General features: G+C 39.3%; 2 protein-coding genes and 5 non-coding genes across 7 annotated transcripts in view; 4 read left to right on the top strand and 3 right to left on the bottom strand.

Moving 5' to 3' along the window:
• Positions 1-24,287, top strand: part of LOC130979889 (uncharacterized) — a gene marked incomplete at its 5' end in the record, with an annotated part of 29,955 nt that extends 5,668 nt beyond the window's left edge. Inside the window, 4 exons of the mRNA XM_057903438.1 lie at positions 4,354-4,488; positions 4,561-4,619; positions 23,546-23,668; positions 24,026-24,287. Of these exons, the coding sequence (XP_057759421.1) occupies positions 4,354-4,488; positions 4,561-4,619; positions 23,546-23,668; positions 24,026-24,287 (579 nt within the window). The remainder of the gene's footprint in view (positions 1-4,353; positions 4,489-4,560; positions 4,620-23,545; positions 23,669-24,025) is intronic.
• Positions 13,117-13,224, bottom strand: LOC130956674 (small nucleolar RNA R71). The gene has a single exon (XR_009077186.1). It is a non-coding gene; the product is annotated as a small nucleolar RNA R71 (small nucleolar RNA).
• Positions 24,288-32,365: 8,078 nt separating the features above from the next.
• LOC130948688 (small nucleolar RNA R71) lies at positions 32,366-32,469 on the bottom strand. Its single transcript, XR_009073156.1, has one exon. It is a non-coding gene; the product is annotated as a small nucleolar RNA R71 (small nucleolar RNA).
• A 9,569-nt stretch (positions 32,470-42,038) lies between these two features.
• On the bottom strand, positions 42,039-42,146 carry LOC130956754 (small nucleolar RNA R71). The gene has a single exon (XR_009077200.1). It is a non-coding gene; the product is annotated as a small nucleolar RNA R71 (small nucleolar RNA).
• Positions 42,147-54,147: 12,001 nt separating this feature from the next.
• Positions 54,148-54,255, top strand: LOC130950463 (small nucleolar RNA R71). Its single transcript, XR_009073601.1, has one exon. It is a non-coding gene; the product is annotated as a small nucleolar RNA R71 (small nucleolar RNA).
• Positions 54,256-62,687: 8,432 nt separating this feature from the next.
• On the top strand, positions 62,688-63,359 carry LOC130979884 (uncharacterized). Its single transcript, XM_057903430.1, has one exon. It carries the CDS (start codon positions 62,688-62,690, stop codon positions 63,357-63,359), a length of 672 nt encoding a protein of 223 aa, XP_057759413.1.
• A 6,668-nt stretch (positions 63,360-70,027) lies between these two features.
• Positions 70,028-70,131, top strand: LOC130948677 (small nucleolar RNA R71). Its single transcript, XR_009073153.1, has one exon. It is a non-coding gene; the product is annotated as a small nucleolar RNA R71 (small nucleolar RNA).
• The last annotated feature ends 1,958 nt before the right edge of the window (positions 70,132-72,089 follow it).

Genomic DNA, 72,089 nt, shown 5'->3' with positions numbered 1-72,089 from the left:
TGTGGTTTTCAGATGCAGGACGTGAGGTTTCCCGCTGAGGCATGCTGGAGACTCCTAGATTTGCGAAGATTCCTTGTTCTTGGGGACTATGTTTTGGTTTATATGTTTTGCTTAGCTACTTTTATCTCCATTAAATAATACAAACTGTGATGACTCCTCTTATGGGAGATTTTGGAGAATAGGTTTTATGTGTTTGTGTCCCTTTGGGTTTCCTTTGGGGTTTTCCTTATTTTATCATATGTATATATTGTTATGCTCGAACCGGTTATCTTCGCAGCCGGATCTTGAGTCTTGATATTCCTGTTTTTGACACTCCTTTGTATATATATAATCTCGCGTTGGTTTATCCTTGTTCGTTACGTTATCGATCGGAGTGATGCGCTTTTGAGTTGCGGTTTTTGTTTACCCCTTTTTCTACAAAGGCTCCTAGTTATAATCAATCATTCATATTACTATACGTACTAAATTTTTATTTTAGAGGTCGTAATACCTTGCCATCTCTGAATTATGACTTAAGCATAAGACTCTGTATGGTAGGGTGTTACACGATTGATAGTTGATGATTCAAACAATGCATTATCATTTAATTATTTACCTATTAATCAATTATACACGAAACAATATAATAAGAGTTATACATTAAGTAAGTTTTGTAAATACTTTTACCTAAAAGATTTAATGTTTAATAAATTTTAATTATTAAATTAGCTACTAAAATTTTATTACATTAGACAAATTAATTATCACATAAATTTGTTATAAGAAATTTTACAAATTAATTTTTTTGTTACTTAATAAAATTGCAAACTTTTATATAAGTGACTTATAAATTAATTAGTATTACTTTTTTATAACTAAAAATAATTGTAAAATAATTAATTAGTGGAATATACCAATTAAATAATAGTATAAATAAAAAATTTAATTCATAATTTCACAAAATAATTTTTAAAAAGATAATTATGCATACAATAAGAGGATAGTATTCACAAAAATATATAATGAGTACTAATCCATGTAAATATAGACTAAATTTTTTTAACTTATCCTCATTTTTTTAAATTCAAAAAATGATAAAATAATTTACTTTTAACAAAAACTGAAATTTTTTTTATACTTAAAAATTATTGAACTTTTTATTATCTATTCAAATTATATTATTTTAGCTAAATAAATTTTACATTTATAATTAACTCAAATATTAGAATATTATTTTTATTTTTATAATTTTTTATTTTATCTAAATTTATTTTTTATATTTTTAGATTTAATTTCATAAATATATGTCAATATCAAAATATTTAAAAAATGATACTATACATTAATAAATTTATTTAAAAAATTTATTTATTTAAGACAGGATAGTCATGACACGTAAGTAAAAAATATTGTTTGTGGTAAAAGATTAAATTTTAGCCATTGAGACAATATTTCGTGATAAATAAAAGACACGCTCATTTATTTTTATTTATCACAATTTAATATTCGTAGTTAAAATTTGGTGACTAAACTCTGTTTTTGTGGTAGTGGCTCCCATTCCAATCCATGCTCATAATTCTGATAAAATAGATTTGAGAAGGAACTCCTTAACAAAAGAATCTCACCAAAAGGTCCACCTACACTATAAACAAAATTCAAGATCATGCATATAACTATATCCAGTAAGAAGAGTGATGAAAAGTACTAAAGGGCGGACTAGGGACGGATCTAGAAGGGGACGAGTAGTGGTCTCGGCCTCTCAAATTTTAAGAATCTATATTTATATATAAGATGTGTTTAAAAAATAAAAAATATTATGTAATTTAATAGTTTTATAAGTATTATTTTTTATTATGTGATAAATTTATGTCTTAACTATTTAATTCACTAATATTTTTTATTTAACTAATTTAATATTATATCTTCAAGTCTTTGTACTTTCTAAAGTAGTTTTTATATAATAATCTCTATATTTATTTTTTATATTATTATATTTAATATTTATATTATTATATTAATAATGACTTACGTAGTTATATTTTGGTAATCACATTATGTACTTTAAATATTATTTTCTTATAAAAAATACTCAATTTTCTTTTAAATTTATGTTGTTAAAAAAATTATAAAGATATCTTATATCTTGTATTCTATAAGGATACTGTGTCTTTTAAATAATTAATAATTTATAATTTATTTTTAAATTTTTGAAAGAATTAATTTTATTTAATAAGATATGTGATAATTTTTAACTAAACACGCTATAAATTATTGGTATTTTATAATTTTATAATGCACTACTAATATTGTTATATTTTTTTATGTAATTATCATATTAAAAATAAAATTATAAAAAAAATATAATATATATATATATATATATTGATAATTCTTTCAAAAAAATTAATTCTAATAACTATATGTTAATTATTTTTATAGAATGAAAAAATTATCTAAAATCCAGCCCTTCCATATTAGAATTTTTGGATTCGTCCCTACTAAAGGCTAAATACAATAGCCATGACTACTTTCGAAAATTATCTTCCAAGGATGTTAGCTCAAGGTGCAACCGATATCCATCCAAAGAAATATGGAACACCTTCTACATACTTCAAAGTGTCTCACTTTTTCAATTATACAATGAGATTTGCAAGGCAGGGTGATTCCCTTACTCATCACCCTTGCACTCAAGGGTCTCTTTAGACACACGGTTATTCTATAAATACCATCAAGAAAATTGGCATGATGTAAAAGCCTATAAATACTTTCTAAAATGGGTCGAGTAAGGATGCACGAGCGGAAAATTCCAATAATACGCATTGCAAAGCGAAGAATAAGAAGTAAACCTAGAAGAAACATCAAGTCCAATAGTAGAACCCAAATTGATTGGTTATAAATGTATTTATTTTCTAAATTCTAAGTCATGTTCTTCTGCTTCTCATGAAATATCACTTGGCTTTGTATTTTATCCTTCGAGTGTGATAATTGATAAATTGTATCGATTTTTCCTTTATTTTAGATACAATTAGTTTTGATGTGCCCATAATATGTTTTGTTTGAGTTTTGTATTGAAATATAAGCACACAATTAAAGTAAAATGCATTACAAAGAGCTATAGTGATTGGGTTGGAGCAAATTTGGAGCTATGAAAAGGAAAATTCAAGATCTACAAGTTTCATGTTGATTATATTATCCAGTTCACAAGAATTTTAGGTGAAATTCTTTGGAGCTATTTTACTAGTGCCATGAATATTTCTAATGATTTTAAACCTTGACCTCTTCGTAATAATTGAATCATAATTCGAACTATGAAGGTCCAATTCAAGTAACTCTAATGGCATTTGAACAACAAGACAAAGATATAATACCAAGAAAAAAACGAACGCAAAAAATAGTTACAAAATCGCGGGTGTGATAAAACATTTTGGGTAAAGGTGTTCACGGGTTCGGGTAACCTAATTACTCATCCGAACTTGAACCGAACCAATTAAATTGGTTCTGAAACCAATAGGTAATCGAGTAGAATTCGAATCGAACCGATGACACTCTCTGTTAATTGGTTTGGATAATGGTTCTGGGGGTGTAAAACACAAACTAACCCATAAACCTGAATCCTTTATTAATTAAATTAAAAAATATAAATTTAATATATATATATATATATATATATATATATATATATATATATATATATATATATATATATAACTTTTAGTGAGATCATTAACCTAACCTTAAAATAATTGCAGCCTCCCCATCCATCCCCATTGTATTTCTCTCCCTAAAGAATCCTAGAAGAGCTTCTTCACCGTTACTCACCCTAGCAAATTGGCGGCGGCTTCTTCACGATGACGGCAGAAGGTTGAGGGCACTCTGCAGCAAGCCAGGAACAATGTCGTCATCTTCGTTAGTGTTCATAACCTAAACCCGAGCTTTAAGGCCAGGGCGGCAAAGCATCAGGGGACCTACTTCGAAGACGGCTTTCTCACTCCCACCGATCTCTTCCTAAAGAGCTCGGAGGACCACCCGAAGGCCCAAAGAGGCCCAAACCAGCAAGGCCACCGCCTACTAGAAGGTGGTTGCCAAAAGATATGATCTAACCCACAAGAAAGATAAGATAAGAATCTTTTCCCCCAAAGAAGATCACCAAAAACCACTATAAATGCACTGGAATCCCCAGATATAACTCATATTCCAATTCTGCTAAAAGCCTGCCTAAAACCCATGCTAACTTAAGCATCGGAGTCTCTTGCAGGTACCACGACCCAACCACACGAGGAGCTCGAATAATGTGGCACCTCAACATCTGAAGGTCGGAAGCCGACACCCGGAGGCAACCCAAATCTCACGTTCGGTCCGAATTCCACGTTTCAGGTAATTCTCGGAACAGTCAGCGTCGTCTTCTCCCGTAGTGTTGTCATCTCTGTCAGCATCGTCCTCGTCAGCAACATTGTCTACTCGTCAATAACATCGTCTCCTCCATATGTGGCAGTCGTCTTCTCCAATCAGGTAAGGATCTATTTTTTTGAGGTTAAGTGTTAATTTCTTGTTGTTCAAATTTTACTCTGTTCAATTTTGTAGAGGTATGTGTTGTTAGATGTAGGGGTGTTCATGGATCGGATTCGATCTGCATATCTGCGGTGTTTATCCGAATCCGATCCGAAAATTACGGATATGGATTCGATCCGCAAGGCTTTCGGATCGGATCGGATTGGATCCGCACACTAATCGGATCGGATTGTGGATTTTGTGTTGCTATCCGCATATCCGCGTATCCGCAAAAATAAAGAAATAAATAATTAAATATTCTTTTTATGTTTTATTTCAACTAATAATTATCATATATGTTGTATTATTTTAATTTATTATTTAAGAAAAGTATGTTTAATATTATTTTAAGAGTAAATATATTTAAAAGAATAGAAAAATGAATTTTATTGATATTTTTTAATAAAAATAAGTTCTTAAAAATATTTTGTGCTTTGCGGATATATCCGATATCTGATATCCGATCCGATCCGCAATATTTGCCGATCGGATCGGATCGGATCCAACCTTAAAAACTGCGGATATTAGATCTGATCCGATCCGATGATTTTAGTGCGATCGGATCGAAATTTTGGCCATATCTGATCCAATCCGATCTGCGTTCACCCCTAGTTAGACGTTAACTTTTTTTGTTCAATTTTTATTATCTGTTTAATTTTTTGTTGAAATTTTGAATTTTTAGTTCTTATTGAAACTCATGTTAGTCACAAATTTCTGAGTACTTGTAAAGTGTATAAAAAATTAAAAATTTTGAGGTTGATTTTGATATGTGTTCTGCAACTTTAAAAATGGAAAAAACTAACCCTGTCTGTTATATGTTTATTATATTTACAGAATTTTTTAAATAAAATTTATGTTTTTTCAATTTTTTTATTTTCCGTTTTATCAAATACCTAATTAACCAAATTGAATCAACCCGTTCTTAATCAATTTAATTTGATTTAAATACACACAAAAAAATATAAAATTAAATTAATTTTAATTCAATTGGTTCGATTCTCATTTCACCACAAATTCGAAACAACCCAATTCATCAACACTCTTAATTTCGGGTGCAAAGATGGTCGCCCATGCAATGAAATCTCGCCCACGCAAGATGAGCCTCACGTGAAGAATTAATGTACGTAAGTCAAGTTTTGGGCCCTCTTTTGGACCCCCACTTGGCAGGAAGCAAGGGGTACAGGCTAGGAAATAAGAGAAAGACTAATTCATTTGCTAACAACTCATTAATTTTAGTTTTAGAAAAAGAAGCTCTTCATTCTCTCAGTTTTCTTCTTCCCTCTTAAAGTTTCATTTGTAGCTTTTTTTTCGTTGAATTTCTATATGCTATTTGTAATTTTCTGCAAGTCCTATAAATTTTACACTTTTTCCTGTCAATTTCAACAATTGGGTTCTTTCAACTTCTTGTGTTGAGGCAATATTATCATAGAAGCACATCTTCATTACTTCATGGATAGTTTGCCTCTTTGCCTTCTTATTCTTTCTTAATTTCTTTTATAATTGAAGTTTTGTTATTGTACAATTGTTTAGGATATTCTAAACGTTACTGAAACCAATTCATCATTTTTTTATTAAATAATAATTTATTTAATAGAACAGTTATAAAAAATCAATTTAAAAATTCATTCTAAATAATTTCAACATATCAAACAGTCGGAGGGTGACCGGGAATGCTACTAGGTCGTTGAATGACAATTAACTATGTACTTTTCTTTGCCCGTGCTTTGCATACATTTTTTAACTTTTACCCCATCACTATGCATATAATCATTGATACACAACCAGTGCATAGTGTTATCAACAGCAAGCTAATAAATTCTACAAAGATACAAGCAACATCCTCAAGTATTTTGGGCCCAGCAACTCAATAATAGATAACATATACACAACACACTTCCACGCCTTTTTACTGTAGTAACCAGTAACATCTATATAATTTGTTGCTGACTTGCTGCCAATGGTTATATATCTAACTCTCTCACTATTAAAGAGTAAATTATTTTTTGGATTAATAGTCAAATTAGTCCTTAAAAGATAAAGCATTCTTTAAATTTATTCCTCAAAAATTTTTTCAATCAAATTAGTTCTTCAAAAATTATTACGAATTAATCATATTTGTCCTCCAATCACTCCATTGACAATTTTCTTCAAAAATTGATGTTGTAAAATGTTAATTGATAACATATATAATACTTAATATGTCTAATTGGATATTGACCAAATATATTTATGAAAATTTATTAATTTAGTCATTTTTTCAATTACAAAAATCTTACACCTAATATGATCTAGTGATTAAATTTATAGATTTTTGTAAATATATTTAGTCAATGTCTAATTGAACATGTTATGTGGCATGTAGGCTATCATTTAATATTTTACATCATCAATCATTAACAAAAATTATGAGTGGAGTAACTGAAGGATAGATATAATTAATTGATAATCTTTGAAAGACCAATTTGATTGAAAAAATCTTTTAAGACTGAATTTAAAAAATGTCTTATCTTTTAAGGACTAATTTAAATATTAACCTATTATTTTTTTTATTACATATTATATTATTATTAATTGAAATAAGTTGACTTATCATAACTAATTTTAATCCTTCATCTATTTGAATTTTAATAGCTTAACTAATTAATAATCATGGTATAATTTTTTTTAATTTATAAAAATTATTAGAGAAATCCTATTTTCTAAAAAAAAATGTAAGCATTTTGAACCTTTTAGTAACTGGATATTATATCTAGCAATTAACATGCAAAACTTGTGAAAGGAAAAAGATTAATCTCCTTTTAAAAAATGGAAGTAGATAGTGAGATGAATTGTGTTACATACTAACAAAGAAGAATTATAATTTTAATTAGAAAATTTTCGGGCAATGTAGAGAACACAATCTTAAAAATATGGTACGGAAGGAAAGTAAAGAGTCATATGTTTTAGTGCTTGTAAGAAATTTTTTTAGATGTTTCAGTGCTTGTAATGCTAATAAATAAGGATTGCGGAGTTAGGTGATTATGGTGTTAAAAAATATGACTATTCAAGTTTATATATATATAACTCTGCCTATGTTCTACTTGTGATACATAGTCAGTTCTAAATCCAGATAAAGGAGGAGGATTAGATTTTTGATAGCCAACATAAAAACTTAGTCAAATTTTTATGACATGAATCAAAGATGTTATTGCGCTAAAACTAGGTCATTACCCAGAAGTAATGCGTTGTATAACTCGTGTACAGTGTCAAATGAGCAAGAATCGTTGCATCCGTCCCTGGGTATAGTGTTAAATGAGTAAGGATTCCCACACTTTTGTGAATGGACGAGGATAAATAAGCTAGTTCACAAAGAAAAAGGTAAAGATCGAAGCGACAGAAGGTTCCCGCATCAATTCCTTGTTCCCTACTTTCACGAGCTTTCTTCTTGCAAGTCTACTTGTACTTTATTTTGATATTTGAATTGGTGGAATTCATGAATTATCATGCTATGTGAACCCTACATGCTTATATATGTTCTTAGAGATTGATTCATTTTTAACCAAGTAGGTAGAAGCATTTTGCATTTAGTTGCATTCATGTAGATAGATTGCATTAAATAAATGTTCATACCCCCTTTTCTTGTCCTTCTTTATTCTTAGCATGAGGACATGCTTGGTTTAAGTGTGGGGAGATTTGATAAACCCTAATTTTATGGTTTATGTTGTGTTGAATTTAGAGAATTTTATCAACTTATCTCACATTTATTCACTAAAATAGTATGATTTTGTAAACTCTCCCTAATTTGTGCTTAAGAGTAAAAACATGCTTTTTAGGCTTTAAAATAGCTAATTTTAATTCACTTTAATTCCATTCGCTGCCTTGATATGTCTGCTGAGTGATTTCAGGTTCATAAGGCAAGTATTGGATAGAAGAAGTGAAGAGAAAAGCATGCAAAGTGGAGAATTCATGAAAAAATAAGAATTTGGAGTGCATATATCGATGAGCACGCGTGAATATGAAGTCACCAGGCGACGCGTACGCGTGACATGATGCGTACGTGCGAGAAGAAAAAGCCAAACGACGCGTACGCGTGGCCCTTGCGTACACGTCACAGTAGGCATGAGACATCATTAAAGTGAAAATGTTGGGGGAGATTTCTGAGCTGCCCAGGCCCAAATCCAACTCATTCCTAAGGCTATTTCATGTAGAATTCAAGCTTGGACAAAGGGGGAGCAATTAGTTTTAGGTTAGCATCATGTAGGTTAGTTTTCTAGAGACAGAAGCTCCTTCTTCTCTCTAGAATTAGGGTTCTTAGGGTTATTCTCATCTTAGATCCAGGTTTAATTTTTTGTTTTCATCTTGTTTCTTTTATAATTTCTTATTCCTACATCTTTGTTCTTCTTAGTTCTCTTGTTAATTTCCCTTTTTATATCCTTTTAGTTTATTGACGAACTCTTGTTGGATTTGGTTTCCTTTAATGCAATTGATGTTTTTTTTATGTTCTTATGGTTAATTGCTTTGTTTATTGTTGATTTCTTGCATTGGGTAGTTGCAGATTTTACTATTTCTTACCATTTACCATGCTTTCTGATGAGCGGATAATTTATACACTTTTTGGCATTGTTTTTAGTATGTTTTTGGTATGATCTAGTTAGTTTTTAGTATATTTTTATTAGTTTTTAGTTAAAAATCACTTTTCTGGACTTTACTATGAGTTTGTGTGTTTTTCTGTGATTTCAGGTATTTTCTGGCTGAAATTGAGGGACCTGAGCAAAAATCTGATTCAGAGACTAAAAAGGACTGCAGATGCTGTTGGATTCTGACCTCCCTGCACTCGAAGTGGATTTTCTGGAGCTACAGAAGCCCAATTGGCGCGCTCTCAATGGCGTTGGAAAGTAGACATCCTGGGCTTTCCAGCAATATATGATAGTCCATACTTTGCCCAAGATTTGATGGCCCAAACCGGCGTTCAAAGTCACCCTCAGGAATCCCAGCGTTAAACGCTGGAACTGGCACCTAAATGGGAGTTAAACGCCCAAACTGGCATAAAAGCTGGCGTTTAACTCCAAGAAGAATCTCTACACGAAATTGCTTCATTGCTCAGCCCAAGCACACACCAAGTGGGCCCGGAAGTGGATTTTTATGTCATTTACTCATCTCTGTACACCCTAGGCTACTAGTTTTCTATAAGTAGGACCTTTTGCTATTTTATTTATATCTTTGGATTGTTTTTGATCCTTTGATCATCTTTGGACATCTAGTTCTTAGATCATTGGGAGGCTGGCCTCACGGCCATGCCTAGACCTTATGCTTATGTATTTTCAACGGTGGAGTTTCTACACACCATAGATTAAGGTGTGGAGCTCTGCTGTACCTCGAGTATTAATGCAATTACTATTGTTCTTCCATTCAATTCCGCTTGTTCTTGTTCTAAGATATCACTTGTTCTTCAACTTGATGAATGTGATGATCCGTGACACTCATCATCATTCTCACTTATGAACAAGGTGACTGACAACCACTTTTGTTCTACAAGCAACCAAGGCTCTAGTGAATGTCTCTTGGATTCCTGATTGCACGATGCATGGTTGATCGCCTGACAACCGAGTGCTCGCCTGACAAACGAGCCAACCATTCCGTGAGATCAGAGTCTTCGTGGTATAGGCGAGAACTGATGGCAGCATTCAAGAGAATCCGGAAGGTCTAACCTTGTCTGTGGTATTCTGAGTAGGATTCAATGATTGAATGACTGTGACGCGCTTCAAACTCCTAGCAGGCGGGGCGTTAGTGACAGACGCAAAAGAATCAATGGATTCTATTCCGGCCTGACCGAGAACCGACAGCTGAATTCCGCGTGCTGTGACAGAGCATATGCAATCGTTTTCACTGAGAGAATGGGAGGTAGCCATTGACAACGGTGAAACCCTACACAAGCTTGCCATGGAAAGGAAGAAGAAGGATTGGATGAAGACAGTCGGAAAGCAGAGAGACGGAAGGGAAGGCATCTTCATGCGCTTATCTGAAGTTCCTACCAATGAATTACATAAGTATCTCTATCTTTATCTTTTATGTTATTTTCGTTCATCACCATATCCATTTGAGTCTGCCTGACTAAGATTTACACGATGACCATAGCTTGCTTCATACTAACAATCTCCGTGGGATCGACCCTTACTCACGTAAGGTATTACTTGGACGACCCAGTGCACTTGCTGGTTAGTTGTGCGAAGTTGTGTAATGCCATGGAATTGAACTACCAAGTTTTTGGAGTTCATGACCGGGGATTGTTCAAGTTTTGAGCAAGCTTTTGGTAACATCAGTGCCAAGATCCGGCAACAGCACCAAGTTTTTGGCGCCGTTGCCGGGGATTGTTCAAGTTTTGAGCAAGCTTTTGGTAACATCAGTGCCAAGATCCGGCAACAGCACCAAGTTTTTGGCGCCATTGCCGGGGATTGTTCAGTTTGGACAACTGACGGTTCATCTTGTTGCTTAGATTAGGTATTTTTTTTTTCAAAATTCTTGAAGATGAATTCTAGAGTTTCATGATGAATTGTTGAAGTCTGGCTGGCTGAGAAGCCATGTCTAATCTCATTGGACCGAGGTTTCAACTTGTCATCACAAGAGCTTGTTGATATTTATCAATCTTGCTTTTGGAGCAGTGATCTGCTAAGGCTTGGCTGGCCTTTGGCCATGTCTAGTGTTTTGGACCGAAGCTTTCTTTGAAAGCTTGGCTGGCTGTGAAGCCATGTCTAATTCCTGGACCGGAGTCTTAGACTAACATTGCACTGATTCTTGGAATTCTCATTAAGAATTTTGATATCTTTTTCCACTTAATTTTCGAAAAACACAAAACAAAAAAATCAAAAAAATCATAAAATCCAAAAATTTCTTGTTTGAGTCTAGTCTCGCATCTTAAGTTTGGTGTCAATTGCATGCATTGTTATGTGTCTTAATGATCTTCAAGATGTTCTTGATGATTTACTTGCTCGAATCTTTGAATTCTATTGACTTGAAGTATTTTGTGTGTCTCATATGCATTCTCATATTGTTAGTGTCAGTGGTATACAAACTGCTAAGTTTGGTGTCTTACATGCATTGTTATTTGATTTTAGTTGCATTTTGATTATTAAAAATCCAAAAATATTTTTAATTTGTGTCTTTTCAAGTCAATAATACAGAGAATTGAAGATTCAGAACATACAGCAGAGGAATTGCACAGAAAAAGCTGGGCGTTCAAAACGCCCAGTGAAGAAGGACAGACTGGCGTTTAAACGCCAGCCAGGGTACCTGGTTGGGCGTTTAACGCCCAAAAGGGTATAGTTTTGGGCGTTAAACGCCAGAATGTGCACCATTCTGGGCGTTTAACGCCAGGATGGCACAAGGGGGAGAATTTTGTTTTCAAATCAAATTTTTTTCAAGTTTTCAAAGTTTTTCAAAATCAAATCTTTTTCAAATCATATCTTTTCAATCAAATGTTTTCAAAATCAATTCCCTTCCTTTTTCAAAGATACTTACTATCAATTAATGATTTGATTCAACATTTCAAGTATGTTGCCTTTTCTGTTGAGAAAGGTTTAATGTTTGAATCATATCTTTTCTTGATAGCCAAGTTACTAATTTTTTTTTTAAAAAAAAAAGATCAAATCTTTTTAAAATTGTTTTCAAATCATATCTTTTCAATCACATATTTTTAAAATCAATCATATCTTCTTAACCTCATCTTTTTCAAAATAGTTTTCAATCAAATCTTTTTGATTTCTAATCTCAAAATCTTTTTCAAAAAATCATCTTATTTCTTTTCCACTTTCATTTTCGAAAATTAAGTAATGTTTTTCAAAAATGTTTTCAAAATCTTTCACTTAATTTTCGAAAATTACTTCCCTTCTTCTCACATCCTTCTATTTATGGACTAACACTATCCCTTAATGCAAAATTCGAACTCCATTCCCTCTGATAAGTTCGAATTTTCTACTTCTATCTTCTACTCTTCTTTTCCTCTGACACTTCAAGGGATCTCTATACTGTGACATAGAGGATTCCACATTTTCTTGTTCCCTTCTCTTTCTTATGAGCAGGAGCAAAGACAAAAGCATTCTTGTTGAGCCTGATCCTGAACCTGAAAGGACCTTGAAGAGAAAGCTAAGAGAAGCCAAAGCACAACTCTCTTTAGAGGACCTGACCGAATTCTTCAAAGAAGAAGAACACATGGCAGCCAAAAACAACAACAATGCAAACAATGCAAGGAAGGTGCTGGGTGACTTTACTGCACCTACTCCCGACTTCTATGGGAGAAGCATCTCTATCCCTGCCATTGGAGCAAACAACTTTGAGCTTAAGCCTCAATTAGTTTCTCTAATGCAACAGAATTGCAAGTTCCATGGACTTCCATTGGAAGATCCTCATCAGTTTTTAGCTGAGTTCTTACAAATCTGTGACACTGTCAAGACTAATGGGGTTGACCCTGAGGTCTACAGAGTGATGCTATTCCCTTTTGCTGTAAGAGACAGAGCCAGAATATGGTTGGACTCTCAACCTAAAGAAAGCCTGGACTCTTGGGAAAAGCTAGTCAATGCCTTCTTGGCAAAGTTCTTTCCACCTCAAAAATTGAGCAAGCTTAGAGTGGAAGTCCAAACCTTCAGACAGAAGGATGGAGAATCCCTCTATGAAGCTTGGGAAAGATACAAACAATTAATCAGAAAGTGCCCTTCTGACATGCTTTCTGAATGGAGCATCATAGGTATTTTCTATGATGGTCTCTCTGAACTATCCAAGATGTCTTTGGATAGCTCTGCTGGAGGATCCCTTCATCTGAAGAAGACGCCTGCAGAAGCTCAAGAGCTAATTGAAATGGTTGCAAATAACCAGTTCATGTACACTTCTGAAAGAAATCCTGTGAACAATGGGACTAGTTAGAAGAAAGGAGTTCTTGAGATTGATACTCTGAATGCCATATTGGCTCAGAGCAAAATATTGACTCAACAAGTCAATTTGATCTCTCAAAGTCTGTCTGGAATGCAAAATGCACCAAGCAGTACTAAGGAAGCTTCATCTGAGGAAGAAGCCTATGATCCTGAGAACCCTTCAATAGAAGAGGTGAATTACCTAGGAGAACCCTATGGAAACACCTACATTCTTCATGGAGAAATCACCCAAATTTCTCATGGAAGAATCAAGAAAGACCTCAACAAGGTTTCAGTAACAATAATGGTGAAAGAAACAGGTTTAGCAATGGCAAGCCTTTTCCATCATCTTCTCAGCAACAGACAGAGAGTTCTAAGCAGAATCCCTCTGACTTAGAAACCATGGTCTCTGATCTAATCAAAACCACTCAAAGTTTCATGACTGAAACAAGGTCCTCCATTAGGAATTTGGAGGCACAAGTGGGACAGCTGAGCAAGAAAGTTACTGAACTCCCTCCTAGTACTCTCCCAAGCAACACAGAAGAAAATCCAAAAGGAGAGTGCAAAGCCATCAACATGGCCGAATTCTGGGAGGAAGAAGAGGCAGTGAACGCCACTGAGGAAGACCTCACTGGACGTCCACTGACCTCCATTGAGTTCCCCAATGAGGAACCATGGGAATCTGAGGCTCAAAATGAGACCATAGAGATTCCATTGGAATTACTTCTGCCATTCATGAGCTCTGATGAGTATTCTTCCTCTGAAGAGGATGAGTATGTCACTGAAGAGCAAGTTGCTAAATACCTTGGAGCAATCATGAAGCTAAATGACAAGTTATTTGGAAATGAGACTTGGGAGGATGAACCCCCTTTGCTCACCAAAGAACTGGATGACTTGTCTAGGCAGAAACTGCCTCAAAAGAGGCAGAATCCTGGGAAGTTTTCAATACCTTGTGCCATAGGCACCATGACCTTCAAGAAGGCCTTGTGTGACTTAGGGTCAAGTGTAAACCTCATGCCCCTCTCTGTAATGGAGAAGCTAGGGATCTTTGAGGTGCAAGCTGCAAAAAATCTCACTAGAGATGGCAGACAACTCAAGAAAACAAGCTCATGGACTTGTAGAGGATGTTTTGGTAAAAGTTGAAGACCATTACATCCCTACTGATTTCATAGTCCTAGAGACTGGGAAGTGCATGGATGAATCCATCATCCTTGGCAGACCCTTCCTAGCCACAGCAAAGGCTGTGATTGATGTTGATAGAGGAGAGTTAATCATTCAAGTGAATGAAGAATCCCTTGTGTTTAAGGCTCAAGGATATCCCTCTATCACCATGGAGAAGAAGCATGAAGAGCTTTTCTCAAAACAGAGCCAAACAGAGCCCCCACAGTCAAACTCTAAGTTTGGTGTTGGGAGGCCACAACCAAACTCTAAGTTTGGTGTTGAACCCCCACATTCAAACTCTAAGTTTGGTGTTGGGAGGTTCCAACATTGCTCTGAGAAAATGTGAGGCTCCATGAGAGTCCTCTGTCAAGCTAATGACATTAAAGAAGCACTTGTTGGGAGGCAACCCAATGTTTTATAATTAACTATTTCCTTTTGTTATTTTATCTTTTTTGTAGGTTGATGATCATGAGAAGTCACAAAATCAATGAAAAAAGTAAAAACAGAATGAAAAACAGGAAGAAAAACAGCACACCCTGGAGGACACACTTACTGGCGTTTAAACGCCAGTAAGGTTAGCTGTTGGGCGTTTAACGCCCAGTCTGGCACCATTCTGGGCGTTTAAGGCCAGAAAAGGGCACCAGACTGGCGTTAAACGCCAGAAAAGGGCAAGAACCTGGCGTTAAACGCCAGGAATGGGCACCAGCCCGGCGTTTAACGCCAGAAATGGCACAAAACGTGATTTTGCATGCCATTTGGTGCAGGGATGACTTTTCCTTGACACCTCAGGATCTGTGGACCCCACAGGATCCCCACCTACCCTACCACTCTCTCTCTCTTCTTCACCAATCACCTCAACACCTCTTCCCCAAAAACCCCTCACCTATCAAATCCCCTCTTTTTCTTCACCACTCACATCCATCCTTCATAAAACCCCACCTACCCCTCCATTCAAATTCAAATCACTTTCCCACCCAAACCCACCCTCAAATGGCCGAACAACCCTCTCCCCCTCTCCTATATAAATACTCCTTCACTCCTTCTTTTTCACACACCTTAAACACCATATCTCTCCCCTTTGGCCGAATACAAAGCCATTCCCTTTCTCCTCATTTCTTCTTCTTCTACTCTCTTCTTTCTTCTTTTGCTCGAGGACGAGCAAACATTTTAAGTTTGGTGTGGTAAAAGCATTGCTTTTTGTTTTTCCATAACCATTTATGACATCCAAGGCCGGAGAAACCTCTAAAAAGAGGAAAGGGAAGGCAAAAGCTTTCACCTCCGAGTCATGGGAGATGGAGAGATTCATCTCAAGGGTGCATCAAGACCACTTCTATGAAGTTGTGGCCTTGAAGAAGGTGATCCCCCGAGGTCCCCTTTTCACTCAAAAAGGGTGAATATCCGGAGATCCGACATGAGATCCGAAGAAGAGGTTGGAAAGTTCTTACCAACCCCATTCAACAAGTCGGAATCTTGATGGTTCAAGAGTTCTATGCCAATGCATGGATCACCAAGAACCATGATCAAAGTGTGAACCCGAATCCAAAGAATTATCTTACTATGGTTCGGGGGAATTACTTGGATTTTAGTCCGGAAAGTGTAAGGTTGGCATTCAATTTGCCCATGATGCAAGGAGATGAACATCCTTACACTAGAAGGGTCAACTTTGATCAAAGGTTGGACCAAGTCCTCACAGTCATATGTGAAGAGGGCGCACAATGGAAGAGAGATTCAAGAGGCAAGCCGGTTCAATTGAGAAGGCATGACCTCAAACCCGTGGCTAAGAGGATGGTTGGAGTTCATTCAACGCTCAATCATTCCCACTAGCAACCGGTCCGAAGTTACTCTAGACCGGGCCATCATGATTCATAGCATCATGATTGGAGAAGAAGTGGAAGTTCATGAGGTTATAGCCCAAGAACTCTATAAGGTGGCGGACAAGTCCTCTACCTTAGCAAGGTTAGCCTTTCCTCATCTCATTTGTCACCTCTGTTATTCAGTGGGAGTTGACATAGAGGGAGACATCCCCATTGATGAGGATAAGCCCATCACTAAGAAAAGGATGGAGCACACAAGAGACCCCACTCATCATGAGATCCCTGAGATGCCCCAAGGGATGCACTTTCCTCCACAAAACTATTGGGAGCAACTGAACACCTCCCTAGGAGAATTGAGTTCCAACATGGGACAACTAAGGGTGGAGCATCAAGAACACTCCATCATCCTCCATGAAATTAGAGAAGATCAAAGAATCATGAGGGAGGAGCAACAAAGGCAAGGAAGAGACATTGAGGAGCTCAAGCACTCCATAGGATCTTCAAGAAAAAGAAAGAGCCGCCATCACTAAGGTGGACCCGTTCTTTAATCTCCTTGTTCTTTATTCTTCTGTTTTTCGAATTTTATGCTTATGTTTATCCATGTTTGTGTCTTGTGATCATTAGTGTCTTAGTGTCTATGCCTTAAAGTTATGAATGTCCTATGAATCCATCACCTTTCTTGAATAAAAACGTGCTTAATTGAGAAAAAAAAGAAAGAATTGCATGAATTTTGAATTTTATAACAGTTTAATTGTTTTGATGTGGTGGCAATACTCTTGTTCTCTGAATGTATGCTTGAACAGAGCATGTGTCTTTTGAATTTGTGGTTCATGAAGGTTGGCTCTTGAAAGAATGATGAAAAAGGAGACATGTTACTGAGGATCTGAAAAATCATTAAAAATGATTCTTGAAGCAAGAAAAAGCAGTGAATACAAAAAAAAAAAAAAGAGAAGCAAGCGAAAAAAAAACCGAAAAAAAAAGAAAAAAAATGAAAGAGATAAAGAAAGAAAAAGAAAGAAATAAAGTTGTGATCCAAGGCAAAAAGAGTGTGCTTAAGAACCCTGGACACCTCTAATTGGGGACTTTAGCAAAGCTGAGTCACAATCTAAAAAGGTTCACCCAATTATGTGTCTGTGGCATGAATGTATCCGGTGGTAATACTGGAAGACAGAGTGCTTTGGGCCACGGCCAAGACTCATAAAGTAGCTGTGTTCAAGAATCATCATACTCTACTAGGAGAATCAATAACACTATCTGGATTCTGAGTTCCTAAAGAAGCCAACCATTCTGAATTTCAAAGGATAGAGTGAGATGCCAAAACTGTTCAGAGACAAAAAGCTAAAAGCCTCGCTCATCTAATTAATACTGATCTTCATAGATGTTTTTGGAATTCATTGCATATTCTCTTCTTTTTATCTTATTTGATTTTCAGTTGCTTGAGGACAAGCAACAATTTAAGTTTGGTGTTGTGATGAGCGGATAATTTATACACTTTTTGGCATTGTTTTTAGTATGTTTTTGGTATGATCTAGTTAGTTTTTAGTATATTTTTATTAGTTTTTAGTTAAAAATCACTTTTCTGGACTTTACTATGAGTTTGTGTGTTTTTCTGTGATTTCAGGTATTTTCTGGCTGAAATTGAGGGACCTGAGCAAAAATCTGATTCAGAGACTAAAAAAGACTGCAGATGCTGTTGGATTCTGACCTCCCTGCACTCGAAGTGGATTTTCTGGAGCTACAGAAGCCCAATTGGCGCGCTCTCAATGGCGTTGGAAAGTAGACATCCTGGGCTTTCCAGCAATATATGATAGTCCATACTTTGCCCAAGATTTGATGGCCCAAACCGGCGTTCAAAGTCACCCTCAGGAATCCCAGCGTTAAACGCTGGAACTGGCACCTAAATGGGAGTTAAACGCCCAAACTGGCATAAAAGCTGGCGTTTAACTCCAAGAAGAATCTCTACACGAAATTGCTTCATTGCTCAGCCCAAGCACACACCAAGTGGGCCCGGAAGTGGATTTTATGTCATTTACTCATCTCTGTACACCCTAGGCTACTAGTTTTCTATAAGTAGGACCTTTTGCTATTTTATTTATATCTTTGGATTGTTTTTGATCCTTTGATCATCTTTGGACATCTAGTTCTTAGATCATTGGGAGGCTGGCCTCACGGCCATGCCTAGACCTTATGCTTATGTATTTTCAACGGTGGAGTTTCTACACACCATAGATTAAGGTGTGGAGCTCTGCTGTACCTCGAGTATTAATGCAATTACTATTGTTCTTCCATTCAATTCCGCTTGTTCTTGTTCTAAGATATCACTTGTTCTTCAACTTGATGAATGTGATGATCCGTGACACTCATCATCATTCTCACTTATGAACAAGGTGACTGACAACCACTTTTGTTCTACAAGCAACCAAGGCTCTAGTGAATGTCTCTTGGATTCCTGATTGCACGATGCATGGTTGATCGCCTGACAACCGAGTGCTCGCCTGACAAACGAGCCAACCATTCCGTGAGATCAGAGTCTTCGTGGTATAGGCGAGAACTGATGGCAGCATTCAAGAGAATCCGGAAGGTCTAACCTTGTCTGTGGTATTTTGAGTAGGATTCAATGATTGAATGACTGTGACGCGCTTCAAACTCCTAGCAGGCGGGGCGTTAGTGACAGACGCAAAAGAATCAATGGATTCTATTCCGGCCTGACCGAGAACCGACAGCTGAATTCCGCGTGCTGTGACAGAGCATATGCAATCGTTTTCACTGAGAGGATGGGAGGTAGCCATTAACAACGGTGAAACCCTACACAAGCTTGCCATGGAAAGGAAGAAGAAGGATTGGATGAAGACAGTAGGAAAGCAGAGAGACGGAAGGGAAGGCATCTTCATGCGCTTATCTGAAGTTCCTACCAATGAATTACATAAGTATCTCTATCTTTATCTTTTATGTTATTTTCGTTCATCACCATATCCATTTGAGTCTGCCTGACTAAGATTTACATGATGACCATAGCTTGCTTCATACTAACAATCTCCGTGGGATCGACCCTTACTCACGTAAGGTATTACTTGGACGACCCAGTGCACTTGCTGGTTAGTTGTGCGAAGTTGTGTAATGCCATGGAATTGAACTACCAAGTTTTTGGAGTTCATGACCGGGGATTATGAGAGTTGTGAAAAGTATTGTTCACAATTTCGCGCACCACTTTCCTTTTATGCCTTCCAATGGTTGGATGTTAGAGTAGATCTTTGAGTATTCTTGACTTGGAAAGAGGAATTAGGCAATCTTGAGTCATGAATACCCAACTCATGTTGGTGATCTAGAGTTGTTAGTTAATATTGTTTCCATTGACTCTAATCTCTTGCTAATTCAATTAGTAAGTTAATTAGGACTTTTGGATTGAGATTAACTAGTCTTATTTGACTTTCTCTCGTGTGAAGATAATATTGTACCTTCTTCCATGTTGGAGATGATGAAATAGGATAAATTCTTGTTAATTATTGTTATGAGTAGTGACTATGATAGAAAGCGTATGTTCTCAATTCTTGCCATGAATGTCTCTCTTTATTACTTGCTTCCTTTAATTGTTTGTTTTACTTTTCTTGTCATTTATTTTTTGTCCTTTTACCAAATCAAATGTCCCTTGCTCCTTCATAGCCAATAATTGATCACTTTATTGCAATTCCTTGTGAGACAATCCGAGGTTTGAATACTTTGGTTAATTTTCATTGGGGTATGTACTTATGATAACCAACATTAAAACTTTGATTTGAGCATGACTTGTCAGTTGGAAACTATACTTGCAACGAAGTTATTTCCTCTAATCGAGAAGAAATTATTAGTCGACGGTTATTCTCTATCAACATGGAACATAAGCACTCTAACAAGAAAATTTATGGAGGTGGTGGATACTATGACAAGGAGGAAGATTAACATCATGTGCCTATAAGAAATAAAATGGGTTGGTGCAAAGGCTAGGGAGTTGGATACTTTCGGGTTCAAACTTTGGTATACGGGAAAGGTGAAGAATAGGAATAGGGTAGGTATTATCGTGAATAAATAGTGGAAGAATGACGTAGTGGATGTCAAGAGGATAGGAGATCGGATCATCTCTATCAAACTTGTGGTGGAAAGAGGTACTTTTCATGTGATTAGCACCTATACACTGCAAGTGGGTTCGGAAGAGCAACACAAGATAAGGTTTTGGGAGGATTTCGAGAGTTTGTCCAAGGTATACCTTTGAGAGATAAAATTTTTTTAGGAAGAGATTTAAATGGCCATGTTGGAAGAGAAGTGACTGGATATGGAAGTATTTATGGAGAACATAGTTTTGGGTGGTCAATACCGAAGGTAAAAATATTTTGGACTTTTCCTCAACCTTTGATCTTCTCATCGCAAATACATGTTTTAACAATAGAAACAAACATCTTATAACCTATAAGAGTGGCATGACAAGCTCTCAAATCGACTTCTTCTTGTTGAAAAGCATCGACTGAAAATTTTGCATTAATTGTAAAATTATTCTGGGAGAGAGTTTAACAACACAACATAGGATGCTTGCCATGGATTTTTAAGTTGAGAAAAAGTTGAGGAAAAGATATCATATGAAGAACCCAAGGATGAGGTGGTGGCGGATAAAAGGTGAGGAACAAAGAAGCTTCCTAAGACGGGTAAAAGAAGAGGCAAAGTGGGATGGGAAGGAAGCGTGGTGGAGATGTGGAGAGAGATGACAGAAGTTATTAGAAGAACAAAAAAAGAAAGTTTTGGTGAATCTAGTGGGATATGACCAAGAGACAAGGAGTCTTGGTGGTAGAAGAGAGTGTACAAGAAAAGATAAAGGCAAAAAGGGTGTGCTTTAAAGAGTAGTCTATGTGCCGCAATGCAGATAATTGGGAAAAATATAAGGCGGCTAAGAAAGACACAAAAGTAGTTGTAAGCGAAGTAAGAACAAGAGCATATGAGGATCTCTACCAATACTTAGGCACGAAAAAAAGAGAAAAAGGTATATATAGAATCGCAAAGAGCCGTGAAAGAAGAACGAGAGATTTGGATCAAGTTAAGTGCATAAAGGATAAAGACGGGAGGTGTTAGCTCATGAGGAGAAGATCAATAAAAGTTGGAAGAGCTACTTCTACGAGTTATTTAATGAAGGACAGAAGACTCTTCCGAGCCTTGGTCGGTTATGCATGAGGGAAGAATACCAAAATTTCGACTACTATCGAAGGATTCGAGAATTCGAAGTAAAAGAAGCTCTAAAGCAGATGAAAAATGGCAGGGCATGCAGTAGGATCCAATAATATCCCGATTGAAGTTTGGAAGGGCCATGGAGAGAAAGGCGTCAATTGGTTAACCAAGTTTTTTAATGAGATTTTAAGGTTTAAGAAGATGCTAGATGAGTGGAGAAAGATCACCTTGGTACCTATCTATAAGAATAAAGGGGATATACAAAGTTGTGAAAGTTATAGAGGGATCAACCTCATGAGTCATACCATGAAATTATGGGAAAGAGTGATAGAACGGAGGCTGAGACAAGAGACACAAGTAATAGAGAACTAATTTGGTTTTATGCCAGACAAATCCACCACTGAAGTGATATACCTATTAAGAAGGATGATGGAGAGGTATCGTAATAATAAAAAGGATCTACATATAGTGTTTATTGATTTGAAAAAAACATACGATAGGGTGCTAAGGGAGGTCTTATGGAAGGTTTAAAAAAAGAAGAGAGTAAAAATCACATATATTCGTACAATTAAAGATATGTATGGGCCTTATGGAGGTATATGCTCTTTTTTTGTATTTTTTTTTTTATTTGTGTGAGTTCTTTTTCTATTTTTAGTTAGGAATGGTCTATGGTGGACTTGCATCTGATTCTCTAAAGACCGTGTAGGAATATTCTAATTGTGTGGTAGAAATTAATTTCGTACATGAAATATTATTTGTGTAATATCTGACCCATAATTTAATGTAATTACAAATTGGTATGATGCGGTTGGTTTGGTTTAACAATTTTAATATTGGTTAGGACGTTGATGTAAGAGGTTCAAGGGTTATTGAGCCTTAGTAGGCTTATTTTTATAACCAGCATTTTTTTATGAAAGACACCCAATTATATTTTATTGGCTTAGACTATTATAGAAAAATTTATTTGAATTATTTTTTTAATTTGTTCAAATTGAATGGTTAAATAGTAATTATTTGAAGTATATATTTATTCATTGACAAAAAATATATATTAATTCAAGTAAAACAAAATATATATATAAAATTAAGAATAAAGAAAATTTCAATCCAAAGAAAAAAGAATAAAAAAAATTCATGTCCAAAAAAAATTATTTTTTAATCTCTTTGTTGTTTTGATAATAACCGTAAAATTACAAGTGTTATATCCTTTCATCAATAAAAAATAAAGTTACTATTTAAGAAAAATTGAGTTATTAAAATAAATCAATACAATTGATTTTTGTCACAGTAAATTATAATGTTTTGTGGTGTCACTAGTTCTTTATGCTTTAATTTTCGAGTAAATAAAGAATGAAGTAATAGTCAATAATGAAAAATACTAATTGTAAGAAGAAAACTAATCTTTTAAAAATCTTAACTAAAAATCGCTCTAAATATATTAGCTAAATAGATAGATATATAACAATAAAAGAAATAATAACCATGATCCGTCTCTATAAGTTCGGACTCTAACGTTATAAGCTCGGTTTGACCAACTGCACGAAGTGAAGTGAGAAATCAGCGAACCATATCTTAGAACTAACAAACCACTACGCCCTGATTCTCGGGATACAGACTCAGGATCGGTTACACTACTTCCTTAAATAGGGATCAAGTCTGAGTAATAAAACACATTAAAAACTCACTACTCATAATAATCGCTCTTAAGTTCTCTTTTCTGCGCAAAAATTAACTTAAGCATCGGAGTCCCTTTTGCAGGTACTCCCCACTGCTCGGACGAGGCTCGCACTAGTGGTATAACCCTCAGCAGGAACAACCGCTCAAAATCCTTGTATCTGCCACCGACCAATACCTCGGCCTGAGCATCAGACAGAAATATTTGGTGCCCACTGTGGGGCCGAAGAGTTCAACTTCACCCATCCTGTTATTTTAATTTTTATCTATCCCTATTCGCCTTGTACACTTTTTTCTTTGCAGGAAGAGAAGCATGGCTGATCTCTCAGAAACTCAGCAACATCCTCGAACCAACTTCGACCTCATGGCCGCTAACGCCGCCCTCCTAACAAAAAATCAGCGAATGGCCGAGCTGTTGGCAGCAATGTAGAATAATGGAGAACAGAAGGTCGACAGTAAACAAATAAATGCTGATCACCACGAAGAGCATCAGTCAGAGTCCAACGCAAAGATAGGGGAAACACCCCCCAAATCCGGAAGATGACGAACTAACTCGTTTTCCGAAGAAATAATGAATTTCAAAATGCTTAAGAACTTTACACTCCCTCTGACTCTAACACCATATAAGGGGATCAGAGATCCTAAAGTTCATGTAACAAAATTCTAATCTATGATGTTCCTCAATAGTGACTCCGATCCCATCCTATGCCAATCTTTTCCAACTTTTTTAGATGGAGCTGCCTTACTGTGGTTTTCTAATTTTCCTGTGGGATCCATAACCAGCTTTGACGAGTTCGCCAAGATGTTTATCAACCATTTTGCAGCATCCAAAATTTATGTGAGAGACTCGGACTACCTCAGCACAATTAAACAAGGGCAGCACAAAAGCCTAAAAGACTACATGACACGTTTCACGACGGCGGCCATGGAGATCCCTGACCTCAACCTAGAAGTACAATTGCACGTGATAAAAAGCGGCCTCAGACCTGGAAAATTCCAGGAATCTATTACTATGGCAAAACCAAAGACGCCGGAAGAATTCTGAGATAAAGCAACTGGACAAATCGAAATAGAAGAGCTCTACAAAACTCGGAGGAACGAGAGACCATCATCCAGAGAGGAAGAAGAAAGACCATACAGGTCCCAGAACAAAGATCCCAAAAAATCTTTCAAGCTAGTTCCGAAGTTCGATTCATACACCAAATTCAACACCAAAAGGGAAGACATAATCGAACAAATTCTTCACGATAAACTCATAAAACCGCCAAGCAGAGCAGGTACGTACCAAGACCAAAGGTACGTTGACAAAACCAAACACCGTGCCTTTCACCAAAAATTCGGCCATACCATGGATGAATACGTGGTGGCTAAGCACACATTGGAGAGGCTGGCGCGACAAGGTCTGCTGGATAAATACATCGATGGGCAAGTACGGAAAGATCTGCCAACGTCGAACGAGGTAGAACACCTGAAAACAAACAACGAAAAGTCTCAATGGCAGAATAGTAAACCACCCAAGAAAATCATCAACCACATCTCAAGAGGGTTCGCGTGCGGCAGAGAAACAAGCTCGGCCAGAAAAAGAAGTTACAGGACAATGCTAACAATGTAGGACAAAACACCATCTGATACGCTCATACCCAGAATCCCTAATATAACATTCACAAGTAAGGACTTCGAAACCAACACTCCCAACCTAGACAACCCTGTCGTAGTCTCGGTAACCACTGGAGACCTCCTAGTCCAGAAAGTCCTGTTAGACCAAGGAAGCCGCATCGACGTCATGCTTCTATCCACCTTCAAGAAGATGCAACTAAATGAAAAAGTATTGCAACCATCCTCCGGCGAACTAGTTAGGTTCTCAGGGGAGAGAATCCCCGTAACAGGTTATGTATGGGTGAGGATGACCTTAGGGGAACACCCTCACTCAAAAACTTTGGACATACAATATTTAATTGTCGACTGCTTTAGCCCTTATAATATCATTTTAGGCAGACCATCTTTAAATGCTTTCGGAGCTTTAGTCTCCATTATTCACTTATGTGTTAAGTTTTGTTCAGAGACAGGAACTATAGCAATAGTACACTCCAACAATAAAGAAGCAAGACAATGCTACAACGCAAGCCTCAAAGCGCAACAGGCACACACAACGAGAATAAACTTGGTATACAACGCCAGCGACATACCAGACCTTGCCGAGCTAGATCCACAAATCAACCATGAACAAAGGCGCACACCGGCAGATGACTTAAACAAGGTAACATTGAATAGAGGACAAAGATCAATACACTAACATTGGCTCCACTCTGCCTGCAGGGTACACGCAACAGGTAACAAACTTACTCTGAGCCAATGCCGATCTATTCACATGACATGCCAGGGATACACCCAGATGTCATGTGCCACAGACTGGCCTTGGACCCCAAAGCTCGGCCAGTAAAATAGAAGAAAAGACAGCTCGAGAAGGAAAGAGCCGAAACAACAACAAAGGAAACACATAAACTAATAAGTGTAGGGTTTATCTGAGAAATACAATTCACATCATGGCTAGCAAATGTAGTGATGGTCAAAAAGAGCTCGAAAAAATGACGAATGTGCGTGGACTTCACCGACTTAAACCGAGCATGCCCAAAAGACTCGTATCCCTTGCCGTGCATTGACAAGTTGGTAGACAACACTTCTCGCTATCAAATACTAGCTTCATGGATGTGTATGCAGGCTACAATCAGATACTCATGCACCCTGCCGACGAAAAGAAGGCAGCCTTTATAACTGACCAAGGCAACTTTTGTTATAGGGTCATCCCATTGATCTAAAAAATGCAGGTGCAACCTACCAGCGACTAATGGACAAAGTATTCCAGAGGCAAATCGGAAGGAATGTGGAAATATATGTGGACGACATGGTGGTCAAATCTAACACCAAGAAGGAACTCCTGACCAACCTCAAAGAAGTATTCGACCGGTTGAGAGAATACAACATGCGACTCAACCCAGAAAAGTGTGCATTCGAAGTTCAGGAAGAAAAATTTCTATGGTTCATGCTCACTCAAAGGGGAATAGAGGCAAACCCCGACAAGTGCGACACAATCCTGAACATGAAATCGTCATCAACAGTCAAAGAAGTGCAGCAACTCACAGGAAGGCTAGTCGCCCTATCAAGATTCCTACCCGCAATGGCAACAAGATCGAATCACTTCTTTAACACACTACGAAAATAAAAAAAGTTCGAGTGGACAGTGCAATGCGAAAATGCATTTGCCAAGCTCAAACGGATACTATCATCACCTCCCATACTGACAAAACCTAAACCTGGTAACCCGTTATCTTTGTATCTTTCAATATCTACTAATTCAATTTCATCCGTGCTTGTAACAGAAATAGGTCGGCAACAAAACCCAGTATACTATGTGAGAAAAATTCTCCAGAACGCAGAAACAAGATATCCGACCATAGAAAAACTGGCCTATGCCCTAGTAATCACCGCAAGACATTTAAGGCACGATTTTCAAAGCCACAAAATCATAGTGCAAACAAATCAACCACTGCGATAGGTGCTAAGCAGGCCCAACCTAGCAGGAAGACTGACCAAATGGTCTATCAAGTTATCCGAACATAACATAGAATACCAGGCTTGGGGAGCATTGAAGTCACAATCTTTGGCAGACTTTGTAGCAGAGTTCGCCAACACCCCAGATGTTCACCCGGAGTGGGAGATATACGTGGACGGAGCTTCTAATGAAGGCGGGGGAGGAGCTGGAATCATACTCCAAGACAACAACGGAGTAACGACCGAGCAATCAATAAAGTACATGTTCCCCGTCAGCAACAACCAGTCCGAATACGAAGCACTTTTGGTCGGCTTACGTTTGGCAAAAGACTGTGGAATACAAAATATCAAGGTCTATTGCGACTCCCTGCTGGTGGTCCAACAGGTAAACGACATCTTCCAGGTACGTGAACCTTCATTAGAACAATATCATGCGCGGGTTAAACAACTAATTACAACATTCAACAATTTCCAAATAACACATATTAACAGAAACGAAATTCATAGAGCTAACGTCTTGTCTAAGTTAGCTACAACAAGAAAACAGGAAGATAAGACCACACTGTCACAAATAATACTAGAATATCCTAGTACTTGTAACGACCTCGTTTTAAGCTTGTCAGAGATGAAAGACTGAAGAACTCCATACTTCACCTTTTTGAAGCTCGGAGAAGTGCCTCGGGGAGATACAAACCAAAAACTCTTCAGGAGAAAGTCCAGCTCCTTCACCATTATCGGCGATGACCTATATCGTAGAGGATTTTCAAGACCTCTACTCAAATGCCCCTCTGAAATGTTTTCAGAGTGGGTACAGTTAGACATCTTCTACTATGGGCTTACAGAAAAAGCTCAGATGTCTCTAGACCACTCAGCAGGTGGATCTATACATATGATGAAGACGATTGAGGAGGCTCAAGAGCTTATAGATACTGTTGCTAGAAATCAACATTTGTACTCTAGCAATGAGTTCTCCACAAAAGAAGAAGTTATGGCAGTAGCCACTGATCCTAATCCTCAAGAATAGATGATTGAGCTTAATCAGCAATTACACCTGATGACAAAACAGTTAGCAGAATTTAAAGAGATGCTCCAAGAGACTAAAATTGCTAACAAGAACATAGAATCACAGTTGAATCAGGCAAAATAGCAGCTATCTAAACAGATAACAGAAGAATGCCAAGCAGTTCAACTGAGGAGTGGGAAGACATTGAATAACACTACTCAAAGTAGCAAAAAGCCAATAAAGGAACAATTGACAGAGGATAGCCAAACCACTATTCAAAATCCCTCTGAGGACAGTAAGAGCCCAGAGAGGAATACTCTTGGCATTCAAACGCCAGAAAAGGGGGAAAAGTTGGCGTTAAACGCCCATTTTCCACCCAATCCTGGCGTACAAACGCCAATGGGGAATCAGACACCTGAGAGTGCTGATAGTAACCCCTCAAAAAAGGCTTCTCCAACCACTTCTGTAAGGAATAAACCTGCAGCAACTAAGGTTGAAGAATATAAAGCCAAGATGCCTTACCCTCAGAAACTCCGCCAAGCGGAGCAAGATAAGCAATTTGCCCACTTTGCAGACTATCTAAGGACTCTTGAAATAAAGATTCCGTTTGCAGAGGCACTTGAGCAAATACCTTCTTATGCTAAGTTCATGAAAGAGATCTTAAGTCATAAGAAGGATTGGAGAGAAATTGAAAAAGTGTTTCTCACTGAAGAATGCAGTGCAGTCATCCTGAAAAGCTTACCAGAAAAGCTTCAAGATCCAGGAAGCTTTATGATACTATGCACAATAGAAGATGCTTGCACCAAGACAGCCCTATTTGACCTTGGAGCAAGCATCAATCTAATACCTGCATCCACTATCAGAAAGCTTGGGTTGACTGAAGAAGTCAAACCAACCCGGATATGCCTCCAACTTGCTTATGGCTCCATTAAATATCCATCAGGCATAATTGAGGACATGATTGTCAAGGTTGGGCCATTCACCTTTCCAACTGACTTTGTAGTGCTGGAAATGGAGGAGCACAAGAGTGCAACTCTCATTCTAGGAAGATGATGAGCGGATAATTTGTACGCTTTTTGGCATTGTTTTTAGTTTGTTTTTAGTATATTTAGTTGAGTTTTTAGTATATTTTTATTAGTTTTTAGTTAAAATTCACTTTTCTGGACTTTACTATGAGTTTGTGTGTTTTTCTGTGATTTCAGGTATTTTCTGGCTGAAATTGAGGGACTTGAGCAAAAATCTGATTCAGAGACTGAAAAGGACTGCAGATGCTGTTGGATTCTGACCTCCCTGCATTCGAAGTGGATTTTCTGAAGCTACAGAAGCCCAATTGGCGCGCTCTCAACGGCGTTGGAAAGTAGACATCCTGGGCTTTCCCGCAATATATGATAGTCCATACTTTGCCCAAGATTTGATGGCCCAAACCGGCGTTCAAAGTCACCTTCAGAAATTCCAGCGTTAAACGCCGGAACTGGCACCTAAATGGGAGTTAAACGCCCAAACTGGCATAAAAGCTGGCGTTTAACTCCAAGAAGAGTCTCTACACGAAAATGCTTCATTGCTCAGCCCAAGCACACACCAAGTGGGCTCGGAAGTGGATTTTTATGTCATTTACTCATTCTTAAGCTACTAGTTCTCTATAAATAGGACCTTTTACTATTGTATTATCATCTTTCAATCTTAGAAGCTTTTGATCATGTTTTTATGATTGAACCCTCTTTGGGAGGCTGGCCTCACGGCCATGCCTAGACCTTGTTCTTATGTATTTTCAACGGTGGAGTTTCTACACACCATAGATTAAGGTGTGGAGCTCTGCTGTACCTCGAGTATTAATGCAATTACTATTGTTCTTCTATTCAATTCCGCTTGTTCTTTGTCCAAGATATCACTTGTTCTTCAACTTGATGAATGTGATGATCCGTGACACTCATCATCATTCTCACTCATGAACAAAGTGACTGACAACCACTCTTGTTCTACAAGCATATGAGGCTCTAGTGTTTATCTCTTGGATTCCTGATATACGATGCATGGTTGATCGCCTGACAACCGAGTGCTCGCCTGACAAACGAGCCAGCCATTCTGTGAGATCAGAGTCTTCGTGGTATAGGCAAGAACTGATGGCGGCATTCAAGAGAATCCGGAAGGTCTAACCTTGTCTGTGGTATTCTGAGTAGGATTCAATGATTGAATGACTGTGACGTGCTTCAAACTCCTGAAGGCGGGGCGTTAGTGACAGACGCAAAAGAATCACTGGATTCTATTCCGGCCTGATTGAGAACCGACAGATGGATAGCCGTGCCGTGACAGGGTGCGTTGAACATTTCCAATGAGAGGATGGGAGGTAGCCACTGACAACGGTGAAACCCTTGCATAAGCTTGCCATGGAAAGGAGTAAGAAGGATTGGATGAAGACAGTAGGAAAGCAGAGAGACGGAAGGGACATCATCTTCATACGCTTATCTGAAGTTCTCACCAATGATATACATAAGTATCTCTATCTTTATCTTTATGTTTTATTCATATATCATCTATACCCATTTGAGTCTGCCTGACTAAGATTTACAAGGTGACCATAGCTTGCTTCATACCAACAATCTCCGTGGGATCGACCCTTACTCGCGTAAGGTTTATTACTTGGACGACCCAGTGCACTTGCTAGTTAGTTGTGCAAAGTTGTGTAGTGAATCACAATTTCGTGCACCAAGTTTTTGGCGCCGTTGCCGGGGATTGTTTCGAGTATGGACAACTGACGGTTCATCTTGTTGCTTAGATTAGGTATTTTTTTCAGAGTTCTTAAGAATGAATTCTAGTGTTTCAAGGTGATGTTCTTATCATCACCAAGGCTGATTGATCCTCATCAATTTAGCTCTTGAATGCAATGTCCTGCTGAAGCTTGGCTAGCCATGTCTAATTCCTTTACACTAAAGCTTTAGACTAACATTGCATGATTCCTGGAATTCTCATTAAGAATTTTGATATCTTTATTTCCTTTTCCACTTAAATTTTCGAAAAATTCAAAAAAAAAATTTCAAAATCATAAAAACCAAAAATATTTTATGTTTCTTGTTTGAGTCCAGTGTCTAATTTTAAGTATGGTGTCTTGCATGCATTGTTTAATTGACCTTGGTTCTATTTTCAAGTCAATAGTACAGGGAACTGAAGATTTAGAACATGCAGCAGAGGAATTACACAAAAAAAGCTGGGCATTCAAAACGCCCAGTGAAGAAGGACAGACCGGCGTTTAAACGCCAGCCAGGGTACCTGGTTGGGCGTTTAACGCCCAAAAAGGTAGTGCATTGGGCGTTAAACGCCAGAATGTGCACCATTCTGGGCGTTTAACGCCAGGATGGCACAAGGGGGAGAATTTTGTTTTCAAAATCAATTTTTTTTCAAGTTTTCAAAGTTTTTCAAAATCAAATCTTTTTCAAAACATATCTTCTCAATCAAATATTTTCAAAATCAATTTCTTTCTTTTTTCAAAGATACTTGCTAACAATTAATGATTTGATTGAACATTTTAAGTATGTTGCCTTTTCTGTTGAGAAAGGTTTAATGTCTGAATCATATCTTTTCTTGTTAGCCAAGTCATTAATTTTTAAAATCAAATCTTTTTAAAATTGTTTTCAAAATCATATCTTTTCAATCATATCTTTTTAAAACCATAACTTTTCAATCATATCTTTTTAATCACATCTTTTTCAACACAGTTTTTAATCATATCTTTTTAATTTCTAATTTCAAAATTTTTTCAAAAATTACTTGATTTCTTTCCCACTCTTGATTTTCGAAAATCAATTAAAGTTTTTCAAAATGTTTTCAAAATATTTCACTTAATTTTCGAAAATTTCTTCCTCTCTTCCCACATCCTTCTATTTATGGAGTACCACTCCTTCTCAATGCACAATTCGAACTCTATCTAATTAAGTTCGAATTCTTCTACCTCTTCTTTCTATTTTTCTGTTCCTCTGACACCTCAAGGAATCTCTATACTGTGACATAGAGGATTCTATATTTTCTTGTTCTCTTCTCTTTCATATGAGCAGGAACAAAGACAAAGGATTCTTGTTGAAGCTGACCCTGAACCTGAAAGGACCTTGAAGCGAAAGCTAAGAGAAGCTAAGGCACAATTCTCTGTAGAGGACCTAACCGAATTCTTCAAAGAAGAAGAACACATGGCAGCCGAAAACAACAACAATGCAAGGAAGGTGCTGGGTGACTTTACTGCACCTACTCCCGACTTCTATGGGAGAAGCATCTCTATCCCTGCCATTGGAGCAAACAACTTTGAGCTTAAGCCTCAATTAGTTTCTCTAATGCAACAGAATTGCAAGTTCCATGGACTTCCATTGGAAGATCCTTATCAGTTCTTAGCTGAATTCTTGTAAATCTGTGACACTGTCAAGACTAATGGGGTTGACCCTGAGGTCTACAGACTTATGCTATTCCCTTTTGCTGTAAGAGACAGAGCTAGGACATGGTTGGACTCACAACCTAAAGAAAGCCTAGACTCATGGGAAAAGCTAGTCAATGCCTTCTTGGCAAAGTTCTTTCCACCTCAAAAATTGAGTAAGCTTAGAGTGGAAGTCCAAACCTTCAGACAGAAGGATGGAGAATCCCTCTATGAAGCTTGGGAAAGATACAAACAATTGATCAGAAAATGTCCATCTGACATGCTTTCTGAATGGAGCATCATAGGTATTTTCTATGATGGTCTCTCTGAACTGTCCAAGATGTCTTTGGATAGCTCTGCTGGAGGATCTCTTCATCTGAAGAAGACGCCTACAGAAGCTCAAGAGCTAATTGAAATGGTTGCAAATAACCAATTCATGTACACTTCTGAAAGGAATCCTGTGAACAATGGGACAAGTCAGAAGAAAGGAGTTCTTGAGATTGATACTCTGAATACCATTCTGGCTCAGAACAAGATATTGACTCAACAAGTCAATTTGATTTTTCAAAGTCTGTCTGGAATGCAAAATGCACCAAACAGTACTAAGGATGCTTCATCTGAAGAAGAAGCTTATGATCCTGAGAACCCTTCAATGGAAGAGGTGAATTACCTAGGAGAACCCAATGGAAACACCTATAATTCTTCATGGAGAAATCATCCAAATTTCTCATGGAAGAATCAAGAGAGACCTCAACAAGGTTTCAATAACAATAATGGTGGAAGAAACAGGTTTAGCAATGGCAAGCCTTTTCCATCATCTTCTCAGCAACAGACAGAGAGTTCTAAGCAGAACACCTCTGACTTAGCAACCATGGTCTCTGATCTAATCAAAAACACTCAAAGTTTCATGACTGAAACAAGGTCCTCCATTAGGAATTTGGAGGCACAAGTGGGACAGCTGAGCAAGAAAGTTACTGAACTCCCTCCTAGTACTCTCCCAAGCAATACAGAAGAAAATCCAAAAGGAGAGTGCAAGGCCATCAACATGGCCGAATTTGGAGAGGAGGGAGAGGAAGTGAACGCCACTGAGGAAGACCTCAATGGGCGTGCACTGACCTCCAATGAGTTCCCTAATAAGGAACCATGGGAATCTGAGGCTCAAAATGAGACCATAGAGATTCCATTGGACTTACTTCTGCCTTTCATGAGCTCTGATGAGTATTCTTCCTCTGAAGAGGATGAGTATGTCACTGAAGAGCAAGTTGCTGAATACCTTGGAGCAATCATGAAGCTAAATGACAAGTTATTTGGAAATGAGACTTGGGAGGATGAACCTCCTTTGCTCACCAAAGAACTGGATGACTTGTCTAGGCAGAAATTACCTCAAAAGAGACAAGATCCTGGGAAGTTTTCCATACCTTGTACCATAGGCACCATGACCTTCAAGAAGGCTCTGTGTGACTTAGGGTCAAGTGTAAACCTCATGCCTCTCTCTGTAATGGAGAAGCTATGGATCTTTGAGGTACAAGCTGCAAGAATCTCACTAGAGATGGCAGACAACTCAAGAAAACAAGCTTATGGACTTGTAGAGGATGTTCTGGTAAAAGTTGAAGACCATTACATCCCTACTGATTTCATAGTCCTAGAGACTGGGAAATGCATGGATGAATCTATCATCCTTGGCAGACCCTTCCTAGCCACAGCAAAGGCTGTGATTGATGTTGATGGAGGTGAACTGATCATTCAAGTGAATGAAGAATCCTCTGTGTTTAAGGCTCAAGGATATCCCTCTGTCACCATGGAGAGGAAGCATGAAAAGCTTCTCTCAAATCAGAGTCAAACAGAGCCCCCACAGTCAAACTCTAAGTTTGGTGTTGGGAGGCCACAACCAAACTCTAAGTTTGGTGTTGAACCCCCACATTCAAACTCTAAGTTTGGTGTTGGGAGGTTCCAACATTGCTCTGAGTATCTGTGAGGCTCCATGAGAGCCCTCTGTCAAGCTACTGACATTAAAGAAGCGCTTGTTGGGAGGTAACCAAATGTTATATTTTATCTATTTTCTTCTGTTATTTTATTTTTTTTGTAGGTTGATGATCATAAGAAGTCACAAAATCAATTGAAAAAGCAAAAACAGAATGAAAAACAGGAAGAAAAATAGCACACCCTGGAGGAAGAACCTACTGGCGTTTAAACGCCAGTAAGGCTAGCAGTTGGGCGTTTAACGCCCAGTCTGGCACCATTCTGGGCGTTGAACGCCAGAAAGGGGCACCAGACTGGCGTTAAACGCCAGAAAAGGGCAAGAACCTGGCGTTAAACGCCAGAAATGGGCACCAGCCCGGCGTTTAACGCCAGATTTGGCACAAAACGTGTTTTTGCATGCCATTTGGTGCAAGGATGACTTTTCTTTGACACCTCAGGATCTGTGGACCCCACAGGATCCCCACGAACCCACCACTCTCTCTTCTTCTTCATCCATTCACCAATCACCTCAATACCTCTTCCCCAAAAACCCTTCACCTATCAAATCCCATCTTTCTCTTCACCACTCACATCCATCATTCATAAAACCCCACCTACTTCACCCTTCAAATTCAAACCACTTTCCCTCCCAAACCCACCCATACATGACCGAACCATAAGCCCCTCCTCTCCTATATAAACCCTTCTTCACCCCTTCATTTTCACACAACCTAAACACCACTTCTCCCCCTCTTTGGCCGAACACAAAGCCATTCCCTTCTTCCTCATTTCTTCTTCTTCTACTCTCTTCTTTCTTCTTTTGCTCGAGGACGAGCAAACCTTTTAAGTTTGGTGTGGTAAAAGCATTGCTTTTTGTTTTTCCATAACCATTTATGGCATCCAAGGCCGGAGAAACCTCTAGAAAGAGGAAAGGGAAGGCAAAAGCTTCCACCTCCGAGTCATGGGAGATGGAGAGATTCATCTCAAGGGTGCATCAAGACCACTTCTATGAAGTTGTGGCCTTGAAGAAGGTGATCCCCGAGGTCCCTTTTTCACTCAAAAAGAGTGAATATCCGGAGATCCGACATGAGATCCGAAGAAGAGGTTGGGAAGTTCTCACCAACCCCATTCAACAAGTCAGAATCTTAATGGTTCAAGAGTTCTATGCCAATGCATGGATCACCAAGAACTATGATCAAAGTGTGAACCCGGATCCAAAGAATTGGCTTACTATGGTTCGGGGGAAATACTTGGATTTTAGTCCGGAAAATGTGAGGTTGGCATTCAACTTGCCTATGATGCAAGGAGATGAACATCCTTACACTAGAAGGGTCAACTTTGATCAAAGGTTGGACCAAGTCCTCACTGACATTTGTGAAGAGGGCGCCCAATGGAAGAGAGATTCAAGAGGGAAGCCGGTTCAATTGAAGAGGCATGACCTCAAGCCCGTTGCTAGAGGATGGTTTTAGTTTATTTAATGCTCAATCATTCCCACTAGCAACCGGTCCGAAGTTACTCTAGACCGGGCCATCATGATCCATAGCATTATGATTGGAGAAGAAATGGAAGTTCATGAGGTTATAGCCCAAGAACTTTATAAGGTGGCGGACAAGTCCTCTACCTTGGCAAGGCTAGCCTTCCCTCATCTCATTTGTCACCTCTGTTATTCAGTTGGAGTTGACATAGAGGGAGACATTCCCATTGATGAGGACAAGCCCATTACTAAGAAAAGGATGGAGCAAACAAGAGACCCCTCTCATCATGAGATCCCTGAGATGCCTCAAGGGATGCACTTTCCTCCACAAGACTATTGGGAGCAAATCAACACCTCCCTAGGAGAATTGAGTTCCAACATGGGACAACTAAGGGTGGAGCACCAAGAACATTCCATCCTCTTCCATGAAATTAGAGAAGATCAAAGAATCATGAGAGAGGAGCAACAAAGACAAGGAAGAGACATTGAGGAGCTCAAGCACTCCATAAGACCTTCAAGAGGAAGAACAAGCCGCCATCACTAAGGTGGACCCGTTCTTTAATCTCCTTGTTCTTTATTTTTCTGTTTTTCGAAAATTATGCTTTATGTTTATCCATGTTTGTGTCTTATGATCATTAGTGTCTATGCCTTAAAGTTATGAGTGTCCTATGAATCCATCACCTTTCTTGAAAAAAAATGTTCTTAATTGAAAAAAAGAAAAGAATTGCATGAATTTCAAATTTTATAACAGATTAATTATTTTGATGTGGTGGCAATGCTTTTGTTTCTGAATGTATGCTTAAACAGTGCATATGTCTTTTGAATTTGTGGTTCATGAATGTTAAAGTTGTTGGCTCTTGAAAGAATGATGAAAAAGGAGACATGTTACTGAGGATCTGAAAAATCATAAAAATGATTCTTGAAGCAAGAAAAAGCAGTGAATACAAAAAAAAAAAGAGAAAAACGAAAAAAAAGAGGAGAAAAGAAAACGAAAAAAAAAGAAGAAAAAGAAAGAAAAAGAAAGAAATAAAGTTGTGATCCAAGGCAAAAAGAGTGTGCTTAAGAACCCTGGACACCTCTAATTGGGGACTCTAGCAAAGCTGAGTCACAATCTGAAAAGGTTCACCCAATTATGTGTCTGTGGCATGTATGTATCCGGTGGTAATACTGGAAGACAGAGTGCTTTGGGCCACGGCCAAGACTCAATAAGTAGCTGTGTTCAAGAATCATCATACTTAACTAGGAGAATCAATAACACTATCTGGATTCTAAGTTCCTAAAGAAGCCAATCATTCTGAATTTCAAAGGATAGAGTGAGATGCCAAAACTATTCAGAGGCAAAAAGCTAAAAGCCCCGCTCATCTAATTAATACTGATCTTCATAGATGTTTTTGGAGTTCATTGCATATTCTCTTCTTTTTATCTTATTTGACTTTCAGTTGCTTGGGGACAAACAACAATTTAAGTTTGGTGTTGTGATGAGCGGATAATTTGTACCCTTTTTGGCATTGTTTTTAGTATGTTTTTAGTATATTTAGTTGAGTTTTTAGTATATTTTTATTAGTTTTTAGTTAAAATTCACTTTTATGGACTTTACTATGAGTTTGTGTGTTTTTCTGTGATTTCAGGTATTTTCTGGCTGAAATTGAGGGACCTGAGCAAAAATCTGATTCAGAGACTGAAAAGGACTGCAGATGCTGTTGGATTCTGACCTCCCTGCATTCGAAGTGGATTTTCTGGAGCTACAGAAGCCCAATTGGCGTGCTCTCAACGGCGTTGGAAAGTAGACATCCTGGGCTTTCCAGCAATATATGATAGTTCATACTTTGCTCAAGATTTGATGGCCCAAACCGGCGTTCAAAGTCACCTTCAGAAATTCCAGCGTTAAACGCCGGAACTGGCACCTAAATGGGAGTTAAACGCCCAAACTGGCATAAAAGCTGGCGTTTAACTCCAAGAAGAGTCTCTACACGAAAATGCTTCATTGCTCAGCCCAAGCACACACTAAGTGGGCCCGGAAGTGAATTTTTATGTCATTTACTCATTCTTAAGCTACTAGTTCTCTATAAATAGGACCTTTTACTATTGTATTATCATCTTTCAATCTTAGAAGCTTTTGATCATGTTTTTATGATTGAACCCTCTTTGGGAGGCTGGTCTCATGGCCATGCCTAGACCTTGTTCTTATGTATTTTCAACGGTGGAGTTTCTACACACCATAGATTAAGGTGTGGAGCTCTGCTGTACCTCGAGTATTAATGCAATTACTATTGTTCTTCTATTCAATTCCGCTTGTTCTTTGTCCAAGATATCACTTGTTCTTCAACTTGATGAATGTGATGATCCGTGACACTCATCATCATTCTCACTCATGAACAAAGTAACTGACAACCACTCTTGTTCTACAAGCATATGAGGCTCTAGTGTTTATCTCTTGGATTCCTGATACACGATGCATGGTTGATCGCCTGACAACCGAGTGCTCGCCTGACAAACGAGCCAGCCATTCCGTGAGATCAGAGTCTTCGTGGTATAGGCAAAAACTGATGGCGGCATTCAAGAGAATCCGGAAGGTCTAACCTTGTCTGTGGTATTCTGAGTAGGATTCAATGATTGAATGACTGTGACGTGCTTCAAACTCCTGAAGGCGGGGCGTTAGTGACAGACGCAAAAGAATCACTGGATTCTATTCTCTTCTTTTTATCTTATTTGATTTTCAGTTGCTTGAGGACAAGCAACAATTTAAGTTTGGTGTTGTGATGAGCGGATAATTTGTACGCTTTTTGGCATTGTTTTTAGTATGTTTTTGGTAGTTTTAGTTGCGTTTTTATTATATTTTTATTAGTTTTTAGTTAAAATTCACTTTTCTGGACTTTACTATGAGTTTGTGTGTTTTTCTGTGATTTCAGGTATTTTCTGGCTGAAATTGAGGGATCTGAGCAAAAATCTGATCCAGAGACTCAAAAGGACTGCAGATGCTGTTGGATTCTGACCTCCCTGCACTCGAAGTGGATTTTCTGGAGCTACAGAAGCCCAATTGGCGCGCTCTCAACGGCGTTGGAAAGTAGACATCCTGGGCTTTCCAGCAATATATGATAGTCCATACTTTGCCCAAGATTTGATGGCCAAAACCGGCGTTCAAAGTCACCTCAAGAAATTCCAGCGTTAAACGCCGGAACTGGCACCCAAATGGGAGTTAAACGCCCAAACTGGCATAAAAGCTGGCGTTTAACTCCAAGAAGAGTCTCTACACGAAAATGCTTCATTGCTCAGCCCAAGCACACACCAAGTGGGCCCGGAAGTGGATTTTTATGTCATTTACTCATCTCTGTACACCCTAGGCTACTAGTTTTCTATAAGTAGGACCTTTTACTATTGTATTGAGATATCTGGGTAGCTATCTTCATTTTTATGCTATCTTAGATCATTGGGAGGCTGGCCATTCGGCCATGCCTAGACCTTATGCTTATGTATTTTCAACGGTGGAGTTTCTACACACCATAGATTAAGGTGTGGAGCTCTGCTGTACCTCGAGTATTAATGCAATTACTATTGTTCTTCTATTCAATTCCGTGAGATCAGAGTCTTCGTGGTATAGGCAAGAACTGATGGCGGCATTCAAGAGAATCCGGAAGGTCTAACCTTGTCTGTGGTATTCTGAGTAGGATTCAATGATTGAATGACTGTGACGTGCTTCAAACTCCTAGCAGGCTAGGGCGTTAGTGACAGACGCAAAAGAATCAACGGATTCTATTCCGGCCTGAACGAGAACCGACAGATGATTAGCCTATGCTGTGACAGAGCATCAGGGACGTATTTTCACTGAGAGGATGGGAGGTAGCCATTGACAACGGTGAAACCCTACACGAGCTTGCCATGGAAAGGAGTAAGAAGGATTGGATGAAGACAGTAGGAAAGCAGAGAGACGGAAGGGAAGGCATCTTCATGCGCTTATCTGAAGTTCCTACCAATGAATTACATAAGTACCTCTATCTTTATCTTTATGCTTTATGCGTTTATTACCTACACCCATTTGAGTCTGCCTGACTGAGATTTACAAGGTGACCATAGCTTGCTTCATACCAACAATCTCCGTGGGATCGACCCTTACTCGCGTAAGGTTTATTACTTGGACGACCCAGTGCACTTGCTGGTTAGTTGTGCGAAGTTGTGTTTATGCCATGGTATTGAGCACCAAGTCCTTGGAGCCATTACTAGGGATTGTTTATGTTTTGAAAAGTATTGATCACAATTTCGTGCACCAAGTTTTTGGCGCCGTTGCCGGGGATTGTTCTTGTGTATGGACAACTGACGGTTCATCTTGTTGCTTAGATTAGGCATTTTTTTTTTCAAGATTCTTGAAGGTGAATTCTAGAGTTTCATGATGATTTGTTGAAATCTGGCTGGCTGAGAAGCCATGTCTAATTCCATTGGACCGAGGTTTCAACTTATCATCACAAGAGCTTGATGATCTTTATCAATCTTGCTTTTGGAGCAGTGATTTGCTAAGGCTTGGCTGGCCTTTGGCCATGTCTAGTGTTTTGGACCGAAGCTTTCTTTGAAAGCTTGGCTGGCTGTGAAGCCATGTCTAATTCCGTGACCGGAGTCTTAGACTAGCATTGCACTGATTCCTGGAATTCTCATTAAGAATTTTGATATCTTTTTCCACTTAATTTTCGAAAAAAAAAACACAAAAAAATTTATAAAATCATAAAATCCAAAAATATTTCTTGTTTAAGTCTAGAGTCTCATCTTAAGTTTGGTGTCAAATGCATGTTTTTGTTATATTTTTCGAATCCATGCATGTATTTCTTTGTTTTGATCTTTGAATTCTATTGACTTGAGTATCTTTGTGTTTCATATAGTGTCAGTAGTATACAAACTGCTAAGTTTGGTGTCTTGCATGCATTGCTATTTGATTCTTGTTGCATTTTAATTATTAAAAATCCAAAAATATTTTTAATTTGTGTCTTTTCAAGTCAATAATACAAAGAATTGAAGATTCAGAACATACTGCAGAGGAATTATACAGAAAAAGCTGGGCATTCAAAATGCCCAGTGAAGAAGACAGACTGGCGTTTAAACGCCAGCCAGGGTACCTGGTTGGGCGTTTAACGCCCAAAAAGGGTGCATTTTGGGCGTTAAACGCCAGAATGTATACCATTCTGGGCGTTTAACGCCAGGATGGTGCTAGGAGGAAGATTTGTTTTCAAAATCAATTTTTTTCAAGTTTTCAAAGTTTTTCAAAATCAAATCTTTTCAAATCATATCCTTTCAATCAAATGTTTTCAAAATCAATTTCTTTCCTTTTTTAAAGATACTTACTAACAATTAATGATTTGATGAACATCTCAAATTTGTTGCCTTTTCTGTTGAGAAAGGTTTAATGTTTGAATCATATCTTTTCTTGTTAGGCAAGTCATTAATTTCAAAATCAAATTTTTTTTTTTTAAAATTGTTTTCAAATCATATCTTTTCAAATTGTTTTCAAATCATATCTTCTCAATCACATCTTTTTAATCACATCTTTTTCAAATTAAGTTTTCAATCAAATCCCTTTGACTTCTAATTTCAAATCTTTTTCAAAAATCACTTGATTTCTTTTCCACTCTTATTTTCGAAAATCAATTAAGTGTTTTTCAAAAATGTTTTCAAAATCTTCTAATTAATTTTCGAAAATTACTCCCCTCCTTCTCACATCCTTCTATTTATGGAGTACCACTCCTTCTCAATGCACAATTCGAACCTTATCTAATTAAAGTTCGAATTCTTCTTCTCCTTCTTCTTTCTATTTTTATTTTTCCTCTGACACCTCAAGGAATCTCTATACTGTGACATAGAGGATTCCACGGTTTCTTGTTCTCTTCTCTTTCATATGAGCAGGAACAAAGACAAAGGCATTCTTGTTGAAGCTGACCCTGAACCCGAAAGGACCTTGAAGAGAAAGCTAAGAGAAGCCAAAGCACAACTCTCTGTAGAGGACCTGACCGAATTCTTCAAAGAAGAAGAAGACATGGCAGCCAAAAACAACAACAATGCAAACAATGCAAGGAAGGTGCTGGGTGACTTTACTGCACCTACTCCCGACTTCTATGGGAGAAGCATCTCTATCCCTGCCATTGGAGCAAACAACTTTGAGCTTAAGCCTCAATTAATTTCTCTAATGCAACAGAATTGCAAATTCCATGGACTTCCAATGGAAGATCCTCATCAGTTCTTAGCTGAGTTCTTGCAAATCTGTGACACAGTCAAGACCAATGGGGTAGACCCTGAGGACTATAGACTGATGCTATTCCCTTTTGCTGTAAGAGACAGAGCTAGAATATGGTTGGACTCTCAACCTAAAGAAAGCCTGGACTCTTGGGAAAAGCTAGTCAATGCCTTCTTGGCAAAGTTCTTTCCACCACAAAGATGGAGTAAGCTTAGAGTGGAGGTCCAAACCTTCAGACAGAAGGATGGAGAATCCCTCTATGAAGCTTGGGAAAGATACAAACAATTAATCAGAAAATGTCCCTCTGACATGCTTTCTAAATGGAGCATCATAGGTATTTTCTATGATGGTCTCTCTGAACTATCTAAGATGTCCTTGGATAGCTCTGCTGGAGGATCTCTTCATCTGAAGAAGACACCTACAGAGGCTCAAGAGCTAATTGAAATGGTTGCAAATAACCAATTCATGTACACTTCTGAAAGGAATCCTGTGAACAATGGGACTAGTCAGAAGAGAGGAGTTCTTGAGATTGACACTCTGAATTCCATACTGGCTCAGAACAAGATATTGACTCAGCAAGTCAATTTGATTTCTCAAAGTCTGTCTGGAATGCAAAATGCACCTGGCAGTACTAAGGAAGCTTCATCTGAGGAAGAAGCTTATGATCCTGAAAACCCTTCAATGGAAGAGGTGGATTACCTAGGAGAACCCTATGGAAACACCTATAATTCTTCATGGAGAAATCACCCAAATTTCTCATGGAAGAATCAAGAGAGACCTCAACAAAGTTTCAATAACAATAATGGTGGAAGAAACAGGTTTAGCAATGGCAAGCCTTTTCCATCATCTTCTCAGCAACAGACAGAGAGTTCTAAGCAGAACACCTCTGACTTAGCAACAATGGTCTCTGATCTAATCAAAACCACTCAAAGTTTCATGAATGAAACAAGGTCCTCCATCAGAAATTTGGAAGGACAAGTGGGACAGCTGAGCAAGAAAATTACTGAACTCCCTCCTAGTACTCTCCCAAGTAATACAGAAGAAAATCCAAAAGGAGAGTGCAAAGCCATAACCATGGCCAAATATGGAGAGGAAAGAGAGGAGGTGGACGCCACTGAGGAAGACTTCAATGGGCGTGCACCAATCTCCTCTGAGTTCCCCAATAAGGAACCATGGGAATCTGAGGCTCAAAATGAGACCATAGAGATTCCATTGGACTTACTTCTGCCTTTCATGAGCTCTGACGAGTATTCTTCCTCTGAAGAGGATGAGTATGTCACTGAAGAGCAAGTTGCTAAATACCTTAGAGCAATCATGAAGCTAAATGACAAGTTATTTGGAAATGAGACTTGGGAGGATGAACCCCCTTTACTCACCAAAGAACTGGATGACTTGTCTAGGAAGAAATTACCTCAAAAGAGACAAGATCCTGGGAAGTTTTCAATACCTTGTACCATAGACACCATGACCTTCAAAAAGGCTCTGTGTGACTTAGGGTCAAGTGTAAACCTCATGCCTCTCTCTGTAATAGAGAAGCTAGGGATCTTTGAGGTACAAGCTGCAAAAATCTCACTAGAGATGGCAGACAACTCAAGAAAACAAGCTTATGGACTTGTAGAGAATGTTTTGGTTAAGATTGAGGACCATTACATCCCTACTGATTTCATAGTCCTAAAGACTGGGAAGTGCCTGGATGAAACCATCATCCTTGGCAGACCTTTCCTAGCCACAGCAAAAGCTGTGATTGATGTTGATAGAGGTGAAATGATCATTCAAGTGAATGAAGAATCCTTTGTGTTTAAGGCTCAAGGATATCCCTCTGTCACCATGGAGAGGAAGCATGAAGAGCTTCTCTCAAATCAGAGACAAACAGAGCCCCCACAGTCAAACTCTAAGTTTGGTGTTGGGAGGCCACAACCAAACTCTAAGTTTGGTGTTGAACCCCCACATTCAAACTCTAAGTTTGGTGTTGGGAGGTTCCAACATTGCTCTGAGTATCTGTGAGGCTCATTGAGAGCCCTCTGTCAAGCTACTGACATTAAAGAAGCGCTTGTTGGGAGGCAACCCAATGATTATATTTTATATATTTCTCTTTGTTATTTTATGTTTTTTGTAGGTTGATGATCATAAGAAGTCACAAAATCCATTGAAAAAGCAAAAACAAGATGAAAAACAGGAAGAAAAACAGCACACCCTGGAGGAAGAACTCACTGGCGTTTAAACGCCAGTGAGGCTAGCAGTTGGGCGTTTAACGCCCAGTCTGGCACCATTCTGGGCGTTTAACGCCAGAAAGGGGCACCAGACTGGCGTTAAACGCCAGAAAAGGGCTAGAACCTGGCGTTAAATGCCAGGAATGGGCACCAGCCCGGCGTTTAACGCCAGAAATGGCTCAAAATGTGATTTTGAGCAACATTTGGTGCAGGGATGACTTTTCCTTGACACCACAGGATCTGTGGACCCCACAGGATCCCCACCAACCCCACCACTCTCTCTTCTTCTTCACCCATTCACCAATCACCTCAATACCTCTTCACCACTCACATCCATTCTTCATAAAACCCCACATACATGGCCGAACACAAAGCCATTCCCTTCTTCTACTCTCTTCTTTCTTCTTTTGCTCGAGGACGAGCAAACCTTTTAAGTTTGGTGTGGTAAAAGCATTGCTTTTTGTTTTTCCATAACCATATATGGCATCCAAAGCCGGTTCAACTGAGAAGGCATGGCCTCAAGCCCATCACTAAGAAAAGAATGGAGCAAACAAGAGATCCTCCTCCTCAAAGAATCATGAGAGAGGAGCAACAAAGACAAGGAAGAGACATTGAGGAGCTCAAGCACTCCATAGGATCTTCAAGAGGAAGAACAAGCCGCCATCACTAAGGTGGACCCGTTCTTTAATCTCCTTGTTCTTTATTTTTCTGTTTTTCGAATTTTAGTGCTTTATGTTTATCCATGTTTGTGTCTTATGAACATTAGTGTCTTAGTGTCTATGCCTTAAAGCTATGAATATGAATCCATCACCTTTCTTAATGAAAATGTTTTTATCACAAAAGAACAAGAAGTACAGGATTTCAAATTCATCTTTAAAACTAGCTTAATTAGATTAATGTGGTGACAATACTTTTTGTTTTCTGAATGTATGCTTAAACAGTGCATATGTCTTTTGAATTTGTTGTTCATGAATGTTAAAATTGTTGGCTCTTGAAAGAATGATGAAAAAGGAGACATGTTACTGAGGATCTGAAAAATCATAAAAAATGATTCTTAAAGCAAGAAAAAGCAGTGAATACAAAAAAAAAGAAAAAAAAAAGAGAAAAAGAAGGAGAAAAACGAAAAAAAAAAGAGGAGAAAGAGAAAAAGAAAGAAAAAGAAAGAAATAAAGTTGTGATCCAAGGCAAAAAGAGTGTGCTTAAGAACCCTGGACACCTCTAATTGGGGACTTTAGCAAAGCTGAGTCACAATCTGAAAAGGTTCACCCAATTATGTGTCTGTGGCATGTATGTATCCGGTGGTAATACTGGAAGACAGAGTGCTTTGGGCCACGGCCAAGACTCAATAAGTAGCTGTGTTCAAGAATCATCATACTTAACTAGGAGAATCAATAACACTATCTGGATTCGGAGTTCCTAAAGAAGCCAATCATTCTAAATTTCAAAGGATAAAGTGAGATGCCAAAACTGTTCGGAGGCAAAAAGCTACTAGTCCCGCTCATCTAATTTGGAGCTTAGTTTCATTGATAATTTGGAGTCTATAGTATATTCTCTTCTTTTTATCTTATTTGATTTTCATTGCTTGAGGACAAGCAACAATTTAAGTTTGGTGTTGTGATGAGCGGATAATTTGTACGCTTTTTGGCATTGTTTTTAGTATGTTTTTGGTAGTTTTAGTTGAGTTTTTATTATTTTTATTAGTTTTAGTTAAAATTCACTTTTCTGGACTTTACTATGAGTTTGTGTGTTTTTCTGTGATTTCAGGTATTTTTCTGGCTGAAATTGAGGGATCTGAGCAAAAATCTGATCCAGAGACTCAAAAGGACTGCAGATGTTGGATTCTGACCTCCCTGCACTCGAAGTGGATTTTTGGAGCTACAGAAGCCCAATTGGCGCGCTCTCAACGGCGTTGGAAAGTAGACATTCTGGGCTTTCCAGCAATATATGATAGTCCATACTTTGCCCAAGATTTGATGGCCCAAACCGGCGTTCAAAGTCACCTCAAGAAATTCCAGCGTTAAACGCCGGAACTGGCACCCAAATGGGAGTTAAACGCCCAAACTGGCATAAAAGCTGGCGTTTAACTCCAAGAAGAGTCTCTACACGAAAATGCTTCATTGCTCAGCCCAAGCACACACCAAGTGGGCCCGGAAGTGGATTTTATGTCATTTACTCATCTCTGTAACCCTAGGCTACTAGTTTTCTATAAGTAGGACCTTTTACTATGTATTGAGATATCTGGGTAGCTATCTTCATTTTTATGCTATCTTAGATCATTGGGAGGCTGGCCATTCGGCCATGCCTAGACCTTATGCTTATGTATTTTCAACGGTGGAGTTTCTACACACCATAGATTAAGGTGTGGAGCTCTGCTGTACCTCGAGTATTAATGCAATTACTATTGTTCTTCTATTCAATTCCGTGAGATCAGAGTCTTCGTGGTATAGGCAAGAACTGATGGCGGCATTCAAGAGAATCCGGAAGGTCTAACCTTGTCTGTGGTATTCTGAGTAGGATTCAATGATTGAATGACTGTGACGTGCTTCAAAACTCCTAGCAGGCTAGGGCGTTAGTGACAGACGCAAAAGATCAACGGATTCTATTCCGGCCTGAACGAGAACCGACAGATGATTAGCCTATGCTGTGACAGAGCATCAGGACTATTTTCACTGAGAGGATGGGAGGTAGCCATTGACAACGGTGAAACCCTACACGAGTGCCATGGAAAGGAGTAAGAAGGATTGGATGAAGACAGTAGGAAAGCAGAGAGACGGAAGGGAAGGCATCTTCATGCGCTATTGAAGTTCCTACCAATGAATACATAAGTACCTCTATCTTTATCTTTATGCTTTATGCGTTTATTACCTACACCCATTTGAGTCTGCCTGACTGAGATTTACAAGGTGACCATAGCTTGCTTCATACCAACAATCTCCGTGGGATCGACCCTTACTCGCGTAAGGTTTATTACTTGGACGACCCAGTGCACTTGCTGGTTAGTTGTGCGAAGTTGTGTTTATGCCATGGTATTGAGCACCAAGTCCTTGGAGCCATTACTAGGGATTGTTTATGTTTTGAAAAGTATTGATCACAATTTCGTGCACCAATAAGCCTCCCAAACCTGAGTTTAAACCACTACCACCATCCCTGAAGTATGCATTTCTGGGAGAGGGTGACACTTTTCCAGTGATTATAAGCTCTGCTTTAAATCCACAGGAAGAGGAAGCACTGATTCAAGTGCTAAGGACACACAAGACAGCTCTTGGGTGGTCCATAAGTGATCTTAAGGGCATTAGCCCAGCAAGATGCATGCACAAGATCCTATTGGAGGATAATGCCAAACCAGTGGTTCAACCACAAAGGCGGCTAAATCCAGCCATGAAGGAGGTGGTGTAGAAAGAGGTCACTAAATTACTAGAGGCTGGGATTATTTATCCTATTTCTGATAGCCCTTGGGTGAGCCCTGTCCAAGTTGTCCCTAAGAAGGGAGGCATGACAATAGTTCATAATGAAAAAAATGAACTGGTTCCTACAAGAATAGTCACAGGGTGGCGTATGTGTATTGACTACAGAAGGCTCAATACAGCTACCAGAAAGGATCATTTTCCTCTACCATTCATAGACCAAATGCTAGAAAGACTAGCTGGTCATGATTATTACTGCTTTTTGGATGGTTATTCAGGTTACAACCAAATTGCAGTAGATCCTCAAGACCAAGAGAAAACAGCATTTACTTGCCCTTCTGGCGTGTTTGCCTATAGGAGGATGCCTTTTGGTCTGTGTAATGCTCCTGCAACCTTTTAGAGATGCATGCTATCCATCTTCTCTGATATGGTGGAGAAATTCCTGGAAGTCTTCATGGATGACTTCTCAGTATATGGAGACTCATTCAGCTCCTGTCTTAACCACCTAGTACTTGTCCTGAAAAGGTGCCAAGAGACTAACCTGGTTTTAAACTGGGAGAAATGTCATTTTATGGTGACTGAAGGAATTGTCCTTGGGCACAAAATTTCAAGCAAGGGAATAGAGGTAGATAAGGCAAAGGTAGAGGTAATTGAAAAATTACCACCACCTGCCAATGTTAAGGCAATCAGAAGCTTTTTGGGGCATGCAGGATTCTACAGAAGGTTTATAAAGGATTTTTCGAAAATTGCTAAACCTCTGAGCAACCTGCTAGCTGCCGACACACCATTTGTGTTTGACACACAGTGTTTGCAGGCATTTGAGAACCTGAAAGCCAAGCTGGTCACAGCACCAGTCATCTCTGCACCAGACTGGACATTGCCATTCGAACTAATGTGTGATGCCAGTGACCATGCCATTGGTGCAGTGTTGGGACAGAGGCATAACAAGCTTCTGCACGTCATTTATTATGCCAGCCGTGTTCTAAATGATGCACAGAAGAATTACACAACCACAGAAAAAGAGTTACTTGCAGTGGTCTATGCCATTGACAAGTTTAGATCCTATCTAGTGGGATCAAAGGTGATTTGTGTACACTGACCATGCTGCTCTTAAGTACTTACTCACAAAGCAGGATTCAAAACCCAGGCTCATAAGATGGGTGTTGCTTCTGCAAGAGTTTGATATAGAAATAAGAGACAGAAAAGGGACAGAGAACTGGTGCGCGAAATCGTGATCACTACAACTTCGCACAACTAACCAGCAAGTGCACTGGGTCGTCCAAGTAATAAACCTTACGCGAGTAAGGGTCGATCCCACAGAGATTGTTGGTATGAAGCAAGCTATGGTCACCTTGTAAATCTTAGTCAGACAGACTCAAATGGGTATAGATGATGAATAAAACATAAAGATAAAGATAGAGATACTTATGTATATCATTGGTGAGAGCTTCAGATAAGCGTATGAAGATGCTGTCCCTTCCGTCTCTCTGCTTTCCTACTGTCTTCATCCAATCATTCTTACTCCTTTCCATGGCAAGCTTATGCAAGGGTTTCACCGTTGTCAGTGGCTACCTCCCATCCTCTCATTGGAAATGTTCAACGCACCCTGTCACGGCACGGCTATCCAGCTGTCGGTTCTCGATCGGGCCGGAATAGAATCCAGTGATTCTTTTGCGTCTGTCACTAACGCCCCGCCCTCAGGAGTTTGAAGCACGTCACAGTCATTCAATCATTGAATCCTACTCAGAATACCACAGACAAGGTTAGACCTTCCGAATTCTCTTGAATGCCGCCATCAGTTCTTGCCTATACCACGAAGATTCCGGTTAAAGAATCCAAGAGATAAACATTAGAGCCTTGTTGCTTGTAGAACAGAAGTGGTTGTCAGTCACTTGTTCATGAGTGAGAATGATGATGAGCGTCACATAATCATCACATTCATCATGTTCTTGAGTACGAATGAATATCTTGGAATAAGAACAAGCAGAATTGAATAGAAGAACAATAGTAATTGCATTAATACTCGAGGTACAGCAGATCTCCACACCTTAATCTATGGTGTGTAGAAACTCCACCGTTAAAAATACATAAGAACAAGGTCTAGGCATGGCCGTGAGGCCAGCCCCCAGATGATCTAAGAACTAGATGTCCAAAGATGCTCTAGAGATCTAAAGTGATCAAAAGATAAAAATACAATAGTAAAAGGTCCTATTTATAGGAAACTAGTAGCTTAAGAATTACAAAGATGAGTAAATGACATAAAAATCCACTTCCGGGCCCACTTGGTGTGTGCTTGGGCTGAGCATTGAAGCATTTTCGTGTAGAGACTTCTCTTGGAGTTAAACGCCAGCTTTTATGCCAGTTTGGGTGTTTAACTCCCATTTTGGTGCCAGTTCCGGTGTTTAACGCTGGGAATTCTGAGGGTGACTTTGAACGCCGGTTTGGGCCATCAAATCTTGGGCAAAGTATGGACTATCATATATTGCTGGAAATCCACTTGGGCTTCTGTAGCTCCAGAAAATCCACTTCGAGTGCAGGGAGGTCAGAATCCAACAGCATCTGCAGTCCTTTTCAGTCTCTGGATCAGATTTTTGCTCAGGTCCCTCAATTTCAGCCAGAAAATACCTGAAATCACAGAAAAACACACAAACTCATAGTAAAGTCCAGAAAAGTGAATTTTAACTAAAAACTAATAAAAATATACTAAAAACTAACTAGATCATACTGAAAACATACTAAAAACAATGCCAAAAAGCGTATAAATTATCCGCTCATCACAACACCAAACTTAAATTGTTGCTTGTCCTCAAGCAACTGAAAATCAAATAAGATAAAAAGAAGAGAATATGCAATGAATTCCAAAAACATCTATGAAGATCAGTATCAATTAGATGAGCGGGACTTTTAGCTTTTTGCCTCTGAATAGTTTTGGCATCTCACTCTATCCTTTGAAATTCAGAATGATTGGCTTCTTTAGGAACTCAGAATCCAGATAGTGTTATTGATTCTCCTAGTTAAGTATGATGATCTTTGAACACAGCTACTTATTGAGTCTTGGCCGTGGCCCAAAGCACTCTGTCTTCCAGTATTACCACCGGATACATACATGCCACAGACACATAATTGGGTGAACCTTTTCAGATTGTGACTCAGCTTTGCTAGAGTCCCCAATTAGAGGTGTCCAGGGTTCTTAGGCACACTCTTTTTGCCTTGGATCACAACTTTATTTCTTTCTTTTTCTTTCTTTTTCTTTTTCCCCTCTTTTTTTTTCGTTCTTTTTTTCTTTTTTTTTGTATTCACTGCTTTTTCTTGCTTCAAGAATCATTTTTATGATTTTTTAGATCCTCAGTAACATGTCTCCTTCTTCATCATTCTTTCAAGAGCCAACATTCATGAACCACAAATTCAAAAGACATATGCACTGTTCAAGCATACATTCAGAAGACAAAAGTATTGCCACCACATCAAAATAATTAATCTGTTATAAAATTTAAAATTCATGCAATTCTTCTCTTTTTCAATTAAGAACATTTTTCATTTAAGAGATGTGATGGATTCATAGGACATTCATAACTTTAAGGCATAGACACTGAGACACTAATGATCATAAGACACAAACATGGACAAATATAAGCATAAATTTTCGAAAAACAGAAAAATAAAGAACAAGGAGATTAAAGAACGGGTCCACCTCAGTGATGGCGGCTTGTTCTTCCTCTTGAAGGTCTTATGGAGTGCTTGAGCTCCTCAATATCTCTTCCTTGCCTTTGTTGCTCCTCTCTCATGATTCTTTGATCTTCTCTAATTTCATGGAGGAGAATGGAGTGTTCTTGGTGCTCCACCCTTAGTTGTCCCATGTTGGAACTCAATTCTCCTAGGGAGGTGTTGATTTGCTCCCAATAGTTTTGTGGAGGAAAGTGCATCCCTTGAGGCATCTTAGGGACTTCATGAGGAGGAGGATCTCTTGTTTGCTCCATCCTTTTCTTAGTGATGGGCTTGAGGTCATGCCTTCTCAGTTGAACCGGCTTCCCTCTTGAATTTCTCTTCCATTGGGCGTCCTCTTCACAGATATCTATGAGGACTTGGTCCAACCTTTTGATCAAAGTTGACCCTTCTTCATGGCCACAACTTCATAGAAGTGGTCTTGATGCACCCTTGAGATGAATCTCTCCATCTCTCATGACTCGGAGGTAGAAGCTTTTGCCTTCCCTTTCCTCTTTCTAGAGGTTTCTCCGGCCTTAGATGCCATAAATGGTTATGGAAAAACAAAAAGCAATGCTTTTACCACACCAAACTTAAAAGGTTTGCTCGTCCTCGAGCAAAAGAAGAAAGAAGAGAGTAGAAGAAGAAGAAAATGGAGGATCTGAAGGAGGCTTATGTTGTGGCCAAAGGGGGAAGAAGTAGTGTTTATGGTGTGTGAAAATGAAGGAGGGATGTGTGTGGTGTGGAGGATAGTAGGATTTGATAGGTGAGGGGTTTTTGGGGAAAAGTGGTAGAGGTGATTGGTGAATGGGTAGAGAAGAAGAGAGAGGGTGGTGGGGTAGGTGGGGATCCTGTGGGGTCCACAGATCCTAAGGTGTCAAGGAAAAGTCATCCCTGCACCAAATGGCATGCAAAATTGCGTTTTTAGCCAATTCTGGCGTTAAACGCCGGGTTGGTGCCCATTTCTGGCGTTTAACGCCAGGTTCATGCCCTTTCCTGGCGTTTAACGCCAGTCTGGTGCCCCTTTCTGGCGTTAAACGCCCAGAATGGTGCCAGACTGGGCGTTAAACGCCCATCTGCTAGCCTTACTGGCGTTTAAACGCCAGTAGGTTCTTCCTCTAGGGTGTGCTGTTTTTCTTCCTGTTTTTCATTTTGTTTTTGCTTTTTCAATTATTTTTGTGACTTCTCATGATCATCAACCTACAAAAAATATAAAATAACAAAGAAAAATAGATAAAATATAACATTGGGTTGCCTCCCAACAAGCGCTTCTTTAATGTCAGTAGCTTGACAGATGGCTCTCACGGAGCCTCACTTTTTCTCAGAGCAATGTTGGAACCTCCCAACACCAAACTTAGAGTTTGAATGTGGGGGTTCAACACCAAACTTAGAGTTTGGTTGTGGCCTCCCAACACCAAACTTAGAGTTTGACTGTGGGGGCTCTGTTTGACTCTGAGTTGAGAGAAGCTCTTCATGCTTCCTCTCCATGGTGACAGAGGGATATCCTTGAGCCTTAAACACAAAGGATTCTTCATTCACTTGAATGATCAGTTCACCTCCATCAACATCAATCACATCCTTTGTTGTGGCTAGGAAGGGTCTGCCAAGGATGATGGATTCATCCATGCACTTCCCAGTCTCTAGGACTATGAAATCAGCAGGGATGTAATGGTCTTCAATCTTCACCAGAACATCCTCTACAAGTCCATAAGCTTGTTTTCTTGAATTGTCTGCCATCTCCAGTGAGATTCTTGCAGCTTGTGCCTCAAAGATCCCTAGCTTCTCCATTACAAAGAGAGGCATGAGGTTTACACTTGACCCTAAGTCACACAGAGCCTTCTTGAAGGTCATGGTGCCTATGGTACTAGGTATTGAAAACTTCCCAGGATCTTGTCTCTTTTGAGGTAATTTCTGCCTAGACAAGTCTTCCAGTTCTTTGGTGAGCAAAGGAGGTTCGTTCTCCCAAGTCTCATTTCCAAATAACTTGTCATTTAGTTTCATGATTGCTCCAAGGTATTTAGCAACTTGCCCTTCAGTGACATATTCATCCTCTTCAGAGGAGGAATACTCATTAGAGCTCATGAATGGCAGAAGTAAGTCCAATGGAATCTCTATGGTCTCATTTTGAGCCTCAGATTCCCATGGTTCCTCATTGGGGAACTCAGTGGAGGCTAGTGCACGCCCATTGAGGTCTTCCTCAGTGGCGTTCACTTCCTCTCCTTCCTCTCCAAATTCGGCCATGTTGATGGCCTTGCACTCTCCTTTTGGATTTTCTTCTGTATTGCTTGGAAGAGTACTTGGAGGGAGTTCAGTAACTTTCTTGCTCAGCTGTCCCACTTGTGCCTCCAAATTCCTAATGGAGGACCTTGTTTCAGTCATGAAACTTTGAGTGGTTTTGATTTGATCAGAGACCATGGTTGCTAAGTCAGAGTGGTTCTGCTTAGAGTTCTCTGTCTGTTGCTGAGAAGATGATGGAAAAGGCTTGCCATTGCTAAACCTATTTCTTCCACCATTATTGTTGTTGAAACCTTGTTAAGGTCTCTGTTGATCTTTTCATGAGAAATTTGGATGATTTCTCCATGAAGAATTATAGGTGTTTCCACAGGGTTCTCCCAGGTAATTCACCTCTTCCATTGAAGGGTTCTCCGGATCATAAGCTTCTTCCTCAGATGAAGCATCCTTAGTACTGCTTGGTGCATTTTGCATTCCAGACAGACTTTGAGAAATCAAATTGACTTGTTGAGTCAATATCTTGTTCTGAGCCAGAATGGCATTCAGAGTATCAATCTCAAGAACTCCTTTCTTCTGATTTGTCCCATTGTTCACAGGATTCCTTTCAGAAGTGTACATGAATTGGTTATTTGCAACCATTTCAATTAGTTCTTGAGCTTCTGTAGGCGTCTTCTTCAAATGAAGAGATCCTCTAGCAGAGCTATCCGAAGACATCTTGGATAGTTCAGAGAGACCATCATAGAAAATACCTATGATGCTCCTTTCAGAAAGCATGTCAGAAGGACATTTTCTGATTAATTGTTTGTATCTTTCCCAAGCTTCATAGAGAGATTCTCCATCCTTCTGTCTGAAGGTTTGGACTTCCACTCTAAGCTTACTCAATTTTTGAGGTGGAAAGAACTTTGCCAAGAAGGCATTGACTAGCTTTTCCCATGAGTCCAGGCTTTCTTTAGGTTGGGAGTCCAACCATGTCCTAGCTCTGTCTCTTACAGCAAAAGGGAATAGCATAAGTCTGTAGACCTCAGGGTCAACCCATTAGTCTTGACAGTGTCACAGATTTGCAAGAATTCAGCTAAGAACTGATGAGGATCTTCCAATGGAAGTCCATGGAACTTGTAATTCTGTTGCATTAGAGAAACTAATTGAGGCTTAAGCTCAAAGTTGTTTGCTCTAATGGCAGGGATAGAGATGCTTCTCCCATAGAAGTCGGGAGTAGGTGCAGTAAAGTCACCCAGTACCTTCCTTGCATTGTTGTTGTTTTCGGCTGCCATGTGTTCTTCTTCTTTGAAGAATTCGGTTAGGTCCTCTACAGAGAATTGTGCCATAGCTTCTCTTAGCTTTCGCTTCAAGGTCCTTTCAGGTTCAGGGTCAGCTTCAACAAGAATGCCTTTGTCTTTGTTCCTGCTCATATGAAAGAGAAGAGAACAAGAAAATATGGAATCCTCTATGTCACAGTATAGAGATTCCTTGAGGTGTCAGAGGAAAAGAAAAATAGAAGGAAGAAGTAGAGAATTCGAACTTAGTGAGATAGAGTTCGAATTGTGCAATGAGGAGGAGTGGTACTCCATAAATAGAAGGATGTGAGAAGAGGGGAAGAAATTTTCGAAAATTAAGTGAAAGATTTTGAAAATATTTTTGAAAACTTTAATTAATTTTCGAAAATCAAGAGTGGGAAGGAAATCAAATAATTTTTTGAAAAAGATTTTGAAATTAGAAATCAAAAAGATATGATTTGAAAACTATTTTGAAAAAGATGTGATTAAAAAGATTTGATTTAGAAGATATGGTTTTAAAAAGATATGATTGAAAAGATATGATTTGAAAACAATTTTTTTTTTAAAAAAAGATTTGATTTTAAAAATTAATGACTTGGCTAACAAGAAAAGATATGATCCAGACATTAAACCTTTCTCAACAGAAAAGGCAACATACTCGAAATGTTGAATCAAATCATTAATTGATAGCAAGTATCTTTGAAAAAGGAAAGAAATTGATTTTGAAAACATTTGATTGAAAAGATATGATTTGATTTTGAAAAACTTTGAAAACTTGAAAAAAATTGATTTTGAAAACAAAATCCTTCCCCTTGTGCCATCCTGGCGTTAAACGCCCAGAATGGTGCACATTCTGGCGTTTAACGCCCAATGCACTACCTTTTTGGGCGTTAAACGCCCAACCAGGCACCCTGGTTGGTGTTTAAACGCCAGTCTGTCCTTCTTCACTGGGCGTTTTGAACGCCCAGCTTTTTCTGTGTAATTCCTCTGCTGCATGTTCTGAATCTTCAGTTCCCTGTACTATTGACTTGAAAATAAAACCAAGATCAAATAAACAATGCATGCAAGACACCAAACTTAAAATTAGACACTAGACTCAAACAAGAAACATAAAATATTTTTGGTTTTTATGATTTTGTAATTTTTTTGTGCTTTTTCGAAAATTAAGTGGAAAAGAAAATAAAGGTATCAAGATTCTTAATGAGAATTCCAGGAATCATGCAATGTTAGTCTAAAGCTTTAGTCTAAAGAAATTAGACATGGCTAGCCAAGCTTCAGCAGGACATTACATTCAAGAGCTAAATTGATGAGAATCAATCAGCTTTGGTGATGATAAGAACATCACCTTGAAACACTAGAATTCATTCTCAAGAACTCTGAAGATAAATACCTAATCTAAGCAACAAGATGAACCGTCAGTTGTCCATACTCGAACAATCCCCGGCAACGGCGCCAAAAACTTGGTGCGCGAAATCGTGATCACTACAACTTCGCACAACTAACCAGCAAGTGCACTGGGTCGTCCAAGTAATAAACCTTACACGAGTAAGGGTCGATCCCACAGAGATTGTTGGTATGAAGCAAGCTATGGTCACCTTGTAAATCTTAGTCAGGCAGACTCAAATGGGTATAGATGATGAATAAAACATAAAGATAAAGATAGAGATACTTATGTATATCATTGGTGAGAGCTTCAGATAAGCGTATGAAGATGCTGTCCCTTCCATCTCTCTGCTTTCCTACTGTCTTCATCCAATCCTTCTTACTCCTTTCCATGGCAAGCTTATGCAAGGGTTTCACCGTTGTCAGTGGCTACCTCCCATCCTCTCATTGGAAATGTTCAACGCACCCTGTCACAGCACGGCTATCCAGCTGTCGGTTCTCGATCGGGCCGGAATAGAATCTAGTAATTCTTTTGCGTCTGTCACTAACGCCCCGCCCTCAGGAGTTTGAAGCACGTCACAGTCATTCAATCATTGAATCCTACTCAGAATACCACAGACAAGGTTAGACCTTCCAGATTCTCTTGAATGCCGCCATCAGTTCTTGCCTATACCACGAAGATTCCGGTTAAAGAATCCAAGAGATAAACATTAGAGCCTTGTTGCTTGTAGAACAGAAGTGGTTGTCAGTCACTTGTTCATGAGTGAGAATGATGATGAGCGTCACATAATCATCACATTCATCATGTTCTTGAGTACGAATGAATATCTTGGAATAAGAACAAGCAGAATTGAATAGAAGAACAATAGTAATTGCATTAATACTCGAGGTACAGCAGAGCTCCACACCTTAATCTATGGTGTGTAGAAACTCCACCGTTGAAAATACATAAGAACAAGGTCTAGGCATGGCCGTGAGGCCAGCCCCCAGATGATCTAAGAACTAGATGTCCAAAGATGCTCTAGAGATCTAAAGTGATCAAAAGATAAAAATACAATAGTAAAAGGTCCTATTTATAGGAAACTAGTAGCTTAAGAATTACAAAGATGAGTAAATGACATAAAAATCCACTTCCGGGCCCACTTGGTGTGTGCTTGGGCTGAGCATTGAAGCATTTTCGTGTAGAGACTTCTCTTGGAGTTAAACGCCAGCTTTTATGCCAGTTTGGGTGTTTAACTCCCATTTTGGTGCCAGTTCCGGCGTTTAACGCTGGGAATTCTGAGGGTGACTTTGAACGCCGGTTTGGGCCATCAAATCTTGGGCAAAGTATGGACTATCATATATTGCTGGAAAGCCCAGGATGTCTACTTTCCAACGCCGTTTAGAGCGCGCCAATTGGGCTTCTGTAGCTCCGGCAAATCCACTTCGAATGCTGGGAGGTCAGAATCCAACAGCATCTGCAGTCCTTTTCAGTCTCTGGATCAGATTTTTGCTCAGGTCCCTCAATTTCAGCCAGAAAATACCTGAAATCACAGAAAAACACACAAACTCATAGTAAAGTCCAGAAAAGTGAATTTTAACTAAAAACTAATAAAAATATACTAAAAACTAACTAGATCATACTGAAAACATACTAAAAACAATGCCAAAAAGCATACAAATTATCTGCTCATCAAGATCCAAGTAGCTGATCATCTGTCCCGAATAGAACCAGTAGCTGGGGCGTCCCTCCCTTCTACTGAGATCTCTAAGACTTTACCAGATGAGCAACTCTTTGCCATTCAGGAAGCTCCATGGTTTACAGATATTGCAAATTACAAAGTTGTGAGGTTCACACCCCAGGAGTACAGTAGGGTGCAAAGAAAGAAATTAATTTCAGATACCAAGTACTACCTATGGGATGAGCCATATCTCTTTAAGCGATGTGCAGACGGAATGATCCGCAGATGTATACCCAGAGAGGAAGCACAAAGGATCCTATGGCACTGCTATGGATCACAGTATGGGGGGACATTTTGGAAGTGAGCGAATAGCCACTAAGGTCCTCCAATGTGGCTTCTACTGGCCTACTCTCTATAGAGATGCCCGAGAGTTTGTGCGTAACTGTGACAGCTGCCAAAGAGCTGGTAATTTACCTCACGGATACGCCATGCCTCAACAAGGGATCTTAGAGATTGAATTGTTTGATGTATGGGGATTGACTTCATGGGTCCGTTCCCACCATCATACTCAAACACTTACATTCTGGTGGCAGTGGACTATGTATCTAAGTGGGTAGAAGCAATTGCTACACCCACTAATGATACTAAGACCGTGCTGAAATTCCTCCAGAAACACATCTTCAGCGGATTTGGTGTTCTCAGAGTCATAATCAGTGATGGGGGTACTCATTTCTGCAATAAACAGCTCTACTCTGCTATAGTCCGATATGAAATTAGCCACAAAGTGGCAACCCCGTATCATCCACAGACAAATGGGCAAGCTGAAGTCTCTAACAAAGAGCTAAAAAGAATCCTAGAACGAACTGTAATTGCCCGTAGAAAGGATTGGGCAAAGAGCTTGGATGATGCTCTGTGGGCATACAGAACAGCATTCAAGACTCCAATAGGAACCTCTCCATACCAGCTTGTGTATGGCAAGGCCTGTCATCTGCCCGTGGAACTGGAACATAAAGCCTACTGGGCAACCAGATTCCTAAACCTGGATGCTAAGTTAGCTGGTGAAAAAAGATTGCTCCAGCTAAATGAGCTAGATGAATTTAGACTCAGTGCCTTTGAAAATGCAAAGATTTATAAGGAAAAGGCAAAGAAGTGGCATGACAAGAAGTTGTCATCCAGAGTCTTTGAGCCAGGACAAAAAGTTCTGCTCTTCAACTCTAGGCTCAGATTGTTCCCAGGAAAACTTAAATCCCGGTGGAGGGGTCCGTATGTGATTACAGGAGTGTCACCATATGGATATGTTGAGCTTCAGGATACTGATTCTGACAAAAAGTTCATTGTTAATGGACAGAGGATCAAGCATTATCTTGAAAGCAATTTTGAGCAAGAATGCTCAAAACTGAGGCTTGAATGATCCTCAGTGAAGGTCCAGCTAAAGACAATAAAGAAGCGCTTGCTGGGAGGCAACCCAGTCATTAGCAGGTTATCTGTTTTGTTTAATCAAAGTTTGATACATATTCTCAAAGGGCAAATATCAAAATTGAAGGAATTCACAGAGTTACAGAAGGATTCAGTGCAAAAAGTAGAGAAAAAGAGCTTGCTGGCGAAAAAACGCCAATAAAGGGTACTTTGGGCGTTAAACGCCAGAATGGGCACCATTCTGGGCGTTTAACGCCAGGTGTGCAGCATCCTGGGCGTTTAGCAAAATGCCCAGTGATGAAGGGAATTCTGGCGTTTAACGCCAGCCAGGGAATTCTGCTAACTGTTTTGTCATCAGGTGTAATTGCTGATTAAGCTCAATCATCTGTTCTTGAGGATTAGGATCAGTGGCTACTGCCATAACTTCTTCTTTTGTGGAGAACTCATTGCTAGAGTACAAATGTTGATTTCTAGCAACAGTATCTATAAGCTCTTGAGCCTCCTCAATCGTCTTCCTCATATGTATAGATCCACCTGCTGAGTGGTCTAGAGACATCTGAGCTTTTTCTGTAAGCCCATAGTAGAAGATGTCTAACTGTACCCACTCTGAAAACATTTCAGAGGGGCATTTTCTTAGCATACCTCTATACCTCTCCCAGGCATTATAAAGGGATTCATTATCCTCTTGTTTAAAGCCTTGGATGTCCAGCCTTAGCTGTGTCATCCTTTTTGGAGGGTAAAATTGATTCAGGAATTTGTCTGATAACTGTTTCCATGTCTTTATGCTTGCTGTAGGTTGGTTATTCAACCACCTCTTAGATTGATCTTTTACAGCAAATGGAAACAGTAATAATCTGTAGACATCCTGATCCACCTCTTTATCACGTACTGTGTCAGCAAGTTGTAAGAATTGTGCCAGAAACTCAATAGGTTCTTCCTGTGGAAGACCGGAATACTGGCAATTTTGCTGCACCATGATAATGAGTTGAGGATTTAGCTCAAAGCTGCTTGCTTTAATGGGAGGTATACAGATGCTACTCCCATATGCAGCTGTAATGGGGTTAGCATATGACCCCAGAGTCCTTCTGGACTGTTCAATTCCACTTAGGTCCATGATGGAGAAAGGGAATATGATATGAATTCACAAGTAAAGTAAATTTTTTTTTATTTATTTTTTTGATTTGACCGAAAATACTAAAATAAAACAAATGGAAAATAAAATCAACTTTCGAAAACTAAAAGAAAATAAGATCAAAGAAAATTGAAAACTAAATCAATTAGTTAATTAAAAAGATTTTGGAATTAGCAATTGAAAATATATGATTGAAAATTATTTTGAAAAGGATTTGATTTTTGAAATGAGGAAAGAGAAAAACAACAAAATGACACCAAACTTAAAATTTTTAGAAAATCAAACACTAATTTTTGAAAATTTTAAAGGAAAAACACAAAGAAGACACCAAACTTAGAATTTTTTAAAGAACAAGAAAGGACTAAGAACATGCAAATTCGAAGAATTAAAAGGAAAACAAAAGCATGCAATTGACACCAAACTTAAAATATGAAACTAAACTCAAATAAAAGACTCTAAACCAACAACAATAAAACAGTCATAATCTAAGCAACAAGATAGACCGTCAGTTGTCCAAACTCAAACAATCCCCGGCAACGGCGCCAAAAACTTGGTGCACGAAATTGCAATCACACTTTTGCAATCCCGCACAACTAACCAGCAAGTGCACTGGGTCGTCCAAGTAATACCTTACGTGAGTAAGGGTCGATCCCACGGAGATTGTCGGCTTGAAGCAAGCTATGGTTATCTTGTGACTCTTAGTCAAGATATCAATAATTATCAGGGTTGATTGTAAAAAGCAAAAGAACATGAAATAAGTACTTGTTTTGCAGTAATGGGGAACAGGTTGAGGTTTTGGAGATGCTCTATCTTCTGAACCTCTGCTTTCCTACTGTCTTCTTCTTCAAACACGCAAGGCTCCTTCCATGGCAAGCTGTATGTAGGGTTTCACCGTTGTCAATGGCTACCTCCCATCCTCTCAGTGAAAATGTTCAACACACTCTGTCACAGCACGGCTAATCATCTGTCGGTTCTCAATCGGGTTGGAATAGAATCCAGTGATTCTTTTGCGTCTGTCACTAACGCCCAGCCTTCAGGAGTTTGAAGCTCGTCACAGTCATTCAATCATTGAATCCTACTTAGAATACCACAGACAAGGTTTAGACCTTCCTGATTCTCTTGAATGCCGCCATCAATTCTAGCTTATACCACGAAGATTCTGATTAAGGAATCCAAGAGATATCTACTCAATCTAAGGTAGAACGGAGGTGGTTGTCAGGCACACGTTCATAGGTGAGAATGATGATGAGTGTCACGGATCATCACATTCATCAGGTTTAGGAACAAGTGATATCTTAGAATAGAAGCAAGCATGATTGAATGAAAAACAGTAGTAATTGCATTAATCCATCAAGACATAGCAGAGCTCCTCACCCCCAACCATGGGGTTTAGAGACTCATGCTGTAGAAAATACAATGAGAAACGTGTAATGTGTCATGAGGTACAGATACAATGTCAAAAGATCCTATTAATAGTGAATTAGTAACCTAGGGTATACAGAAATGAGTAAATGACGTAAAAATCCACTTCCGGGGTCCACTTGGTGTGTGCTTGGGCTGAGCATTGAAGCTTTTATGTGTAGAGAATTTTTCTGGAGTTAAACGCCAGCTTTTATGCCAGTTTGGGCGTTTAACTCCAATTTTTATGCCAGTTCCAGCGTTAAACGCTCGGAATTCTGAAGCTGATTTGCAACGCCGGTTTGGGCCATCAAATCTCGGGCAAAGTATAAACTATTATATATTGCTGGAAAGCCCAGGATTTCTACTTTCCAACGCCGTTGAGAGCGCACCAATTGGGCCTCTATAGCTCCGGAAAATCCACTTCGAGTGCAGGGAGGTCAGAATCCAACAGCATATGCAGTCCTTTTCAGCCTCTGGATCAGATTTTTGCTCAGGACCCTCAATTTCAGCTAGAAAATACCTGAAATCATAGAAAAACACACAAACTCATAGTAAAGTCCAGAAAAGTAAATTTTAACTAAAAACTAATAAAAATATAATAAAAACTAATTAAAACATACTAAAAACAATACCAAAAAGCGTATAAATTATCCGCTCATCAAAGCTCATGAGGGGATCTGTGGTACACACATCGGAGGCCAAAGTCTCGCAGCAAAAATACTGAGAGCTGGATACTACTGGCCGTCGTTAAAGAAAGATTTCCTAGAGAAAGTACTCAAATACGACAGCTGCCAAAAGTTTGCCCCGATCATACACAACCCGGTCGAGATATTACACACAACAGAGGTCGGTTGGCCGTTCAACAGATGGGGGGTGGACCTACTCAGGCCTTTCCCAATTTCGAAGGGTCGGGTAAAATTTCTTTTAGTAGCAATAGACTACTTTACAAAATGGATAGAGGCCCAACAACTGCCCAAGATAACAACAAACAAGGTAAAACATTTTATTTGGAAGTTTATCATATGTCAGTATGGATTAACTATGGATAGTGTTACTGACAATGGTAGGCAGTTCACAGATAGAAAAATAGCCTCCTTCTTATCCAATCTGAATATAAAACACCACTTTTCCTCGGTCGAGCACCCACAAACTAATGGGCTCACCGAAACAGCTAACAAGGTCATTTTGCAGGCACTTAAGAAAAAGGTAATGTTAGCAAAGGGAGAATGGGCCGAGCTAGTACCTGAGATACTTTGGGGATACAATACTACCCCGCAAAGATCGACGAACGAAACACCTTTCAAATTGATTTTCGGATCCGACGCCATGATCCCAGTGGAAATATCCCAAGGATCTATAAGGACAAACTACTTCGAGGATGCCGCGAACAACCAAATAAGACAGGTTGAGTTGGACACGTTAGAAGAAGTAAGGGACGAGGCAAGGATCAGAAGCGAAACAATGCAACAAATAATACGGAACAAATACAACAAAAAGTTCAGACCACGGACATTACAACAAAGAGACCTAGTCCTAAGATGTCTAGAAGATGTTCAGAAACCACCAGGACAGGGAAAGCTCGCTATTAACTGGGAAGGCCCCTTCCGAATTGCCAAAGTACATGGCCGAGGATTGTACTCGCTCCAAACGCTAGAAGGAGCCAACCTGCCAAACACAAGGAACATTTTTTCATTACGACTTTATTGTACCTAGTCGCTTATTAACACTTGAAGCTTGGACAGTACTCTTTTTCCTACCACCGAAGTTTTTATCCCTAAGGAGGGTTTTACTCGGGATGGTTTTAACGAGGCCGACCACTTCAATGTATGACAGATGTAATGCAGCCTTATGAATCACAATTTCAAGTTACCAAAATCATATATTCCATCACATACATTCTAAACGACTACAACAAACTCTAATACTTTTTATCCGTAAAAGTCGGCACAAAAGCTACATATAATGTCAATAGAAACAAACTTTCATTCACGAATTGTTTCTGAAATCATGGAATAAAAGTCAACATTCAATTACAAATCAACAAACAATCACCTCTAACAACCCCATCAGCGGTCTCAAACTTGGACTTCCCTTCCAGGCTCATTGGTGCGTGAAATTGTGATCACTACACAACTTTGCACAACTAACCAGCAAGTGCACTGGGTCGTCCAAGTAATAAACCTTACGCGAGTAAGGGTCGATCCCACGGAGATTGTTGGTATGAAGCAAGCTATGGTCACCTTGTAAATCTTAGTCAGGCAGACTTAAATGGGTATAGATGATGAATAAAACACAAAGATAAAGATAGAGATACTTATGTATATCATTGGTGAGAGCTTCGGATAAGTGTATGAAGATGCTTTCCCTTCCGTCTCTCTGCTTTCCTACTGTCTTCATCCAATCCTTCTTACTCCTTTCCATGGCAAGCTTATGCAAGGGTTTCACCGTTGTCAGTGGCTACCTCCCATCCTCTCATTGGAAATGTTCAACGCACCCTGTCACGGCACGGCTATCCATCTGTCGGTTCTCAATCAGGCCAGAATAGAATCCAGTGATTCTTTTGCGTCTGTCACTAACGCCCCGCCTTCAGGAGTTTGAAGCACGTCACAGTCATTCAATCATTGAATCCTACTCAGAATACCACAGACAAGGTTAGACCTTCCGGATTCTCTTGAATGCCGCCATCAGTTCTTGCCTATACCACGAAGACTCTGATCTCATGGAATGGCTGGCTCGTTTGTCAGGCGAGCACTCGGTTGTCAGGCGATCAACCATGCATCGTGTATCAGGAATCCAAGAGATATTCACCCAATCTAAGGTAGAACGGAGGTGGTTGTCAGTCACACGTTCATAGGTGAGAATGATGATGAGTGTCACGGATCATCACATTCATCAAGTTGAAGAACAAGTGATATCTTGGACAAAGAACAAGCGGAATTGAATAGAAGAACAATAGTAATTGCATTAATACTCGAGGTACAGCAGAGCTCCACACCTTAATATATGGTGTGTAGAAACTCCACCGTTGAAAATACATAAGAACAAGAGTGATCATTGGCTTCGGTCCCAGAGAGGGAACCAGAAGAACCAAGATCTGATCTAGGAACTAGATTTCCAAAGATGATCTAGAGATCTAAAGTGATCAAAAGATGTAAAATACAATAGTAAAAGGTCCTACTTATAGGGAACTAGTAGCTTAAGAATTACAAAGATGAGTAAATGACATAAAAATCCACTTCCGAGCCCATTTGGTGTGTGCTTGGGCTGAGCAATGAAGCATTTTTCGTGTAGAGACTCTTCTTGGAGTTAAACGCCAGCTTTTATGCCAGTTTGGGCGTTTAACTCCCATTTTGGTGCCAGTTCCGGCGTTTAACGCTGGGAATTCTGAAGGTGACTTTGAACGCCGGTTTGGGCCATCAAATCTTGGGCAAAGTATGGACTATCATATATTGCTGGAAAGCCCAGGATGTCTACTTTCCAACACCGTTAAGAGCACGCCAATTGGGTTTCTGTAGCTCCAGAAAATCCACTTCGAGTGCAGGGAGGTCAGAATCCAACAGCATCTGCAGTCCTTTTCAGTCTCTGAATCAGATTTTTGCTCAGGTCCCTCAATTTCAGCCAGAAAATACCTGAAATCACAGAAAAACACACAAACTCATAGTAAAGTCCAGAAAAGTGAATTTTAATTAAAAACTAATAAAAATATACTAAAAACGCAACTCAAACTACTAAAAACATACTAAAAATAATGCCAAAAAGCGTACAAATTATCCGCTCATCACAACACCAAACTTAAATTGTTGCTTGTCCCCAAGCAAATGAAAATCAAATAAGATAAAAAGAAGAGAATATGCAATGAATTCCAAAAACATCTATGAAGATCAGTATTAATTAGATGAGCGGGGCTTTTAGCTTTTTGCCTCTGAATAGTTTTGGCATCTCACTTCATCCTTTGAAATTCAGAATGATTGGCTTCTTTAGGAACTCAGAATCCAGATGGTGTTATTGATTCTCCTAGTTAAGTATGATGATTCTTGAACACAGCTACTTATTGAGTCTTGGCTGTGGCCCAAAGCACTCTGTCTTCCAGTATTACCACCGGATACATACATGCCACAGACACATAATTGGGTGAACCTTTTCAGATTGTGACTCAGCTTTGCTAAAGTCCCCAATTAGAGGTGTCCAGGGTTCTTAAGCACACTCTTTTTGCCTTGGATCACAACTTTGTTTCTTTCTTTTTCTTTCTTTTTCTTTTTCTCCCTTTTTTTTCGTTTTTTTTTTTTTTTGTATTCACTGCTTTTTCTTGCTTCAAGAATCATTTTTATGATTTTTCAGATCCTCAGTAACATGTCTCCTTTTTCATCATTCTTTCAAGAGCCAACATTCTTGAACCACAAATTCAAAAGACATATGCACTGTTTAAGCATACATTCAGAAAACAAAAGTGTTGCCACCACATCAAAATAATTAAACTGTTATAAAATTCAAAATTCATGCAATTCTTTTCTTTTTCAATTAAGAACATTTGTTTATTTAAGAAAGGTGATGGATTCATAGGACATTCATAACTTTAAGGCATAGACACTAATGATCATAAGACACAAACATGGACAAACATAAAGCATAAATTTTCGAAAAACCAAGAAAATAAAGAACAAGGAGATTAAAGAACGGGTCCACCTTAGTGATGGCGGCTTGTTCTTCCTCTTGAAGGTCTTATGGAGTGCTTGAGCTCCTCAATGTCTCTTCCTTGTCTTTGTTGCTCCTCTCTCATGATTCTTTGATCTTCTCTAATTTCATGGAGGAGGATGGAATGTTCTTGGTGCTCCACCCTTAGTTGTCCCATGTTGGAACTTAATTCTCCTAGGGAGGTGTTAATTTGCTTCCAATAGTCTTGTGGAGGAAAGTGCATCCCTTGAGGCATCTCAGGGATCTCATGATGAGAGGGGTCTCTTGTTTGCTCCATCCTTTTCTTAGTGATGGGCTTGTCCTCATCAATGAGGATGTCTCCCTCTATGTCAACTCCAACTGAATAACAGAGGTGACAAATGAGATGAGGAAAGGCTAACCTTGCTAAGGTAGAGGACTTGTCTGCCACCTTATAGAGTTCTTGGGCTATAACCTTATGAACTTCTACTTCTTCTCCAATCATGATGCTATGGATCATGATGGCCCGGTCTAGAGTAACTTCGGACCGGTTGCTAGTGGGAATGATTGAGCGTTGGATAAACTCCAACTATCCTCTAGCTATGGGCTTGAGGTCATGCCTTCTTAATTGAACCGGCTTCCCTCTTGAATCTCTCTTCCATTGGGCGCCCTCTTCACAAATGTCAGTGAGGACTTGGTCCAACCTTTGATCAAAGTTGACCCTTCTAGTGTAAGGATGTTCATCTCCTTGCTTCATGGGCAAGTTGAATGCCAACCTTACATTTTCCGAACTAAAATCCAAGTATTTCCCCCGAACCATAGTAAGCCAATTCTTTGGATTCGGGTTCACACTTTGATCATGGCTCTTGGTGATCCATGCATTGGCATAGAACTCTTGAACCATTAAGATTCCGACTTGTTGAATGGGGTTGGTGAGAACTTCCCAACCTCTTCTTCGAATCTCATGTCGGATCTCCGGATATTCACTCTTTTTGAGTGAAAAAGGGACCTCGGGGATCACCTTCTTCAAGGCCACAACTTCATAGAAGTGGTCTTGATGCACCCTTGAGATGAATCTCTCCATCTCCCATGACTCGGAGGTGGAAGCTTTTGCCTTTCCTTTCCTCTTTCTAGAGGTTTCTCCGGCCTTGGATGCCATAAATGGTTATGGAAAAACAAAAAGCAATGCTTTTACCACACCAAACTTAAAAGGTTTGCTCGTCCTCGAGCAATAGAAGAAAGAAGAGAGTAGAAGAAGAAGAAACGAGGAAGAAGGGAATGGCTTTGTGTTCGGCCAAAGAGGGGGAGAAGTGGTGTTTAGGTTGTGTGAAAATGAAGGGGTGAAGAAGGGTTTATATAGGAGAGGGGGGGCTCATGGTTCGGTCATGTATGGGTGGGTTTGGGAGGGAAAGTGGTTTGAATTTGAAAGGTGAGGTAGGTGGGGTTTTATGAAGGATGGATGTGAGTGGTGAAGAGAAAGATGGGATTTGATAGGTGAAGGGTTTTTGGGAAAGAGGTATTGAGGTGATTGGTGAATGGGTGAAGAAGAAGAGAGAGAGAGTGGTGGGTTGGTGGGGATCCTGTGGGGTCCACAGATCCTGAGGTGTCAAGGAAAAGTCATCCCTGCACCAAATGGCATGCAAAAACACGTTTTGTGCCAAATCTGGCGTTAAACGCTGGGCTGGTGCCCATTTCTGGCGTTTAACGCCAGTTTTTTGCCCTTTCCTGGCGTTTAACGCCAGTCTGGTGCCTTTTTCTGGCGTTAAACGCCCAGAATGGTGCCAGACTGGGCGTTAAACGCCCAACTGCTAACCTTACTGGCGTTTAAACGCCAGTAGGTTCTTCCTCCAGGGTGTGCTGTTTTTCTTCCTATTTTTCATTCTGTTTTTGCTTTTTCAATTGATTTTGTGACTTCTCATGATCATCAACCTACAAAAAAAATAAAATAACAAAAGAAAATAGATAAAATATAACATTGGGTTGCCTCCCAACAAGCGCTTCTTTAATGTCAGTAGCTTGACAGTGGGCTCTCATGGAGCCTCACATTTTCCCAGAGCAATGTTGGAACCTCCCAACACCAAACTTAGAGTTTGAATGTGGGGGTTCAACACCAAACTTAGAGTTTGGTTGTGGCCTTCCAACACCAAACTTAGAGTTTGACTGTGGGGGCTCTGTTTGACTCTGATTTGAGAGAAGCTCTTCATGCTTCCTCTCTATGGTGACAGAGGGATATCCTTGAGCCTTAAACACAAAGGATTCTTCATTCACTTGAATGATCAGTTCACCTCTATCAACATCAAACACAGCCTTTGCTGTGGCTAGGAAGGGTCTGCCAAGGATGATGGTTTCATCCATGCACTTCCCAGTCTCTAGGACTATGAAATCAGCAGAGATGTAATGGTCTTCAATCTTCACCAAAACATCCTCTACAAGTCCATAAGCTTGTTTTCTTGAGTTGTCTGCCATCTCTAGTGAGATTCTTGCAGCTTGTACCTCAAAGATCCCTAGCTTCTCCATTACAGAGAGGCATGAGGTTTACACTTGACCCTAAGTCACACAGAGCCTTCTTGAAGGTCATGGTGCCTATGGTGCAAGGTATGGAAAACTTCCCAGGATCTTGTCTCCTTTGAGGTAGTTTCTGCCTAGACAAGTCATCTAGTTCTTTGGTGAGCAAAGGAGGTTCATCCTTCCAAGTCTCATTTCCAAATAACTTGTCATTTAGCTTCATGATTGCTCCAAGGTATTTAGCAACTTGCTCTTCAGTGACATACTCATCCTCTTCAGAGGAAGAATACTCATCAGAGCTCATGAAAGGCAGAAGTAAGTCCAATGGAATCTCTATGGTCTCATTTTGAGCCTCAGATTCCCATGGTTCCTCATTAGGGAACTTATTGGAGGTCAGTGCACGCCCATTGAGGTCTTCCTCAGTGGCATTTACTGCCTTTTTCTCCTCTCCATATTCGGCCATGTTGATGGCCTTGCACTCTCCTTTTGGATTTTCTTCTGTATTGCTTGGAAGAGTACTAGGAGGGAGTTCAGTAACTTTCTTGCTCAGTTGTCCCACTTGTGCCTCCAAGTTTCTAATGGAGGACCTTGTTTCAGTCATGAAACTTTGAGTGGTTTTGATTAGATCAGAGACCATGGTTGCTAAGTCAGAGGTGTTCTGCTTAGAACTCTCTGTCTGTTGCTGAGAAGATGATGGAAAAGGCTTGCCATTGCTAAACCTGTTTCTTCCACCATTATTGTTATTGAAACCTTGTTGAGGTCTCTCTTGATTCTTCCATGAGAAATTTGGATGATTTCTCCATGAAGAATTATAGGTGTTTCCATAGGGTTCTCCTAGGTAATTCACCTCTTCCATTGAAGGGTTCTCAGGATCATAAGCTTCTTCTTCAGATGAAGCATCCTTGGTACTGCTTGGTGCATTTTGCATTCTGGACAGACTTTGAGAAATCAAATTGACTTGTTGAGTCAATATCTTGTTCTGAGCCAGAATGGCATTCAGAGTATCAATCTCAAGAACTCCTTTCTTCTGATTAGTCCCATTGTTCACAGGATTCCTTTCAGAAGTGTACATGAATTGGTTATTTGCAACCATTTCAATTAGCTCTTGAGCTTCTGTAGGCGTCTTCTTCAGATGAAGAGATCCTCCAGCAGAGCTATCCAAAGACATCTTGGATAGTTCAGACAGACCATCATAGAAAATACCTATGATGCTCCATTCAGAAAGCATGTCAGATGGACATTTTCTGATCAATTGTTTGTATCTTTCCCAAGCTTCATAGAGGGATTCTCCATCCTTCTGTCTGAAGGTTTGGACTTCCACTCTAAGCTTACTCAATTTTTGAGGTGGAAAGAACTTTGCCAAGAAGGCATTGACTAGCTTTTCCCATGAGTCCAGGCTTTCTTTAGGTTGGGAGTCCAACCATGTCCTAGCTCTGTCTCTTACAGCAAAAGGGAATAGCATAAGTCTGTAGACCTCAGGGTCAACCCCATTAGTCTTGACAGTGTCACAGATTTGCAAGAATTCAGCTAAGAACTGATGAGGATCTTCCAATGGAAGTCCATGGAACTTGCAATTCTGTTGCATTAGAGAAACTAATTGAGGCTTAAGCTCAAAGTTGTTTGCTCCAATGGCAGGGATAGAGATGCTTCTCCCATAGAAGTCGGGAGTAGGTGCAGTAAAGTCACCCAGCACCTTCCTTGCATTGTTGTTGTTGTTGTTGTTTTCGGCTGCCATGGTTTCTTCTTCTTTGAAGATTTCTGTCAGGTCCTCTACAGAGAGTTGTGCCTTAGCTTCTCTTAGCTTTCGCTTTAAGGTCCTTTCAGGTTCAGGGTCAGCTTCAACAAGAATGCTTTTATCTTTGCTCCTGCTCATATGAAAGAGAAGAGAACAAGAAAGTGTGGAATCCTCTATGTCACAGTATAGAGATTCCTTGAGGTGTCAGAGGAACAGAAAAATAGAAAGAAGAGGTAGAAGAATTCGAACTTAATTAGATAGAGTTCGAATTGTGCATTGAGAAGGAGTGGTACTTGGTGCACGAATTTGTGATTCGCACAACTAACCAGCAAGTGCACTGGGTCGTCCAAGTAATACCTTACGTGAGTAAGGGTCGATCCCACGGAGATTATTGGCTTGAAGCAATCAATGTTTATTTTATTAATCTTAGTCAGGAGGCCAATAGGATTAAAAGTGAAATTACTAGATTTGATTATAAAAATAAAAGAGAATAACAGTGTTACTTGTTGTGCAGTAATGAGAAATATGTTGGAGTTTTGGAGATGCTTTGTCCTTTGAACTTCAACTCTTCCTTGAAATCCTTCAACACACGCAAGGCTCCTTCCATGGCAAGCTCTATGTAGGGTGTCACCGTTGTCAATGGCTACTTCCCATCCTCTCAGTGAAAACGTTCCTATGCTCTGTCACAGCACGGCTAATCATCTGTCGGTTCTCAATCAGGTTGGAATAGAATCCATTGATTCTTTTGCGTCTGTCACTAACGCCCAGCCCTCAGGAGTTTGAAGCACGTCACAGTCATTCAATCCCGGAATCCTACTCGGAATACCACAGACAAGGTTTAGACTTTCCGGATTCTCATGAATGCCGCCATCAATCCGGCTTATACCACGAAGATTCTGATTAAGGAATCTAAGAGATATTCATTCAATCTGATGTAGAACGGAGGTGGTTGTCAGGCACACGTTCATGGATTGAGGAAGGTGATGAGTGTCACGGATCATCACCTTCTTCACAATTAAGCGCGAATAAACATCTTAGATAAGAACAAGCGTGTTTGAATGGAAAACAAAGGAATTGTATTAAATCATCGAGACGCTGCAGAGCTCCTCACCCCCAACAATGGAGTTTAGAGACTCATGCCATCAAAAAGTATGTAATTCAGATCTGAAAATGTCATGAGGTACAAGAAATGTCTCTAAAAGTTGTTTAAATAGAAAACTAGTAACCTAGGTTTACAGAATATGAGTAAACTAAGATAATTGGTACAGAAATCCACTTCAGGGGCCCACTTGGTGTGTGCTGGGGCTGAGATTAAAGCTATCCACGAGTAGAGGCCTTTCTTGGCGTTAAACTCCAGGTTATGACGTGTTTTGGGCGTTCAACTCCGGATCATGACATTTTTCTGGCGTTTAACTCCAGACAGCAGCATGAACTTGGCGTTCAACGCCAAGTTACGTCGTCTATCCTTGCACAAAGTATAGACTATTATATATTGTTGGAAAGCCCTAGATGTCTACTTTCCAACGCCGTTGAGAGCGCGCCAATTGGACTCC

The sequence above is a fragment of the Arachis stenosperma genome, chromosome 1 (assembly GCF_014773155.1).
Source record: "Arachis stenosperma cultivar V10309 chromosome 1, arast.V10309.gnm1.PFL2, whole genome shotgun sequence".
NCBI classification, from domain to species: Eukaryota; Viridiplantae; Streptophyta; class Magnoliopsida; order Fabales; family Fabaceae; genus Arachis; species Arachis stenosperma.
The sequence above is the reverse complement of the archived record's forward strand: the minus strand, read 5'-3'. Positions and strand labels throughout refer to the sequence as shown.

Bases quoted from the DNA above. Each gene is read 5' to 3' on its own strand.
- LOC130979884 (XM_057903430.1), top strand. From the start codon at position 62,688: ATGGATAGTGTTACTGACAATGGTAGGCAGTTCACAGATAGAAAAATA.